The sequence below is a fragment of the Lottia gigantea genome, assembly GCF_000327385.1.
Source record: "Lottia gigantea unplaced genomic scaffold LOTGIsca_34, whole genome shotgun sequence".
Lineage (NCBI taxonomy): Eukaryota > Metazoa > Mollusca > Gastropoda > Lottiidae > Lottia > Lottia gigantea.
In genome coordinates this window covers 916,927-968,627 of record NW_008709146.1, presented here as the reverse complement: position 1 = coordinate 968,627, position 51,701 = coordinate 916,927, and the positions used below count along the sequence as shown (strand labels likewise).

General features: G+C 32.3%; 5 protein-coding genes across 5 annotated transcripts in view; 3 read left to right on the top strand and 2 right to left on the bottom strand.

Annotated features, from left to right (window-relative positions):
- Window positions 1-400: 400 nt before the first annotated feature.
- On the bottom strand, window positions 401-5,580 carry LOTGIDRAFT_120723 (hypothetical protein; the record flags this gene model as incomplete). Its single annotated transcript, XM_009058447.1, has 8 exons — window positions 401-631; window positions 972-1,139; window positions 1,401-1,572; window positions 1,793-1,925; window positions 2,150-2,229; window positions 2,720-2,841; window positions 3,134-3,188; window positions 5,480-5,580. The coding sequence occupies 8 exons, from the start codon at window positions 5,578-5,580 to the stop codon at window positions 401-403; spliced, it is 1,062 nt and encodes a 353-aa protein (XP_009056695.1).
- Window positions 5,581-7,755: 2,175 nt separating this feature from the next.
- LOTGIDRAFT_120630 (hypothetical protein) lies at window positions 7,756-15,051 on the bottom strand (the record flags this gene model as incomplete). The annotated part of the gene is made up of 13 exons (XM_009058446.1): window positions 7,756-7,952; window positions 8,392-8,507; window positions 8,850-8,951; window positions 9,344-9,528; window positions 9,963-10,090; window positions 10,507-10,663; window positions 11,206-11,340; window positions 11,638-11,755; window positions 12,106-12,261; window positions 12,975-13,046; window positions 13,447-13,559; window positions 14,428-14,517; window positions 14,974-15,051. The coding sequence occupies 13 exons, from the start codon at window positions 15,049-15,051 to the stop codon at window positions 7,756-7,758; spliced, it is 1,647 nt and encodes a 548-aa protein (XP_009056694.1).
- Window positions 15,052-16,554: 1,503 nt separating this feature from the next.
- On the top strand, window positions 16,555-17,469 carry LOTGIDRAFT_162460 (hypothetical protein; the record flags this gene model as incomplete). Its single annotated transcript, XM_009058445.1, has 1 exon — window positions 16,555-17,469. The coding sequence occupies one exon, from the start codon at window positions 16,555-16,557 to the stop codon at window positions 17,467-17,469; it is 915 nt and encodes a 304-aa protein (XP_009056693.1).
- A 5,291-nt stretch (window positions 17,470-22,760) lies between these two features.
- On the top strand, window positions 22,761-27,743 carry LOTGIDRAFT_190505 (hypothetical protein; the record flags this gene model as incomplete). The annotated part of the gene is made up of 2 exons (XM_009058444.1): window positions 22,761-23,321; window positions 26,704-27,743. A coding segment is annotated over exon 2 (1,038 nt), but the record flags the coding sequence as incomplete, so codon positions are not given.
- A 3,648-nt stretch (window positions 27,744-31,391) lies between these two features.
- LOTGIDRAFT_120659 (hypothetical protein) overlaps window positions 31,392-51,701 on the top strand; it is a gene marked incomplete at both ends in the record, with an annotated part of 27,967 nt that continues 7,657 nt past the window's right edge. Inside the window, 41 exons of the mRNA XM_009058443.1 lie at window positions 31,392-31,539; window positions 31,779-31,846; window positions 32,321-32,464; window positions 32,852-32,977; window positions 34,031-34,096; window positions 34,407-34,547; window positions 34,914-35,187; window positions 35,500-35,603; window positions 35,974-36,081; window positions 36,291-36,386; window positions 36,695-36,856; window positions 37,360-37,545; window positions 37,706-37,837; window positions 38,049-38,141; window positions 38,432-38,530; window positions 38,780-38,920; window positions 39,251-39,304; window positions 39,651-39,763; window positions 40,342-40,513; window positions 40,734-40,832; window positions 41,071-41,215; window positions 42,573-42,690; window positions 42,882-42,966; window positions 43,188-43,358; window positions 43,575-43,768; window positions 44,036-44,192; window positions 44,565-44,724; window positions 44,884-45,039; window positions 45,385-45,622; window positions 46,003-46,064; window positions 46,235-46,420; window positions 46,633-46,747; window positions 47,041-47,185; window positions 47,843-48,003; window positions 48,384-48,564; window positions 48,940-49,022; window positions 49,305-49,443; window positions 49,776-49,895; window positions 50,215-50,474; window positions 50,622-50,761; window positions 51,160-51,295. Coding sequence (XP_009056691.1) covers window positions 31,392-31,539; window positions 31,779-31,846; window positions 32,321-32,464; window positions 32,852-32,977; window positions 34,031-34,096; window positions 34,407-34,547; window positions 34,914-35,187; window positions 35,500-35,603; window positions 35,974-36,081; window positions 36,291-36,386; window positions 36,695-36,856; window positions 37,360-37,545; window positions 37,706-37,837; window positions 38,049-38,141; window positions 38,432-38,530; window positions 38,780-38,920; window positions 39,251-39,304; window positions 39,651-39,763; window positions 40,342-40,513; window positions 40,734-40,832; window positions 41,071-41,215; window positions 42,573-42,690; window positions 42,882-42,966; window positions 43,188-43,358; window positions 43,575-43,768; window positions 44,036-44,192; window positions 44,565-44,724; window positions 44,884-45,039; window positions 45,385-45,622; window positions 46,003-46,064; window positions 46,235-46,420; window positions 46,633-46,747; window positions 47,041-47,185; window positions 47,843-48,003; window positions 48,384-48,564; window positions 48,940-49,022; window positions 49,305-49,443; window positions 49,776-49,895; window positions 50,215-50,474; window positions 50,622-50,761; window positions 51,160-51,295 — 5,678 coding nt within the window. The remainder of the gene's footprint in view (window positions 31,540-31,778; window positions 31,847-32,320; window positions 32,465-32,851; window positions 32,978-34,030; window positions 34,097-34,406; window positions 34,548-34,913; window positions 35,188-35,499; window positions 35,604-35,973; window positions 36,082-36,290; window positions 36,387-36,694; window positions 36,857-37,359; window positions 37,546-37,705; window positions 37,838-38,048; window positions 38,142-38,431; window positions 38,531-38,779; window positions 38,921-39,250; window positions 39,305-39,650; window positions 39,764-40,341; window positions 40,514-40,733; window positions 40,833-41,070; window positions 41,216-42,572; window positions 42,691-42,881; window positions 42,967-43,187; window positions 43,359-43,574; window positions 43,769-44,035; window positions 44,193-44,564; window positions 44,725-44,883; window positions 45,040-45,384; window positions 45,623-46,002; window positions 46,065-46,234; window positions 46,421-46,632; window positions 46,748-47,040; window positions 47,186-47,842; window positions 48,004-48,383; window positions 48,565-48,939; window positions 49,023-49,304; window positions 49,444-49,775; window positions 49,896-50,214; window positions 50,475-50,621; window positions 50,762-51,159; window positions 51,296-51,701) is intronic.

The window sequence follows — 51,701 nt, the reverse complement described above, 5'->3', positions numbered from 1 at the left end:
TCACGCAGTTTGATAACAATGAGCATATACTGTATAATTATGAATATAAAGCTCACCATTTCCTACATGAGAAAATTGAGAAATAACAATTGATGTATTAATACATATACATAATATATAACCTACTAATTAGGAGCAATTAATATAATTATATTGATTCTATAACATTTGAGGGTATTTCTCTACATAATGATGATCAGAAACTCATAGAAATATGCAAAGTAACAGATAGGCAAAGCAAGAAATTTTACCATACTACATTAAGCTTAATAAAAATTAGTCAAAAACAGAAAAATTCTTTAAGACCAATGAGAGTGGTTGTATATTGGTAACACATAAGCTTATAAACATTTAAAAGGGATTAGTAATTTTCAATAAAAACCACCACATCCAAAGTTTTCTAAGTATTCATAACAAAATATAAACTTACACTTTCTTCTTTTTTGGTATTAGAGATAGTTGGTAATAATGAAGATAGGTTATCTGATAAAGGTTTATTGTCTGGTATGGTTCTAGGAGGAGATTGAACTGGGGATTTACGATCTGCTGCATTTATACCATTACTAGAAAACGGTGGTCTTGGCTGAATACCAAGATTCTGACCAACTTGAAAATATTGATATCGTAAACTCTGAAGAAAAAAAGATGATTAAATTTTAGTCAATCTGGTCTCCATTCTAGAATAGCATGTTTTTAAAAGTTGTGAGCACTTTCAACTGTGTACGAAATCTGAACAAGAAAGAGGCAGACATGGTTGACGGAAGCTGTAACATTTAAGAATCTGGTTTCTATACTTTTAAATAGTCCATCACACTCTCCTTTGGGCTTAGCTTGCCAAAAATAAGCTTGCATGTAATTTTAAACTGTTCATTGATCAATTATGACAACCCTTTTTACAGAAGAAATTCAACTTTTTATGCACTCCACTAAGTTATGAACAGTGAAATTTTTTTATTTTGGTGTCAACTTACTTGAGCTGATGAAGGTCGTTTGGCTGGATTCCACATCATCATATCTTTCATCAAATGTAAGGCCTCATTGCTGGCATTGGGTATTAATGATTTTAAACTAGTTGCTGTACATTGAGGCCATTTAAAGTTCATAGCTGATGCTAATTGATAGCCCTCCTTCCATTCTTCCTATGAACAGAATTTGAAATCTTCATTCAAGAACAGATCCCTGGGATTTGATACTACTAAGTTATTAACCCTTTGAACACTGAGTACTAATGATCCGAACCACAAAACGAAACAAAATAAGATACAATTAAGTAATGTGACTTCAAGCTTTATGTGGCGTCACATGGTAATGGCTGCTTTATGGATTTGTCCAATATGCGTTTATGTTTAAGTCTGCATGAAAATTTCTTGAATAAAAAAAAAATAAAACAAACAACAAACCTGTCTTGGAGTGCCCAATGTGTTACAAGTTCTAAATATCTGATCTATCTCTGAACTTCCAGGAAGGAGAGGTCTTAGCATGTAGAGTTCTGCCATGATGGTACCAATAGCCCATACATCAATAGGTGAACTATAACTGGTAGAGCGTAGTAAGACCTCTGGAGCTCTGTACCTGAAATAAGAACCATAGACTGTAGAATAAAGGGTAAAATACAATGGAGAATTACATGGACAAAGTTAAACTGATCTTTGCCATTGATATAACCATTGCTTTAACAGCTTGTATTTTGGCTACTTCAAAAGGAAACACAAAAACACGGCCAAGATTTTTCACATTAACCAGTTACGATAACAGCTTTCTGCATCATTTAATGAAAGAAAGGTTAGCTTACCATCTTGTAGAAACATAATCTGTGTATGGAGGTCGAGATCTGATTTCCCTAGCTAAACCAAAATCAGCTATTTTAACTAAATCTGGACCAGAACATAGTAAATTCTCAGGTTTTAAATCTCGGTGAAAGAATCCTACAATTAAAATCATAAGAAAGATACAACACTATGTAGACACTTGAAATATAATGGTTATGTTATACAGTGTGAAAAATTGAAAATATTATTAGTTCTTTTTCGTTTTACAACTTTGATAAGATCTTAAATGAGCAGGTTGATTGACAGACAGAAATGGTATTTCAAATTTCATCGATGACAAACCAAGACCAAAAACTAGATGTGTATAAAGGAATACATACCATGTTTGTGCATGAAAGCTAAGCCTTGTAAAACTTGATATATTATATTTCTAATAACAGACTCAGGAAATAATTTACTCCTAAAAATACAACCATAGAAACCATTATTTTACACATGGATTAAAAATAAAAAGAAAACATATGATTTTGCATTGACTGATAAGGATAATCATCGTACTAATTTTTCCAATTTGGGTAACACAATATATATGTGGTGTGCAATGAAGGAAATTTATCAAGACGCTAACCATTCTTTCTGTCGAAGGTTTGTTAACACACAGGGCTTGTGTTTATTGTCCAACCCAACTGACATGTATGCATGATTGGATGCTTAGATTAAGCGACTGAGCCATTGAGCCAACAACATGATTGCTTTTGGTATCATCATCTTGATCATTAATGATTTTTCATTATGCATGATCCATTATCCATTTACACAACAGTTAACCAGATAGCAATCAGATACCAAAAGTTATCAGTAATTAAGAAACATAATAGGTTGATACATAATCTTGGGATTTTTAGAATGACATTATTTTTGTATACATAAATATCAGTTATAATACCCACCTTTCCTTTGTCATCTGGTATAAATTTTCTTTCATAAATTCGAAAACGAAATATAGCATATCACTTTCTCTAATTACTTCTTTTAACTTGATTATATTTGGATGGTTTAACTTTCTTAATGACTACAATAAAAAAAACAATAGAAAGCTTTGAGAGACAGACTACAATAATCAAAACAAATTCATATAGAAAAATAAAATATTAAGCACAGTCAGTCAGAGTGTTGAAGTCTTGGTTCATAAAACAAATGTTGGAGAACGGCTCCAATTTTAGGCCATATATTATGATATTCTGTCATCTTTATTCATTATATCTTCAACCCATTTTAAATACTTCTTCATCAGGACTGAGAAGTTAATGAAAAGAATATTTGAAATTATCAACGAGAGAATCTCAATGAAACACACAACTCACCTTGACCTCACGTAAATCTAAACATTCCTCCCATGAATAATATTTCTTTTTCATCCTGAAGTAAAAGTGAAACTTCAATGAAATTTCATTTAGAGGCTTGGTGTTTGGATACAATTTAAACAAAAATTTGAAAGTTGAAAGAGAAATGATATATGGTAACCAAAATTGATTTAGAGAAAATTCTTTGGACAAATAACAAAGTAGTTATAACAATGCAATGTAGTTGGAATAAATTGGAATAAGCTTGTAAGTATCAAAAATGATCAATGATTATGAGCTCAAAAAGGTCTTGAGTTGTTAGGGTGGCAGACTAATAATTCCCCTTTTGCTGTATCTATCTGTCCATCTGATCTAAGATTCATTTGTCATCTTATTAGGATAAGCCTCTTGAACATCACCACAATAATTGAAGCAAGTGGAAATATCGAAGCATGGAATGCTCACTCTTCCAGTACACCTGATGCCACTTTCTGATTGAATTTGTCAACTTGCATCACTTTTGGGTAAACAAAATAAGACAATAATTTATTCAATTGTTCGAATAATTTTTTGGATTCATCCATCTAAGGAATTTGATTTTTCATTTCCCCTCAACAAAGATTAGAAGAATTTTCAATTGAATCAATGAGTGAATAATATTGATCCATATGTCTGTTTGATCATATACAAATATTTACTAATCAGATATTTCCATTAAGTTTATTAAAACATCCTCAAATAACCCCTAGCATACGGAAATCACATCAAACAATTCTCCTACCAACTCATTGTAGGATATCCTGCTTTTCATTAAATTCAAAAGGAATAGATAGTAAGCTTATTTAAGCTTGCATTGTAAACTAAGGATTATGCTCTCAGTGAACCAGTATTCCATTCGTATCATCAATGCCTTATGTTGATAAGAAAACTGTGATGCATAGACAAGGTTTTGTTTACGCCCTTATCATGTATTTGGTAAATCTTTTATTGGACATAGCAAGTTATTGTTTATATTTTAATGGCCTGGAACATGTGTTAAAAAACAATTTCATCAGATCATGGATCACAAAGAGTTTTAGTCTTATAAAAATAAAACTAAACAGAAAATCTGCATTTTACCGGTAATCAGATCAAATATTTTCTATTATACACTTGCTGATGTGGCAACTCTCTCCTTTAACCCTTAAAATCCTAGTATTCCGTTTACTCGCCACATAAATAGCAGCTGTTATCAAGTGGCGTCATACGTTTTGAAATTTGGAGTTAAAGTTATATGTTGTTTTATTTCATTTACACACAGGGTTATCAAGAACAAACTATTCATCACCTAGCTATCAATAAACACTATTTAAGACTTAGTTATAAAATAACATGTTATAAGATCACACAATTCTTGAACTATAGAAGCATCCGTATCTAGAAATCTATTATTTATGATATTTACCAAGGACAAAGATAATAAAATCAATATATTGATCATCTTATAGTCTATGTCATAATGTGATCATCTTCCGTTGCCTTGTAAACTTACATAATGAATTGATTTTTCTTATGGAATGCTTATATCGTTAAGACATAAAAGCTAAGATAACGAGCTGTACTATGCCCATTAGTGATATTTCATCATAAGGCAACAAGTTCATACTGGTGGCAATATTGTCATTAAAAATAACTACTAGTGTTGGGTGCATTTTAAAGGGACAGGTGCGTCATACTTTTGTCTCAAAAATTGGATTTTTTGGTAATAGTGATCACAGCTCACCGTCAAAATTCAAGCCTTTAGCCACCTGTGTCCAGAATTATCAGTGTTTGAATGTTAAAATGACAACTCGTCAATTTAAGATACTCTGTGATATATAGAAAAGAGACATATATATAGTTAAAAGAAAGTAAAATTCCTAGTTTGAACTATTTTTAGAGAAATTATGTGATTTTCGTACCTTTCTAGTACGTCTGAAGATAATTTACATATATTCATGATTAAAATGACGCACCAGTACCTTTAAGGAAACTTAATCATTTGCTTCTAAATATAACATCCATTTGCACCATGTCCATTCACGTTTAGCAGCAGTTGTAAATATTGGCAAATATAAATTTGCTTGAAGTTTGAAGTTTGAGGTTGTCAGTGTCCCCAAAACACATACAAAAGCAAGGAAACCACTGGACTGCAATCAATTCAACAGCCTAAATATTCAATAATTTGTGATCTTCATTGGAAATTCTTAAAGCGAACATTTCACGGAAATGTACATGTGAGATTTACTTGTGGTCATCTACAAAGATCAAGAGCTATATGTTATATCACACAGATATTTGATCATTGCTGACAGGGAAAAATAAAGCTAAACTTCAAAATCTACTCACTTCTTGATAGCAACTTTCTCCCCAGTTTCCTTGACATTGCCAAGGATGACACTTCCATAGGTACCATCCCCTAACTGCTTCGACACTGTATAGCGATTCATTGTCATTTATAATGCAACTCTTAACACTGAAACAAAAATTAAGCAGGCTTACTGTGCATGAAATGAAAACTTTCTGAATAAGCTTTTAAAATCATTTATTATACCGGTACTAGATAATTTTGTTTCCTTTTTATTTCTGGGGTTTTCTTTTTAGATCTGACAAGGAACAGGGCCTCACTTATTAATTTTATCAATCAAATCAACTCTGAGACAGTGCCAGTGAAGGTACATGTGACCACAGAGCTGCCGCATTTTTAATTTCAACTTTGATAGCCCAGATGTCCCCTCAACAAGTCAGTCTGCCTCCACTGGCTTATTTAGGTAGGGTATACACAAGTCAAAAAATACAGCAACAACAGACTTATTATGTTCATTGAATTTGAAAATTAAATCATACATAAACTTATAAATTTTAACTAAATAAGTCTCATTCTCAATGGTTTGACTTTGAATCGATTTAATCGGATTCAACAAACTAACAAGTAAACCTTAACAAGGCTATTCCATAACGTTTCTAACACCAGCACACAACCCCGACGATCCAAATCATTTCAGTCCTGATCTGTCATCGGCATCCGATCATGCTCTGTCCAGTCCAGTCAACTCCAACCAAGACAAGCAAGGCGATAAATTTGTTTGTAATTCAATTGTGAGATTTCGGTTGCAATATATAACTTACACTTAACAGAATATCAATTCATCATCATTTCCCAATAGTAACACCAGGGTGTTACGATAAATAAATTCAACCTACCAGATTAAAAGCTATTTTTTAAAGATTATCCGAAAAAGTTTCATCCATTATCCGCCATGTTTTCTGTTGCTATTTTGCTGATCACGTGACTAAATGAATACCGATGACGTCAATGGCCCATTCGTTAAAGTATCCAGACCGTGTAATAACCATAACTTGTGAATACATTATGTGAGACGAAATCATCCGTTATTTAACGGATTCATTTCAACGGCTCGTGACCACTGATCTCGAGAATCAGTGCTCGTGACCGGCCAAAGCTGATGAAGCTTAAACGAATTTAAGCTCTCTCCATCAATTATGAAATGGATCCACTTCTACAGAGATATATTAGTAATGATTGATCAATTCTAGCTATGAATAGAGAAGTTTAAATAATTGAAAATCTAGATGGTTATCACTATTCACTGTCACAAATTGCAGATGAATGAGAGTCGGAGATGTCAAATTTTCTGCCTGAAGATTATCATTTCTCTTGTTGGCCTATAATTGACTGGTTTGAACACAACAAATTTAATGTCAGTTTACAGTTATAGTTTTGCATCCTTTTAGTGCAATCAAAACAAATTCAAATATAGTGTTAAAAGTCAATTTTGATATATTTTTTGATTGAGGCAAGCATGTATAATAATGAATAGTGATAATATACTGCAAATACTGAACAAAAAACATCGTGTGTCACATCTTTGAAACAATAATTGCTTGTGCAACAAAGTTATATAAATGAATATGAAGTCAGTTTTCTCTTCAATAGAAACAATCTTTATTTACATCAAAATAAGTTACAGTAACCATGTATATCAATTACTTGTACATTATCTTTAATAAATATCAGGAGATGACAATAGTGATGTAGGTCATGGAAAATCACACTGTAAACGTTAGAGATTCCTCTATAGTTATATACTATCAAAATTTCTATATTGAACCTCTGATCTTTTTTTAGATTATCTGTATTACTTTACAGCTGGGTTGGTTGGAATAATGAGGAAATATGACCAGGTCACCAGACTTTCACACGCAGGCATAGAGTTATATATAGAACAACCACTTTTAGTTCAATGTAACCAAGCAAATAGCATCATTCTGCAATATGTAGTCATATGATCTAATTTACAACTCCATTTTCAGACTGAAGAATAACTTTAGGAGTATTCAACATCATTCAGAAGAAGAATTCACTATATGCAATCATTTCTTCATATAAGCCGCCATTTTGTTTAAAATTCTTGTACTTATTTCCTGATGAAATATGGAATAATAACATTATTCTCATGCTCATCTCGCAGCTTAAATCTCTTGTTCTTTTCTACCTTGCAATCTTGAGTTGTCTGGAATGCAATAGCTAATACCACCCATTGCTCCAAAACAGGAGAGAAGGGAGATAAGCACAATTTCAGCTCTAGCTGCTAGAAGTAATGTTAATCTATATATGCAGTAGATAATGTCTGTAAATTGTCCAATACATCTCTGTACATGTCCTCATCAAGCCCGCTCTGTAAAAACCTATGATGTTTACGAATATCAAATCGTGTTGTCTCTGTATACAATGAGTGTATTAAATTATAAATTTCTTTACTGCTCTGTAGTGATGTCATCATTGGTACACTTTCAACTCCTGTGAATAGAGAAATTATACATGAGAAGCAGATTTTAAACAAATACATGTTATCTTAATGTACTAACTAAACACCCACTCTGAGAGTCGTCATTTAAAGGGATTGTATTGAAGTTTTCTTCCAGTCAGATATTGTTGTATTTGCACTAGAACATTTTGTGATGTAACTATCTCAAGGACTCTAAAGTAATCATTAGCAGCTTTTGCGATAGTGACATCATAAACACTTAGTTTTAGGGGAATAGCAAGAGCCACAGACAAACCTATATACAATCCACTTGAACCCAAACCCAAAACAAAAGACATATTATGAAAGTCTCTCTGTTGTTCCACAGACTTCTAGTGATTCTCATGTAGTGAAAGATAATCTTTAAAGTATTATTGTTAATTAGACTGATTTCTATAAATCTACTAATATATATGTGAAACTAAAACAAACCTTGTAATGGCAGTCTTTGTCTGGTTGATAAAAATCCTTTACTATTTATAGAAGGTGAAAATATATTTGGAAATGGTGCTTTCACTGGTAACGCTTCATTGAAAACACAACCAGCACTGAAAAATTAAATAGGTATTGTGGGTCGTATAAATGGTTGAAGAGGGATAGAGAAATATTTCCTTGAACTTTTTTGAGGAAAAGAGGGGGCATGATTCTCACAAATGAACAGGCTTGGACCAGATACTTGATTTAGAAATTGGAAGAGGAGTGTTTGTGTTTGGTTTTCTGTGGAATGAAAATGTTCATTTTGAGAAGTGATACAGGTAGATAAAATTCAATTCAATGAGAAAATAAAGGGATATATGCATCTCCAAAGTCTTTGCTTGAATTATGTTTAGAATACGTATATGATTTAATTCCTTTATGTTATGTTATTTCAATAATAAAAATATACATACTTTTTGGTATTAGGAAAGACATCAGTCAGATATTGTTGTAAAACATCTTGTGTATTGGAACAGCTAGCTAATATACCACGTGACAACGATGAAACATTATTACTGAAAATACCATCAACATCGAAAAATAATTCAAAATATTATAACATCAATGTCAATAAAAACAGATCTGAAAATCCAACATGAAATGAAATAGTATTACATCCTACTTTCTGCTTGTAATAAAGCTACAAACTGTCAAGGGATTTTCAAAAAAGTCACCATAGCGTATAGGACCTTGGTTTTTTGTCCAATCCCACTAAAGGAGCAAAATATGCTGGTCACAGGCAAATGGAATTGCAGCGTCAATAATCAGCCAAGAATATTCAACATGTCTTATGCCAGCAATTTGTATAAAATTTTCATCGACATGAGCTGGCACTCAAGCAAATATTTTTAGCCATTTTAAATTCTCTGTGATTGAAATAAAAAATATGGTTGTGGTATATATTTACCTTTTAACAGTGTGAGAGGAGATACCACGTAAAACACATGACTGTAGATCTGGTACCGTACTATTAGTAACATGTGGTACTAAAGATTGCCATGGTGGGTCATTACCATACGACATCAAACTATCTATTAAGCTACTGTTGTCTTCCTTTAGTACAAACGGTAAACTAGTATTTATTGCTGCAACCTAGAAAACATCATAATGATTACAATGAGGTGCTGACCAACTCAATCGTGAAATGGTGTTATGTGGAAAGTTGGGCATGCTAGTCCCAATGGTACCAAGAAAACAAAATATCTAGAACAAATAGATGCTGACTTGACAAATACAAAATTGCAGACGTATGCAAATTTATCATCTTTAAGTAACGGTAAACCATAGACCACCACAAGGTTTGTGGCACTATAGCCACTATAGCTATCTGTTATAGATAGCCTGTAACAAAACTGATTGTCCACAATTTAAATAACTTATGTGAATTCTCCAAAAAAACTATTGAGTTGAAAAACTCAAATGCAATAGTGACATCATAATTCTGGAAAAATAAGCAAAGTCTTGTGTTGCTGCAATTTTTGTTGGTACATTTATATAAAGGAACAATATATAACAGAGTACCATACCTTTCTACCCAACATACTAAATGAAGAAGTAATATCAGTCAAATGACTAAAATTATCATCTCGTCTATATGGTATAGTCATAGTATCTAATGTACTAGCTATTATAGCACTGGTATGGTAGTTTAATTCTTTCTGAAATATTCAAAATATTATTCAGTGTCATTTTGAATTATGGTCCACTAACATATGTGTGCATATCCCAGGGCAATACAAAGCATAAACTTGAGCAAATAAAACACAGGTATCTGAAGTTTCATGAATATAATAACAAAATGCCGATTTTGAGCCTATATCTCGTGGTAACTCTGTATGTAATAGTCGTAAGAGTCAATCTTTTTCAAGTTGTAAATGTTGCAGAATAGCAAACATGATCTTGATTTTGTGATGATATGCATTCCTTCCAAGCTTCGACAAAATTGGTTTAAAATTGTAAATATATGTCAACAGAGAGAAACGTTACAATAGCAGAACGTGATATCTTCATTTTATCCTGTTTGAGCCCAAATTATTCACAGAATATCATTATACATGGCAAATTGTAAACTTACATTATATTGTAAATGAGGAAAAGTCTGTGATGAACCAAGTTTTCTCCACAATGATGTAGCTAACGATATAGGTATAAATAAACCAGAACTTTCACATAATTTCTCATAACATATAGCACTGTTTATAATTCTATTAGATCTTTCTACAGCAGTCTACAATAGATAATATAAAGCACTGTTTATAATTCTATTAGATCTTTCTACAGCTGTCTACAATAGATAACATATAGCACTGTTTATAATTCTATTAGATCTTTCTACAGCTGTCTACAATAGATAACATATAGCATTGTTTATAATTCTATTAGATCTTTCTACAGCAGTCTACAATAGATAACATTTAGCACTGTTCATAATTCTATTAGATCTTTCTACAGCTGTCTACAATAGATAACATATAGCACTGTTTATAATTCTATTAGATCTTTCTACAACTGTCTACATTAGATATTATAAACCATATATTTGAGAATACAGTGTGCACCCCTTCTCATCCTCCAGTATAACTGGAAAACTGGAATAAACAGGCATTTTATTGCCTATGAAGATGGATAATGCCAAGCAGGTAAGCACTACATGAGCTTAGCCACAGAGTGGAATATTACAATAATATTTGTATCTTTGTGCTATAAACTGACTTCTTGCTCCTATGCAGTGATTTCATAAAATGTCTCAATATAGTATAAAACACTTACTGAATCAGGCAAGATATGGGGTGTCATTCCAAAAGTTAGTTTACTTTTACTAGAGAACTCATCTTGTAGGTACTGTAAATAGGTACTAGCAACACCGCCAAAACCATCATAGGTATCTACTAAACAATGGAAACCCTGAAATGAACATCAAACATAAATCCACAGAAACAGGCAAAGAATACCAAATCAAATACAGAGAATCTACAGTCACAGCAAGTAACTTTAAAACTCAAGTCAGACATGAATGGTACACAATATTAGTTCAATAGCACTGAGGAATTTGGATTGAAAAATTTGATAAGCAATGTAACACACATTTCAGCTAATCAAAGGACTTGCTGACTGTGATGTAATTCTGCTTAACTTGCTCCCTGGCTTAAATAAAGTTCAACCAGATAATAATATACCTAAATTATAAACTCTTATTATTACCTGTAATAAGTCACAATCTTCTACAAAGAATCTAATTCTGTCTTCTACATCTTCAAATGTTTCTGGTTTGGAAAAGATTTCTTCACCCATACCAAATACATTAAATGGACGTTCAGTGCTGGAATTAATCAAATCATTAGATACAATACTTCTTTAATTTGATTGACATTTTCAAAACGAAAATGTAAATTAGTGACTGGTCATTACCATATATAGACCAGAAAAAAATGAATGTTGCAAAATGAATTTATGTAACTATTTCTGATCTATTGGGTGGCCAGGATAATACTTTTTCAGCTATAGATTATTTAAAAAGTATCCAAGATCTAAGCTAACTTCAGATGTGTGAAAATGGAGATTAAATCCAGGAAATGTTCGATTAAAGAGATGAAATTGCAGTGATTACCCTCAGCATATTATTTGAGAAAGTTTTTAGTCGTTGGCTAAAAAGGACAATAGTATACATACTCTCCAAGCATATAGTCATTAATAATGTGAAGAGTTTTAGGATGGAGGTACGTTTTTAAATAATCAGACCAAACTGTGACATCTTTATCCAAATTATAATATTTCTGCCCACTGCAAACATTGTTTTCTTCTTTATCTGAAATCAGAACAGATTCTCTTTAAACATATTTGTATTGGATGTAGCGCTTCGTTGGGACAGACAGTTTTGAAAAATTAGGCTAAATGGCTGACACAATGATGAGGTCATTATATTAGCATCAAAATGCATTGTATTATAAATTGTGATTACTTCCCCTTGTTTATTCTCACTGAACTGTAGAAGGACTATATTTAAGCTTTTCAAAAAGAAAAATGATACAGATAGTGCATCAGCATGGGAGCAAATATCTAAAGGAGAAGGGAGAATGCATTATGAGATCTGAAAACAGATACGAACCTGTCATGCCCTCTCCTTCCTCCTCTACCATTTCTTCATCTTCAATTTCTTTTGATGATTCAAACTTCTTCTTCTTTGATGTTGTTGGCTAAAATCAAAGTGAGAAATAGTTTTTTATTAAGCCTATGAAGACTGGACAAAAGAAATCTTGGCATGGCTGTAGCTCAGACGGTATTTTTGGAATCTGATAAGGTCCTCAGCTTGATTTACTCATGTAAAGGATGATGGGCAATGTACCAGAGTCTGGTGGCATAAGTCATTAGTCTCATCTACTGGGAATGTGCTCAAGAATCAATTTTTATTCTAAAAATACAAGGGATAGCTGAGATAGCTGAGATAGAACTACAATGGTTTTCAGAAGCAAATTTTTTATTTAAAGAACTTCAGTTTATCACTTATAATTTACCAACTGAGTGGAAACAGTACCTGAAACTCTTGTTCGAGATCTGTTAAATATTCATTTTTATATCCAGTTCCTGCTTCATGTAATGTTACATCTTCACACCTACAGCAAAAAGACAATAGAGAATGAAGTCCTATGATCGAAAAACATAAAATCCTTATCATCTGTTTAAAATGCAGATCTGGATGTGTCATTACCTTTTTTTTTCTTCAGGCAACTTCACTTGTCATCCGTGATCCGACAAGATTTTTAAATAAATCATATTCATAGAAATTTTGACAAATCATTTTAAAAGATGGCAAGTGGAGTCACGCCCAGAAAAAGAGAATTCAAAACAAAACATTCCGATTTGAATTTTCAATCAGATTGTAATCTTTAAAAGATCCATTAAACCTGCTTCTGTTTCCTATCACGTTTCTTCAATGATACGCAGACATGATATTGAGGTAATTCTAGTCATTAGCAATAAAATGGAATATTTCATTTTAAATTTCAAACTCACCATTTGACCTCTTCTTCATTGTCATCACCATACAGGCCCCCATCTTTACTGAGTGTATTCAAACTCCCCTTTAAATCTATACATACCAGTCTAGGAGTAAATGTAACTGCACCCTTAAAATTAGAAATTATTAGCTGATTTACAATAGTATTAATAACAATATCTTTATTACAATGAGAGAATACAACATAACCCCAAAATACTAGGAGTTAGTGTAACTGCACTCTTAAATTGTTTTTTTATCAAAACAATTTTGAAACAAGGTTGTGGTAAGATAGAAAAAAAAAACTTTTATAGATTGATATTTTTTTTCCCATTTATTTCAGATTATTTCGCAATTGAATAATGTAATGTTTTATATTAATAGGGTCTAGACCAATTAGTTTTCGTAATGGCAGCTACCTTTAGATTAGAAGCCTGTAATTAATTGTACTTTGTCTGAATAGGAGATAGATTCCATAAAACATAATGATTGAAATGTCAATATCAGGTCAGGGTGAGCTCCAGAACAGTTTGAGGGGGTGTATCAAAGACTTTTTTTACTTCGAATTCAGAGAACATGAACATACTTCCTGTCGATTGTATCCTGGAATTGAATGGGTTTTGACTGGTCTTATTAACCCATATTAAACTACACTTTGTTAAGTTAGAACAAAAATGAGGGAGTAGAGCATGTTTTATTCTCTGTCATCTTCTATTCTTTACCCAAAATCTTATTTAATTCTGTTTTGTCCAAAATATTTAACATGCTGCTTTCGTTTCGTTTACATCTGCAGACTTGCTGAGGTTAAAGGGCCAATTTTGATTGGACAATATTAGATATAAATAGGTAATTTCCCTCATCAGTATAACAACGGCCTGGAGGAAGTATGGGGGTGTTGTTTGGACGTGATGAAGTTGGTGCACACTCTTCTTTCTAAGAAGCTGTATTCCTACTAAGCAGATTTATGGTTTACATCATTCTATAACATCAATATTAACCTTTGTAGTCTGTCCTTCTCTAAATAGTACATCATGATTAAGTGACACTCCATCTTTAACATGATTAATATCATAATTAAAACTGCCTTCCTACAATACAAAAAAAATAAAAGTACTGTAATCAAAACACAAATCAAAGTAGCCTACTGTAAGCTGTACTAACATGTAAACCTATACTCTTACAATGTCTATATAATTTAGTTATAATATACAGTTTGTACGCTCATGCATATAATGTACCGGTACTATATAATGTGTACAGTATGTATGGTTATCCTCATGTTAAAATAGATCTTCATCATTGACCCAATATATAAGGTTTAACTAATATTATTATATGCCATAGTCTGTACTTGTACTCCCTGTAAAATTGTACACAAAACATATTACATTACCAGAAAATCAAAATGAAAGTAGGAAGGTAAACGGAAAGAGCGAAGAGGTCTTGTTCAACTATTTAATTAGCAAACATTAACGACCACCCACTGAGATCAGTCATCCACGGCAGCTAGATAAGACAAACATTTCATTTCATCACAAAATTACCTGGATATTCCACCAATGTGAGCCTACAAAGTTGGAATAGTGCCCTATTTGAAGAGTTACAATTTCTCGACCAGCCATGTTTTCTGAAAATGGTACTTCCGGTAAAACTTATTTTTAGAATAGCTACGAATATCCAGCGTCGCGACTAAAAGGAATAGGCCTATAACATAACATTTTAAAGGGATCCTACCTCCTAGGATGAACATGAAATTCAACTTCTCAAACCTGGCCAAAACGAGTATATATTCATCTTTGGACATACCCAGAACCATATCCAAACAATTCTCTATTAAACGATAAATCCATAAAATTCACAATTCATAAAACGTAGTTTTTGTTTGTATTATTTGTGGGATTACACAGGGATTCTGTTGTATATATGGCACCGGATAAATCCACTCGTGAATATACATGTATACCCTTATTGGCCAAGTCTGAGAAGTTTAATTTTAAAGAGGAGAGGATGGATCTGGGAGATACGCTTTACGCTAGCCTTATAGGGTTGAGGCCTTGATCCAAACAAAGGGCGATCAGATATTTGATGCATTTCGTCAGACCCGATTGCATGATGCAAACTGCGCCAGATTATGTACTGAAACTCATCCCTCTGGCCCATTCTATTTTTTCTATACAAATCTATCAGAACTTTATTTTAGACTTATACCGACTGGATAAATTTCGTGTGCGAGTCAGACAGACGTCGAAACTGACAATCATTGAATTTCGAAAGTCTGATTTCCTCCCATGTACCTGTCACTGAAGAATTTTTAATTAAATAATCATATTATCAACGTCATGTACAGTCTGGTTAATTAAGGCACTGATATAAGGTCGCGACGGGATCGCCAGGTCATCAATAATCGGATCAAGTCCGTTCTGTTTTGACTAACATTAAAAAATCAAAATAAACCAACCATCTGTTAGGACTATTAATAATTAACCGATTATCGATTCGATTATGAAATAAAGAAAAGTCCGATTAATTTGATTCCGTCACCCCAATTCCGTCTGGACCCCCAAAATAATGTCGGGTGTTTATGATGTTATGATCGGATTTTAACACGTTCCATAATATAAATTGAAAATGAAAAAAACAAAATGTTATATCATTTCGTGACTTGACGATTGAAACATCTTTCAAGAGATTGACTCTGGTATTAAAACAAGGTAAGAAGACTTTTGAATTTGAGATTTTTAAAGAGGAAGTCATAACTTATACACCTGCGTTTTTTTTTAGTTTCTGATATCTTTTAGGCTTTTAAAGAGGCCGAGCCTCGGCCCGAGGCCCTTTGTGCGTTTCGACCGATAGCTCGGTACACTCTCAGGATAGAAGGTTCACAGTTATGATCTGTTATTGTGCATCGGTAGTGGGTTTCCATGTACCATTGTGCCTCTGCAACCATGACCAACATGATGATCTTTCTTCCTCTATTACTGATGTCGGTCTAACACCCCCCTGCAACTTCAACGCATAGAAACTTCTCCACGGGAAACGCCTGGATAAATCTCCGGCAAATTAAATAAATTTCATTTCATTTTTTTTGGAATGACACACCGAGTTTCTTCTTTATTCCAGAAAAGATGTTCCGTTGGTTAAAGAAAAAGTACCAAAAGAATAACGAGAATTCTAAATCTTCTACATGTAGAAGATTGTCTTTTCCCGACGTAATTGACCACGAGTTCTATTTTGGAAATTTGAAGCAGCTTGAAGATAGGCAATACCGCAGCTACTCAAACCTGTCCACTGATTTCAGCTTCGAGCACATCTATGCTGAAATTGACGATCGAGATTCGTTACCAGGTACATCACTATCGGAACTATCGGTGGTTGATATAGTAGAAGATGGATACGAAGAAGTCAATTCCGTGCCGCTTTCACCATTCCGACCAGCCACTGACGAAGACGATGGCTATCTCATACCATTGAGACCGTGTTCAAGTGGGTCTGACGAAGATGCTCAAAAGTTCCTTAATTATTTTGTCGTGACTCCAGAAAAAGACTTAGTTACAAAAACTGTGAGCAATTCGATCATGAGAGCCTCAAGATCAAGCAATGGTCGCACGATGCAGCTCAGTAAGAGAAAAGAAGTCAAATCATGGCATGGACGTATTGGTCCTCTCTCTTCGGAAGACGATCTATGGGAAGATGTTACAAATGAATTTGTGTTTCAATTGGATACTGTAGCAACTGTTGAGAGAACTCCTTCAAAACTTAGCAGCCTTAGTCGAAAAATACCTTTTTGGAATAAACATCGTGGAGGTGGACAGTCAACTAAAGAGAACGTGGCGTCGAAAAAGAAGTGTAAAAACGTTGGATTGTCTAGAACGAACCCGTCTTCGAACAATTCAGACTCTCTTGGCAGTTTCAGCGATCTCAGTGACGATACGTATTATTGTGAAGTAAGAACAGTCCCAGAAACAGCCTCAGTATTTCAAGAAATGCCATACTTCAACCCAAGATGTGGTTTCGGACTAAATAAATGGTATAAATCCTAATATTTCGCTGAAAAATTAAGTTTGTCTATTAGTGCTAATAAAATAATACCAAAACCTTATAGGCCTACTCATGTCTTTGCTGAAATCTGGGGTTTTATTCCGACATACATGACCCATAATAATTATGTCGAGATAGAAAACCGTCTTTCCCATCATAGATGTAGGATGTAGGGATCGCCACGTAAAAAGCCATTCTGACCACAGAATAATAGCAAGGCCCCTTTAATAGCAATTTTATTTGACACGATACTTCTTAGGCGTATACTAAAAATCTTCTAGTCATTCAGATTGGCAAAAAAGTGTATCATGGGCACAAACTTTCGATGGAAACATTGATGGAGAAACGAAACCGGTACTGACTCTAGCTGGTTTGTGGCGATCATTGCTATAGTGGCTTGAAATGGCCACTCCGCACTTAGAAATCAATGATCTCAATTAGACTCCAATTATTATAGAAAAAAATTAAAGAATATCAGCTATTGAAAATTACCATAATGTCAAGCATAACCTTGACACGATAGTAACACTTTCACAGAAACCACTTTCACAATAGTTTTAATGTCCCAAACAATGGTCATTTTATGTTATGTATATCTGGGAGTCGCGAAGAGCGAGGATGATCAAGGAATATTAAAGGCCGTGGTTAGTACTAGAAGTACTAGAACTGCACGGAAATCGCATAATACCTCAATCTAATACAGTGCTTGAGTTGGAGCGGTACATTTTTGTTGACAATAGCCCTGACTCGAATTGTAGAAGAATTTGACATCAGATTTTGATTATTAAAAAGTCATATGGCCTAAATTGCCGAAATTGGACACATTCAATTCCCAAAACAATACGTAAACGACCATGTTCCTTGAATAAAAAGCATTATTTTATCCAATGTGATGGATCCTCTGGTTGGGTTTGGTCTGGGGTTACTGTAATCTGTGTCTGTTGACAAAGACTGAATGACGGGAAATGACACAGGAAGCGATGAGAAATAGTTCAACAATGTGCATTATGATATATTGTGTGTCTTTCACACAAATAATAATGGAATACTAAAAACTTGCTTAGGGTGGATAATGGACATCGGTTAGCCTTTGATATAGAATAAAAAAATATATATCATTCGCAATACAGCACCCATATTTAAGGTCAGTATTTTATTCTTCGTGAACCCCAAGAATGTAATATGCCATTCACATTGTATCACATCATTGTTATCATAGCGAATCACGTCGCAATGTATCTAATTTCAGCTAGTTAAAATCTCATAGCACTGAGCTAACGCATTAGTAGTTGTGGTCAGTGTACCTTGATAAAAATGTACTCATTTATTTAACAAGCATAATCAATGATACCTCATTAACGGCAAATATATTTTGACCCACTTTATCATTAAACGTGCACTTTACCTCGGTAGCGTCGATTATTGTTTGAAAGTACATTTCGCCCCCGTGATCATAAAATCGTTACTGATTTCTGATTCCTTCCCTTTATAATGATTTATAATCAACTACATGTATGAGTATGAGAGTACTATATATAATGATAAAATCACATTCGAAAATCAAGTCTCGAGAAACTAGAAGGGCCAAATTTATCAGGCTAGTCTTGAGTCTTGATAATTTGTTTTTCTTCTTTAGTTCTTCTTCTACTGTATAGTGAAGAGCTACGTGCACAAAATTGCAAAAGTATGGATCTTTGCACACTTAGATACGAATAATTCCAAATCACTCTGATGTTTTAATGTACCGACTGATCAATAATCACTGAACAAGTTGAATTTTAACTCGAAAACTAAACGCTGATTGGTAAAAATACGGAAGTGGATTCGGTAATGAGATCATTTAATCATATTTTAGATTATTGGACGGCTTCTACTTATTTTAATATAAAGTAAAGTTGTTATAATGATAGGGATTAGGTTTGGCTCACGAGCCCCCAATTCGTGAATAGCTATAGGCCTACATACGGAGCCCCTAAGGCGCAATTGTAAACATATTTATTTATTATTTCGTTTAAACGAAATAATATTTCGTTTTTTTCTTTTAAACGAATTAAATTATTATTTCGTTTAAACGAAATAATTATTTCGTTTTAAAGAAATACCCTATGTTTATTTCGTTTAAACGAAATAATTAATTCGTTTAAACGAAATAACTAATTCGTTTAAACGAAATAATTATTTCGTTTAAACGAAATAAAAAGATGGGTTAATTATTTCGTTTAAACGAAATAGACGAAAAAATTAATTCGTTTAAACGAAATAAACATAGTGTATTGAAGTCATTTGAGTTTTTTGTCTTCTCCGAACCTTTCTATGTCCAGATACATTTTTTTAGATTAACAATACAAGGATAATTCATTCTTAACACCAATAATGAAATAGTTTGCTTGATTTTACTCTTTAAATTGCGGAAAGCCATCTTTAAACAAAACTATTGGAAATCTCCTCTAAATCAAGGGAAGTAACTGGTAGAAGATATTTTATTCGAAGTAACATCAATTTTATTTGAAATTTGTAGCTGTCACAAAAATTATAAAACTGTTTAATGATGTGCATTGACTCTTGAGGGATACTTATCATCATCATGACATGCTCGAACATAGCCTCTTTCGTGTCCATTACTGCAATCAATTTGGGTGACATACCTAATTAGCTGTAATTAAATTGACGATACTATCTGTTATTTGTGTGTTATTTGTTTATTGGTGCGAATCTAAAGATGAGAAAGATAGACATTGATTATTGAAGTGCGTTGTCATTGACATGGTTAATCCGAAGCTTTCTATTTCTTAAATTTTTCAGAACATATTGGACACCTTCATTTTCAGAAGTTCTGTCGATTCAGGGTTTGCACCCTCTCTGATTCCAGGACCAGTGCATCCAAAAATTAACCTTTCCACTTGTTACAACATGACCATATTCCATCGATTAAGAAACGACACCCAATATATAAATAAATATGACATGCCAGTATAGACTCAGTCATGAATAGAGTCAACACAAACTTGTCAGCATGTTTCCGATTAAAATACAATACATCCTTGATGAGCCATGGATACATGCACGCTATTAATTAATAAGTGTTGATATAATGTTATAGCTATTATTGTCATTACATTTCAACCGGAATATTGAAGACTTTCATTAGTTGATGTCTAGGAAATTTCTTTTTCTTTCAAAAGCTCTTACTTTGTTTCTAATTTCCTTACAAATTATAAAGGAAAATGAAAATGAATGCAGTTTTACGTCACATATACAGCTTATCAAGCAACATACAGCATTACGTATAATTATAAAGACATTATCATCACTTTTGAAAATTTACAATCTTATTATTAAGTAAGTATGGTTACATAATTTTTTTGCTCAGGTAACTCGAAATGGCCTTCCGTGAAAGTTCCCCAAGAGCCTCTGCAGATTCAGATTTAAGGAAACTGCCTAATGGCGTTACTTCACAGCAATGTGCAGAATCTCGAAGTAACTAGATTTTCAAGGTTGATTGATAGTTTATAGAAACCACGGTGCGTTGCTCAATATAAGTAGATTTGGCAAATCTTCCCATGAAAATCAGAAGAATTAACGGAATCTACGATGATCCATAGATTGAACACTGGAGTAGAAATTGAGCTGACTTGTAGAGTGAAGTAGGGTCCGCAGAGAAGAAATTGACTAGGTGAACAAGAACGATGAACAGGAAGACATGGAATGTAGAGAAAAGGTAGAGGGAAGATTAAGGAGTAAAACTAAACGGAAATGTTAAGAAGACACAGGACATAGTGAGAGGGACTCAAAGTAGTATTAAAGAGGAGAGAGACAGGGAAAGTAGTAGAATGAAAGGGACAGGAAACAGTATTAAGAACGGAGAGAGACAGGGAAAGGAAAGTAGTAGAATGAAAGGGACAGGAAACAGTATTAAGAACGGAGAGAGACAGGGAAAGTAGTAAGAGGGGATAGGACGTAGTAAGAAAGCAGTGAGACATGGAAAGTAGTAAGAAAGGAGAGAGACAGGGTTAAGTTGTATGAGGCTCAGGAAGTATTAAGAAAGGAGAGAGACAGAAAGTAGTACAGAAGTATTGAGAAAGGAGAGAAACGGGAAGAGTAGTAAGAGGGGGCAGGAAGTAGTATGAAAGCAGAGAGACATGGAAAGTAGTAAGAAGGGAGAGAGAGAGAGACACACACAGGGTTAGCAGCATGAGGTACAGGAAGAAGAGGCTGGGATAGGCATTTGACATATTTGTAGGAGTGAATGAAGAGTCAGGGTGAGAAGGATCAGAGGTAGAGTTTAGTATTGAGAGTGGATAACAGAGACAGAAGTAGGAGCCGATATAGTTTGATAGGTGTCCCTTTTATATTGAGAGGTGCTCGTTGTACCTCCGTGCAGTGCTTTGAATTACAGTACTCCAAAGACTTATGATAGGTCGCATTAACCTATTTCTTTATGTGATTTCTCACCTACTTCATATTTAGTCAAAAATTAGATTTGAAATATTTTCATAAGTAGGCTCAGTGGTCAAATGAAATTGCATTTGAATTACTTCCCTTGGAGTGAACGTATATAAAACGTTACTATTTAAATTAAAAATAATTCAACATGTTTCTGTTGTAGACTCCAGAACGATCTACCAATGACGTCTAAAATAATATACATAATAATAAAATAATCATATTGTAAGATAGATACAATGGATTCGGCTATTATTTTGTTTTTCAAGGTTAATAAACCACCGAGCGGAGATTTGGAAAAAATCACCATGCAAAATATGCAATTTGATTTTATTCGCAGATTGTCGTGATAAATTCTAATTTTGGCTACTCATAGGAAATATTGGATCGTAAAAACTATTATTTTGATTCACACATTGCGATACGATACTGCTTTAATTGAGCCCTGGAGGGATGCTTATGGAGCAAAAATCAATGTTATCCAGTACAAATCACGAGCTGTTAGATGACTAGCTGGACTGACAAAGTTTAATAACTATAAGAGTATTTTCTATAAGACAGAGCAAAATATTACATATGTAACATAAAAAAACAATGTTAGGTAAGTCGGTGTTTGAATAAGAGTGACATTACAGGCTACATGGAGTGCTATAACGGAGCGATCCAAATATCTTTTTAACAATTTTAAAATGAAGAAATGTTTCGAGTGACTTGCATCTGAAAATAAGAACTTTTTAACCAGCTTTGAGAACATTTCAAATTTCGCTAGTGCTATACTTGTTAATGGTTTGGCCATGGATAAATCTGGGAGATGTTTGAGAACACAACATAATATCTAGTTGAATCAGAGTGGTGATCTAGTTTGATTTATTTAGAAGATGTTTTGCTGTCATAAAGCTGGTTTGATCATTATTTGAAAGGCGTTTTGAGAACACAGTACATTTCGCTGTTACAAAGCTGGTTTGGCCATTATTAAAATAACGTTTTAAGAACAGACAGGTCTAACTGTCTTTAGAAAATATCAAATAATTAATATCATATATAATTGTGTTCTAAACTTAAGAGTAATCTGAAGATCTACAGTGAAGTTACAAAGTAACGATTCCAAAGACATGGGCTGAAAAAGAAAGTCGGAACTTTTTACGCAACTGAACCGGAATTAAAATGTGAAATTTTGATCTTGTAATCAATTACAAACTTGTTGCTATTGGCGATTTAGCATCATCGAAGTGATATACTAGTGGAAAGGTTTTGATCAATTTCACGTAGTCAAGGAGACTGAATTTGATGGAATGTTTGAAAAAGATGTAGACTAATTTTAATGGTTGAAACTTTTCCATTTTCCTTTGATGTCGTGAACAATGGTGTAAAAATATCAGAAAAAGTTTCTTTAAAAGCGTTCAATTTGCAAGTAAGTATGCATTTCGTCATCCTTAGTATTGCGTATTACATTGTCTTGTCTTGCGAGTAATTTTTTTTTTACACAAATTGTGCAGAAAAGTAGGACGTAAAACTCCATTCAATTCATTTATTTTCATTTTACAAGCAGATACAAATTTTAACTATCCATTGTCACCTTCTTAAAATGGAAATTCGACATCCATTTTTTTTCACAATTATGGAAGGGTACTGGCAGGTATGTAAGAATATTTCCATGCAAATATCACTAATGATCAATGATTCTTTTAATATTTCTATGAAGTGGGAATCAATTTCTTTTAATTTTAAAAAGTAACGTTTTATATACGTTTTACATCAAAGGGAGGGAATTCCCTACAAATTTATTTGACCACTGAGATTACTCAAGAAAATTTTTTCTAATGCAATTTAGTAACTTATATGTCTAAACTCCGTTTACGAGACAGACATGACGACCTTTTACAAATCTTCGGAGTACTGTGATTCGAAGCATTGCATGGAGTTACACTGAGTTTCTCTCAATAAAAAAAGATACCCCCCTGCAACCAATACCCACTTCACTCCTAATCCCACTATGAACTTCTACCTACTAGGTAAGGGGAAAAGTGGGCTTTCAGGATCCTTTCTATATGTTAAATGATAAGAAAGTATCTTTAAAAGTTACTGTATAAATTAAGTATTTTCAACAAAATCTGTCAATCAACATTATCACTTATGTTATCACTAACATTATTAATTTAATTAAAGATATCACATTGAAATCTATTAATTGCTCCTGATATTCCGTCATTTTACTAATATACAAAGGAAGTACATATCATCTACCATGAAAAATCGATGAAAATGCCCGCTATATGGAAGACTTAAGTTATAATTTTTATAAATTCTGAAGTGCAGTACGCCTCCACACAGAAATGAAATTGACAAAACAAAGACATTATATTGTTTAATACCACATTTAAAGTTAAGAAATACCAAGAATTTAACCTTCATTAACGTATCAATACAATCGATTTTGATTAAAAGAGCAGTCTGACGTTTATAGAAGGTTGGGCAATTCATGTGCTCAAATTAACGAAAGCTACAGATAAACTTGAGATATTTACCTTATCTGAAAGTTACATTATTTACTAACCGTTTTAAAACATTCAGTTTGATCAAGTAATATAATACGATAAAACAGCTAACTCACATATTTTTCAAGGTGACACTCATAAGTTTTGAACCTCAAATGCCAGTGTATGCACTGAATTATTGAGTATAATATATATTTTATTCTATCATTCGAAGATGTTATATGTATCAATATTACCAAAATAACTTAAAACTACAGTATTATTTATGTAAAAATATTATTTATGAAAACTTGATATATAAATATCGTATTTCCTCTCATAAGTTGAAGGTTGAAACAGGTAGATACATGAATATTGATAGAAGCCAGAGACTTTTTGCAAAGAAAATATAATCGAGGACAAATATCATTTTATCTTAGTCTGTTCATCATACCACGCTCTCAAGAAAGACTTTATCAACAAATATTATTGGAATAATCCGTCTATGTTTAAGCCGATAAAATTAGGTTTTAAAAAACCTCGGTAAATTTGTGTACGTTGCTACTGTGAAACGAAATAACTAGTATAATATATTTTATTGTTATTATATTATGGAATATTGATGTTGTTATATTTATTTATATACACCACCCTGCCATCCTGATATTTTTGTGTTAATATATGTATGTTTATGTCTATGTACCTATCTGTATACGACAATAAAACAATACAATACAACACAATTCACATAAAGAGATATATTAATTGCTTTATCAGTCCATGTTGCGTAATTCGAGCAATTTAGTGCCTCGTGGCCATTTGGTACATATGATGCATCCACATGCCCATACAGATGCTGGCGTATATTACTGTGTATTCCAAACTATAATCATTCATTGATGTTGTTTTTTGTACTTAGCTGGTTTGATTAATATTGATGTTAAATATCAAGTGCTGTTATATTCTCCTTCTATTCTTAATTTATTGATGATGTGATTGCTATCTATTTCAAATCAATGACGTTCATTAGAAGTAAGAATAAATGGTTGTTTACAGAAAAGATATCAATAACCCACTGGATTGTTTCGTATTTCATTGATTTGCATTCGTCATGTTGCTTACAGTGCATAATTATTGCATTTCTTATTATGTTTTTTATATCTTTGCATTATTCCATTTTAATTGTGCAGTACAATATATTGTATATTCAAAATGATTATTTTGCTTTTTATAATCATTATTGTTCAATATATTTTTTTCACATTATTGTGCTGTTTATAATCATTATTGTATTGTTGATTTTTATTAAAATTATTATTGTTTTGTTTACATTTATTATTGTGCTTTTTATAATCATTATGGTTCAATATATTTTTTTCACATTATTGTGCTGTTTATATAATTATTATTGTGTTGTTGATTTTTATAACAATCATTATTGTTTTGTTTATATTCATTTTTGTTCTTTTTTATGATCATTATTGTTCAATATATTACTGTGTTTTTTACAATCATTATTGTGTTAATTACATTCATTATTGTGTTGTTTACAATTATTATATTGTAATAATGGTTATCTGATAACATGTGTACTTAAAACACATTGTATGGTGGTGTCGGGTGTACTCGGCAGTATGTTAAGGATCACATGTTTAGTTCACGTGTTTGAACAAGAATCGTGAATATTCGATAAAGCCATATACCACTGGGTATTTGTTTAAAGCTCTATATGGGCTGTATATCTAAACTTAATGGTAATTTTCAAAAAACTTATCAAAAACATAAGACATGGGAATCAATGGGAGATTAACGAAGAAAGTTATAATGGCTATATAATGGATAACGGCCCAGGAAAGGTGAAGAAATCATTGAATCATTGAGTAAATTTCGTTGAAAAGGCAATATAAAGCACATGTCCATGAAATATAAACCAAATTTGTCAACATAATGTGTGCAGCTTTATTTTTTACTCAAAGGACACATATAAAGGCAATCGTATTCTAAGTAGACAATTTGATGCCCGAAACCTAGTGGTAAAGGTTTGGAAATCTAATAATTGAATCATTGTAGACCAATCAGTTTAAGTTGAAGTATATAACTAATATATAACTATACGTAAGGTTTTTAAGTAAAATATACAAGTTTGAAAAAACAAAGTAGGCATTTAATTTTCATACTTTTATTATTAGAAGTAAGCGGAAATGTGAATGGTTGGTTGAAGAACACAAGCTAACGGGACTTAAATAGCTGCTAAGTCCTTTGATGCAATATAGCTTACTTACATGTATGTTTCTCATATGTATTTTTTTTCTCTTTCAGATATGAACAACACAACGACAGTAAACGAAGTGAATTTAATGTTTTCGCTAGAAGTTACCATAACTATTGGAATACTTTCAACGTTGTTGGCTGTACTCACCACTGGTGGAAACTTGCTTGTATTGTTAGCCTTTGCAACAGATAGCACCATTAGAAAGTTTGGTGATTACTTCATACTCAATCTGGCAGTGGCGGATTTCATCATTGGATGTTTGTGTATACCACCATATATTCCGTACTTGTTGACCGGAGAGTGGTCCATTGGGCGCTTCTTCTGTAAATTTTGGTTGGTGCTTGACTATGTCGCCCCTGCTACCTCAACCCTTGCAGTCTGCGTTATCAGTATAGATCGCTATCTTTCAGTAGCGTACGCTATTAGTTACAAAGGCCGCCAAAGCAACAGACTTAGAAATATGATGTTGGTAACGCCATGGGTAATAACATTTTGCGTCTTTTGTCCTGCCATTGTTTTCTGGGAAATGGTTTCGGGTGTTGATGACCTACCAGAAAGTGTGTGCGTCATTCCGTATCACAAAAATCTTGGGTATCTTCTATTTGGTGGCTTTGTAGAGTTTATTTTACCTCTAACTATTATCATAACGCTGAACTTCTTGCTGTTTTTAAATGTCCGAAAACGATCCAGAATTGGTATAACTGGACAATCTCGACCATCTGTGTTTACGGTATCAGATGCTAGATCTGGTACTGAGTCGACTCAAGTGGGCGATACACCGAATCCCGGTAGGCAAATACACCTCCCAGTACCAATAGGTACTTCTTTAGGGAAACCGAATAAAGGCAACGATAAGTTCAGTCGGGATCGAAGGGTGGCGAAATCATTGTTTACGTTAGTTTTCATTTTCGTCATTTGTTGGATGCCTTTCGAGATAATGTCCATGGTTCTCAGTGTATCACCAGACGCTATACATCCAACAGTTTTTGAGGTCGCCTTTTGGATATTATGGATAAATTCCACCGTAAATCCAATTCTGTATCCATTTTTACACACCAGGATAAGAAAAGCCTTTATAAAATTAATCAGGCGATGTTGGTGTTTCTGTTGCAGATAAAATAATATGAGATGAGGCTAGATATCTAGTTAACGAATGCACCATATCGGTTCAGATGAACAGAAATATTTTGAAACCAATAAATTTAAGGTTCTTTTGCAAGTTCGTGCTATTATAATAAATGCGTTTGATTTAGCAAAAAATGCCAACCTCAATACATCAAGAATATTTTTTCTAGCTATGGAATCGCGTGTCAAAACTTTGAATTGTCAACTAACGTTATATTCAGTTATATGTAGATTAAAGCACGTTCAATAATGTGCCAAAAATTCAAAGAAATGAAAAAAATTCGGCTTATTAAGTAAGTGAGATAAATGACGCATTAGAAAATCGATCTTTAAAGTTGAAGAGACGATGGTTTTCAAGTCTTATTATGAACTTTTAGCTTGTATTAAAAGCCCACATTTCTGGTTTCCAGTCCGATACCTTTGTTTTATGTTTTATCAGACAGAATATTATAACGTCGCTATGGCTAAAAGCAACTTAGGTAGTGGAAATAGAAGTTCTATTCGTGTTTTTCAATTACAAGAAACCTTTCTTTATCAGATTATATCAGAGTTTTACGTCCTACTTTTCCGATCCTGGTTATGCTAATAAGGAGTATATAACATGTGATAATTATAGACTATTTTTATGAAAAAAATTTAAAGTTCGTCAAAGTGCAGAAGATCAATTTCGGCTAATTATAAACAATAAAAGTATGAAAATAAAATGCCCTCTTTATTTTTTCAAACATATATTGTCAATATATTGCATAGCAAGCAAGTATGGATGCCTAAAGTCACATATGGCTGAAACAATAGAAGTTTTCTGTGGCCAGAAGGGTCAATGTTTGTTGTTTAGTTTTCCAGCTGGGTTGTTCTATAAGATGTAATGATAACTGACAACTTAGTAATTATCTGAACATTAACAGTCATATTACTATGATCCTTTTGTCATCAAGTCATGATCATGTCATTCTGTAAGGTTAAATAAATACTTGCATTAACGTTAGTTTTCATACTTATTATTCTGTTTCCGGTACATTAATGTATTCCAATATTCCATATACATGTACAGGGTCAATACAAACAAATCTTAAAGGGGTCGAGTCGACTATCTATTACTCGGTAATCTTCATGCTGATTCCTTTATTTTGAAAATGACCTCATCCAAACATATACACAACGTTGTTATATAAAAATTGAAAAATGCAAGTGTGGAAGAGTGTTGAGGGGTGTTTTATAAAACTTTAAAGTGATGCTCCAACATTACAATAATTACATATACATAGTATACAAGGTCAATACAAAGAAAACTTAAAGGCACATACATGTATTTTGTATTCGGTTCCCTTCATACTTATAGATTCATCTCCAGATGCTCATAATACTTTACAGAATGATAAGATAAGTTCTTTGAATTGTACATAAACTGTTTTCTGTCTCTGTTTTGAACCAATACTCCATTAATTGTAGATACAGATAAAAGATCAATACATAGAAAACTTAAAGGGATATACATAATCCTAATTTTATTAGTCGGTTTACCTGATACAGATAAACTTCATCTAAGGATACCCATAAACCTTACAGAATGAAAAGTCGACATAGGTTCATTGAATTGTAGATGAACTAAGCGTCAGATTTTCAGTTTGTAAAGTATTCATTATTGTATATACAGATAAAAAGTCAATACACAGGGATACATAGAGTCCTAAAATATTATTTAGTTTTCCCCATGCTGATAAATGTCATCTGCATACGGTCATAACACTTTACAGAATCAACTTCTCTTCACCACGTCCGAAACATTTATATCTACAGTGTCATAATTAAGAGTGTGGTTTTAACCAGAATGACTGTGTTACTTGGTTTGATATCCGAATTACACAAACATATTCGAACATGTTTTAGACTGTATTTCAGTTCCTCAAAAAGTTCAATAGACTACTGATATACCCTGCACAAATTTCGCTCAAACCAATCGACGTCTAGTTTTCTCTAACCACTGCTCTAACTGATATATTCAACCTGATTGATACTGATTGGTGATTATTTGTCTAATCAGTCGGCATGTTGTACACCTCGGAGTCACATTTTGTTCGGAAATACTCGTATCTATCTAGGAAAAAATCAACAATTTTCTGCAAAATATTCTTGATTTTCAAGTCGAAATTTTTACGAGTGGGTTGCATTTTCATTCGTTATCAAGTCTCTAAAAGACTAAAGTCTGACTAATTTTTGTTGCTGAGATATAACGCTAGATGTCCTTTTTGGCTGTTCAGTTATAGGCAAGTCCTTAATTACAAATTATTTATGAAAGTCACGACTAAACGGCGGGTTAATTGCGTGGCTTGGGTCCTAAGAAGTCGTAGTTTGGATTGCCCAGAAGAATGTATCCGAAAGGGATAGTCTAGCCGACAAATCTAGTTATGCATGGGTGGGCATAAGCATAAAGATAGATGGCCCCTCAAAACATGAACGTTGATTGACCATTTAGGGCGCCTTGTGACATTGGTACGGGCTTTGAGGCATAGTCACTTCAAGAAAAAATGTGACCTCGGCAATAAAAGCCTTTTTTTTAAAAGGATGATCCGATGCAAATCGCGAAATGTTATCGAAGTCGGAGTCCATCAGTCAATGTTTCAATCGTGATAAATTTGGAATAAAACACCCTTATGTACATGATCATATTGGAATATTTTTCAAGATCAATTCTGATCAATTGGCAAAAAGGGTGCTTTTTGGGAAAAAAATTATTTAATGGCACACTGACTATTATAACTTGAAGCATAGTTACTTTCAGAGTTTATTAGTTGTAGTCTGACGTATATTTGATACTCAGACTTCATTACCTTCCATTGAGATGACTCTCTAATAATAAAGGAAGTTTTCGGTACCCGCTAAAAATCGGTGAGGTTTTCCAATTTTCTTGACAAAATGTAAATTTGTACAAAAAGTGCAACCGTTTGCCCTGAAAATTAACCTAAAGATGAATATTTGACAATGTACGGAATATAAGAAACTATGGATATAAGTGACGATAACGTGCAAATGCTCCTAAACATGGGGTTTCCCTCGGAGATGGAAGTTCGAAGAGCACTCCGCATGGCCAAGAATGACCTAAATGATGCTGTAGCTTATTTGACTAACGACCATCCCAGTTCATCGTATGATGCTTTGGATGATGTTGATGTAGAGATGAAAGAAATAGTGCCAAGAAGTACATCTGAACCGCTTTATGGACCACATCTACCTCCTACTTATAGCAACTATGGCAATGAATATGAACTTGAAGTGAGTAAATTTGTTTATTTGGAACTGTCACTGCTGTCAGATAATTCTATTTCTAGGTCTATGTCATTTGTAATTTATTTTTTATCGAGACTGACCTTATACCTGCAATGATTGTACTTGGTATAATCCTATAGAAAAATCAAAATGTTCTTCACTTAGTTTCTTTTATGTTTATTGCATAATTCTTGTTATTTTGTGAAGTGTATAGTCTTGACAACTGAGCATGTAAATAAACATGATTTCTGTCGAATTAACATTGATTTCATACAATACCTTATTATGTTATGAACAGTTTCAAAATCAAGGCAGTATGAATGGTAATAATTCTGCTGTATCAGCTATGGATGAAAGTGATAATATGGAATTTCCAGTGACCAATCTGTATGAGTTAGAGGGGCGTGTTTTTACAGAGACTTGGAATATTCCATATAAAAAAGAAGAGAGTTTGGGGAAATGTTTGGTTTCTGCTGCCAAACTAGCCGAGGCTGGTAAGCTGATTGAGTATCTATTGTCAATCTTTATGTACTTGTATTGTCAAGATGACAAATCTTTCCAAACCGGCTATAGGCCTACTGATGAGGATTTAATATCATAAGCATGTGTCGTAAGATGAGTTTTTGTCATTTTAAATATTGTTCAGTTATTAAAAAACCAATCAAGTACCTGTAAATAAATTGAGACTACTGTCATTTTGACTTTCATATTTTACAGTTTATTTTTTTTATAGGCTTATTAGAAAATGATGAAAATTGCTGTCGTTTTATAGATAAATGCATGCCAGAAGCATTTTATAAGGTATGTATATGTTATCTTTGTATTACCCACTTTGTTTAGAATACTTACAGTTTGGGTATTGTCCAATAATATCAATGCTTATCTGAATGTCTGTGGCAATTCTTTGGAAACAGAAATATAAGTACTGGTTAGATAAATCTGGGACGATTCTATGAAACTGATTTTTGATACATGATACAAATTGTTGTAGGAGATTTGAATTGTATAGCATTTTTTCCAAAATGTGTAGCATTATTCTAAAGGTTTTGGCAGTCTTGGTTTGATCAAAAACATGTGAGTTCTAGAAATAAAGCCTAGTTGTATGAATCAAAGGTTTACTTTCAACTGGCTAGAGAATGTTTCAAACTAGGCTCACATCAGCCAGTAAACCATTTAAATCTTTGTGTTAGCTCCTTTTGAAATTATCAAACTGAATTGACAAGAAATTCAAAGTAAGCTTATTTAATTCAATTTTTTTTGTAATTTCCACTTCAGCTTCTAACATCTAATGCAGTACATAAATGGGGCAGTGAGATACAGGAAGGGATATATGATATGTTAATTTTACTGATTGATGTAGTAGTTAATAGATTAAAACATCAACCAGTACATGTTGGTTTGTTAGATGTCCTTACTTTGGTAAGTATCTTTAATATACTTATAAATATTTATTTAAAACAGTGGAATTGATTTGTTTGTGGTAATTGGTAGTTTCCTTCAAATTTTTTTTACTATGACAACAAAATGGTTTTACATGGAGTAAAAAATCAGTCCCATTATAGATAGGAATTATTGTTGTGTCTAATTCAGACATAATTTGTTTATTTTCTTAAAGCTTAATTTTCCTCAAAGTTGTAATATAATAAAAGTAAAACTATGCTTTCAAATCTGATTATATACTCTACCAAACTGAGACTGACTTGAATATTTTTGAAAATCTGAGGTCCTATGTGCTATTTCTTCATATTGTTATGATGGACAAAGCCATACAAAGTTTATTTCTGTGACTCTATTATATTTTCCTAGGCTTTTGATCCTGAAACAGAATTTCATTTTAAAAATAAAGCTAAACGTGATACTAATGGTAATTGGGAAGAGAAATTTGAAGAAGGTCAACCAGTAGCAGTGATGCCAGTTGGTAGTTATAAGGCTGTAAGTAGTAATGATTGAGTTGAAATCAATTAAGGTCTGAATAATAGTTAGAGTTTTATTTTGATAAATGGAATTTGAAGTTATTTCCCTTGAATCATATTAAACTTGTATCATTGATCTAATAGAAGCAGTTAGTTTTCATCAGATCACTTTTTCATAAACTTTTTGTCTTATTTATAGCATCCATATGGTTGGCTTACTCATCTAATAAATAAGGTAAGTAACACAGTAGAATATTAAAATTAGATACATGTTGATCAGCATCTTGCATTGAAATAAAGTCCAGTTATCATTTAATCAAATACTTAATATCAAATTATATCAAATATTAAAACAAATTTTATGATATCAAATATTGAAACAAGTTTTATGAAATCAAATATTAAATCAAGTTTTATGATATCAAATATTAAAACAAGTTTTATGATATCAAATATTAAAACAAGTTTTATGATATCAAAATATTAAAACATGTTTTATGATATCAAAATATTAAAACAAGTTTTATGATATCAAAATATTAAAACAAGTTTTATGATATCAAATGTTAAAACAAGTTTTATGGTATCGAAATATTAAAACTAGTTTTATGATATCAAAATATTAAAACAAGTTTTATGATTTAAAATATTAAAACAAGTTTTATCATATCAAATATTAAAATAAGTTTTATGATATCAAATATTAAAACAAGTTTTATGATATCAAATATTAAAACAAGTTTTATCATATCAAATATTAAAACAAGTTTTATCATATCAAATATTAAAATAAGTTTTATGATATCAAATATTAAAACAAGTTTTATCATATCAAATATTAAAACAAGTTTTATCATATCAAATATTAAAATAAGTTTTATGATATCAAATATTAAAACAAGTTTTATCATATCAAATATTAAAACAAGTTTTATGATATCAAATATTAAAACAAGTTTTATCATATCAAATATTAAAACAAGTTTTACCATATCAAATGAGAAAACACTTTCTATGATACCGAAAAACCCAAAAAGCAAAAGATATTTACTATGATTTTCTGATCTTGTAGTTTTCAGCTCAGGGTGGTTTAGAATCGGTGATTAAGATTTTAGAAAATGAAGAATTGGATGCACCTGTAAGTATTAAAATGCTTCATACTGAAATTAAATGAATTAGAGTTTTCCATCTGACTTTACTGAAGTAAATAATGTCATGAGTGCACAATGAGGGAAATTTTGATAAGTTGTATAAGACTATACATAATCCATTTCCAATATTTGCACAACCTTCACATGACTTGGGTTTATTATCCCTTGTGAAAGACTAGATGCTTTGTTCAGTCACCCTGGACCTTAAGGTTATCAAGCTAACATCTATATGTCTTGAAGAATAGATCTAAGACCTGTCCATACAGTATACAACTCAATAGTATTTTTATATTTCAGGTTATGGCAGCTTTATTACGACCTTTTGGTATATGTTCTGATTTTCTTAATTCTCAATTATTAAAAGACTTGTTAGCACCAGGTATGGATAGAGCTAATAAATATGTGAAAGGTTTAGAAGAGAAAGATTTGAAGGAAAAGGTATGTTATTTCTCTTTAAAATTCACTCCATCATCCTTGTCCCTTTTCGGATGAAATTTTGACTTAGTGTTTGCTAAAAGGTTGATTGAAGGTTTGTTTTGATTAGATTAAGATGGACTGTGTCCGATACATTTCTAGATTGAATGCTACCTAATTTGATTTATGCAAGCGAATATACAGGATAACTTTATAAAAACACAAGCAGGTCTTTCTCCCATTGAACACATATATACAGTTTTTTTTTTAATTTTTTCATTGGGTTAGTAATATCTGTTTGATAAAACTCTTCTCAACTATAAATATCTCAAATATAGCTCAAATTTTAGCCCCCACAGCCAATAAAATCATTTTGCTCTCTGTTTACAGAAAATAGGCAGTGTGGCCAATTTACTCGCTTCCATGAAGCTACTGTGTCTAAATATGTGGGTACAAAATGTTGATGCTATAGATGAATTGAGGTTGGAAATGGCTTTAAGAATGTTGAAGTCACCTAATTTTAATGCCAAGATGAACTCATTGAAAGAGGTGACCAAGTTAATAGAAGAATCTACTGGTAGTAAAGTACCTAAAACAGCTATAGAGACTGATAAAATCTTAGATTGGCTAGTTGATAACAGAATATTGAGCATTGCTCTTGAAGGTATGTTTACCTTTTATTTAGCAAAAACAAACTTCTCCATTCAAATTTTGTTTTGTGAACTGTAGTGGTATACAAATTGGTTGCATGCTAGCTAGCCTGTAAGTCTTGGCATTGAGCCATTTTGACATTTGTATCATTCATCATTATTTGTATTTTGAGCCAACCCAAATCCCCATGCCATTAATGACAATTAAGGGGGTGACATTGTAAGGAGTCATGTATGAATATGATGATAAATCCAATTCCTTTATTTAAAAAGCAAATTAAATCAAAATAGTTGGAACTTTTTAGAATTATATATTTATTTTATAGGTAATATAGACCAAGCTCAATATTGTGATAAAATTAAAGGAATAGTAGATTTTCTAGGCAGTAAGTTATCTACTGATGAATTAACTATGATCTGGAAAATGCAGGTAGGTGTATCAAACAAGGTGCTGATTAAAAATAGTTTTAAATCATACCAACATTTATTCTAATTTTCAAAGTAGGGGTTGAATTCATAATTGTTTCACACTTTTTGATGGTCATTCTTCTAAAGTATAAAATGTAAATTTTCACATAGAATGAATTTAATATTTTTTTCCTTCATTTGAATGGCTGTTATAACATTATGTACCTGTATAAGTTATAATGCAGCTGATTCAGATGTTTTTTCAAATGTACTAATGTTCTAATAATAATGCCATGAGTCGAATTCCATCAAACAAAAAAATTACCGATTTAGACAAGAAATCAGTTCAATAGTTCTTCAGGATCAATCAATATAATACAATATTATTTCAGAATGGTCAGACTAATAATGTTATAGATAATATACACTCTATAGTTGCTGCGGCTGCTGTTAAATTTGATCCTCAACAGTTAGAACATTTATTTCTTCTTATACAGAAGGTAAGTAAAACAATACCACTGATTTTCTTTTAAACAATGCTATATTTGTGTGTATAATGTGCATAAAGCAAAGAGGTTTGCATTACATCTGATGACGACACGTGTATATTGTGTTGAAACGTTATCTTATATTGTCTTGTGTTTTGTTATATGTGCTCCTCGCTTCTATATGTCATTCAAATCATATAAAGATATTGTTGTGTTTGTAGAAATGGCAGGATGATAATAATAGAATGAGAGAGAAGTTATTAAGTTTAATTGGTAAAATTGGTAAAGATGCTAGAGTCGCAAAAACTACAACTAGAGTAAGTTGACTGAATGATGATTTATTTGTGTTATTTGAAACCAGGCTTTGATTTGATTTCTTCCATTTACTACCGATGTTGTGTTGTTGACATCAATCAGTGAAACATGCTTTGTTTTTTCCTAGTGATGCAGGTTGGTTCAATATACTTTGAAAAAAGCAACAGATTGTTCATATGGGACAATAAATTGAGGCTACAGGATATGAATTTTTTCCTTTCATTCCAAATTGGATCAAGAAGCTTCATATACAGTGTAAATCATCTCATTTCTGTCAACAAATGCTGTATGTCATTTTGCTGTTTTCTAGGTGTTAGAATTATTGTGGGATTTAGCTCATTTACCAGTGTTATCAACCCATCTTATAGAACAAGCGTTAGAAGAACACCATGCTATATTAAGTGATAGCTATAGTGTTAAAGAACAGGTTAAATTACAGTATGTTAATAAATGTGTGGAAGACATTAAAAAGGTCAGTGAGATATTTCATAATTTCCCCCATTGCTCACAGCAAATATCATCATTGTTTATACAGTATCTGCCAAACTTACTCAAATGCATTGTCAAGACTCAGCAGTACTAGTATCAAGAATGAATTTATACTCTTATTTTACAGGGTGCTTGTGTATTACCAGCTTTAAGGCAGCTAATAAATATCAGTAAAAATATCATTAAACAAAGTCAACATAAAACAGATAAGGTCAGTTTTTTGGTTGATAAGAATGTTTTCCCCATAGTGCACCTCCAAACCATATCAAGGTTGATCAAATCTAGAAGATTATTAATTGTGTCTAGAAGTGCGAGAGTGCATTTCATTCTCATCAGAGCATGGTGTCAAGTCTCCCATATGAGAACAGGAATTGTACAAGCACTTGAAAAAACAGGCACATGAGACACAAAAGCTGTTAACACTGTTTCGGATCTAAAATGATTGTGATAAATTGTTTAGGTTTCTTGTTTAACTCAGTTATCTAGGAGATAGAAATCGAACATCCTTTAAATTTTTTTCAGGGAGTTATTTTAGAGTTAAATAAAAATTGTGATATTATTAAATTAGTAACCAATAGTTTGATTAAATGTCACAAACAAGGCGTGGCTTGTGTTGGTGATGGACAGCTGTCACCAGATACACTAGTTGATGGTAGATATCCCCATTCAGATGTAAGTTATGTTAGCTATCGAATTATGGCACAGCATTAATTTCTGAATTAATTAATTAGCTTAATTAACGGACATATTTCTCTAGATTTTGGAGCAAATTTTTTTCAACAAAAAAAAAAACATAATGCCCCTTTAACCCAAGTATTTCTTGTCTTTTCAGTATATGACTTGTCATTTAAACTTCTTACAATATGTATTACGAGAGGGGGTGTTGTATTTACCATGGAATAGAGCTAGAGATATCTGGACAACCATGGCTGCCAACAACAGAGCTTGTGAATGGGATAGAGAGGTCAGTAAACTATGTAATATTCTTATTTCAATTCTATGAAGTCAGTACGGTAGAGCTTTTAACCCAGCTGTTATTAGAGTAAGATGGCTACCAAGAGATTTTGGTGAGGACCAGCTGGTAAAAAAGATATTTTGGTATATGAGTTGTATGGTTTCTATCTGCCTACTCTACTCTGCTTTACTTTACTCTGCTCTACATTTTTATTTTCCAGACCTGCTATAAATGGTTTTCTGATCGTTTGACTGACTTGGAAGCAGATTCACAAAATCAGTTATTTCAAAAGGAAATTTTAAGGCTAGATCCTGTTAAACTTAGTGAGAAAGGTGAGTTTTGTGCTTTAAGGAATTATGGATACAAAGGACTATGTAAGAGAATATTATTAGATATTTACAAAATATCACCTTCTAATTCTTCATTGTTAATTTTGAGCATTATTTAGCCTGACAAATCTGTGTCTTTTACAAAAAGTCACATTTTTTGGGAGTTGCCCTGATCCATTTTTGGATATGCTGAATGGAAGTTTGACTGTAGATTTGTTAGATGCTCTTATAATGGCCAGCTATATAATCCAACAAGGTTAGTTGTATAATAAAGTGTTTGTTTATTTCTGTTTCAGGATTTTCATGTTTTAAGAATTATTTTGAAAATGTGAACTTATATGAACATAGATTAAAACGTAATGTGAACACCTCAGTAAGTACCCTGACAGATTTTGTCAAATATAGTTGTATATATTCATGCTTTTCTAGGTGATGATGCTTAATTAATCCATTATCCATAGTACTTTTCAAAATGAATTTTCGAAATAATGTTCTCCTGCAATTCGAGAATACCACAAACTATCCTCACCTATCTTACTATTCTAGCAGCTCAATTGCTCCCAGTCTACTTATCCAATGACAATATAATTTGAAAACTCTGATGTATTTATCTATTTTGTAGATTGTAGAGAAATGTGATTTACTAGGATTAGATTATCTATGGGAAATCTGTTTAAATGTACCAGATGAAAGTATAGCTCATAATGCAATACAACTCTTACTACATATGTCTTATCTGAGCCTTAATCCTAGACTAAAAAAGGTAATCATTTCAAATTCATTGATACACTATGTTATTTGTCACTTTTTTAATATGATTTTTGAATCCTAGTCCTAATTAGGTTAGTACTTAATTATAAGATTATGTAGAACAGTGGGTTAGAGTGTTGGAAACATAACATGACATCGTTTGTTAGGTTAAACAAATGGTGGTCGGGGTTCTAATCTTGGTTGACTTGTGAATAAGCCATCTTTCCATCATCAGATTTTTTCAGCTTCAGATTGCTAACTGTATCCTCTGTGAACAACTTTTTACATGTAACAATCACATTAGTGTGTTGTGTAAAATTAACTTGTTGTTGTTTTTTTGTAGGATCCTGTGTCTTTACATAAAAAATTTATCTCAGAGTGTTACAACAGATTAGAGGTTTGTAGAGTGTATTATTGATAATGAATCTTATTCACTAAGGATTCAATTTGAAAAGTATAAATTTCTCATGTAGAGTGAACACAACTAATTTAAATTATATGTTACCATAATGATGAGCTCTCTTTTGCTGTCATTTTCTTAATTTTTAGATATACCGTAAGGTGCATAAAATTCCTTTTTTCAGAGTTAAGGGCCTCATTTGAAAAATTTTGGAACAAGCCCAGGCACAGACCAATATTCTTGTTATTTCAATTGGTTTTTTTGAAGATTTATTTGGAGTCAAGCAAAGTATTGCATGGAATTAATTCTAAATAAATCACAAATAATTTGTTTATGATTTCAGGCAGCTATGATTGGTATAGGCAGAAATTTAATTGCTCAATCTATCTCATCAGCTACTAAAATGTTAACTGCTCCTGTAGTACCAGAAGTAGCTAATGTACCACTACCATCTAAGTAAGTTTTTCATGTATCGTTTTTGTATTATTTACTTCTAAGCCTTAGAAATAGAAATTTCAGGGAAATATTTATTGTATTTTGCAGATCAGTTATTAATATGTACTATTTATTGTAGATCAGTAAATATTATGAAGCATTTATTGTAGATCAGTTATTAATATGTATTATTTATTGTATATCAGTAAATATTATGTATTATCTATTGTATATCAGTTAATGATATGTATTATTTATTGTATATCAGTTAATGATATGTATTATCTATTGTAGATCAGTTAATATTATGTATTATTTATTGTAGATCAGTTAATGATATGTATTATTTATTGTAGATCAGTTAATATTATGTATTATCTATTGTAGATCAGTTAATATTATATATTATTTATTGTAGATCAGTTAATAATATGTACTATTTATTGTAGATCAGTTAATATTATGTATTATTTATTGTATATCAGTAAATATTATGTATTATTTATTGTAGATCAGTAAATATTATGTATTATTTATTGTATATCAGTTAATGTTATGTGTTAGCTATTGTATATCAGTTAATATTATGTCTATTGTAGGTCAGTTAATTTATTAGCTATAGAAAGGTTATTATGGTTAGCTGAATCCTATGTGTTATCAGTAGAAGAGACACATAGTTCACCACGTACTATTTTACCTCATGGGGCATCTTTTCATGGTTATCAGATATCTATTAATTGTGAATCACAGAGACAGAATTTCACATTATCAGTAAGTATATTGTACTGTTTATTAGTGTTCAACGAAGAAGATTAAATGGAGATACCTCTTAAATTAGTCCATTTGTGTGTTAATAACAATTTAAAACACAATGAAGATTTATGACAATGAGTCCGTATCCTCATTATAAATAAATGAAGGAAGTTTTGGTCCTTAAAAAAGTTCTTATTCAATGAACAGAGTGAAAAATAATGCAAATTATTTATTTCAGTGTCACAGCAACGAGACATTGAGATCATTACGTCAGAAAGTATCAGATGAACTCAATCAAAGTACAGATCATATACAGATTGTAGCTAAAGACAAGCTGGTAAGACGGTAATTTGGCCTCACTCTTGAAAACACTCAATTGTCAAGTCATTCAAATGGGACAATAAACTGATGTCCATTGTGATGCACAATATGCACGTTAAAAATCGTTAGCAGTATCACATACTGAACAGTTAGGTTGACAGAAATACTAGAGTAGGGGTAGACTCAAAGGTCTTGAGTTTCTTGAAATCATTATGAGGGTTTTAAAGGTTTATTTTATTTATTAAACTGTTCAGATTAATAGCAGTGAAGATGAGAAGTTATTGTATCAGTTAGATTTTGGAGATTGTGAAGATCTTCAGATTAGAGTTGGTGCTACTGGTACATCTACTGTATCATCTGGTACTTCCAGTTCACAATCATTACAATCAAAAGAGGTCAGTAAAGCACCGTGGAGACTTTAGTACAGATTTTATTCCATTCAATGTAGAGATGGGGTGCAAACTATATCTGCAATTTCACTGTAGATTAGATTGTAGTTTACAGACTTTCTGTCAAGGGCCTGATTGGGTGTATTTGCTAGCCTACAATTCAATCAAATGGCTGCATTTACAAACTTCTGTGATACAAAAAAGGCAGCTATTGGAATCAAAGGTATAAGCTGAAGATCGTAATATCTTTACATGGTAAAGATCTGCTCTCAAAGAACTAAAATACAAAACTTAGTGTTGAATTATTATGAATATCAATATCATTGAAATACAATGCAGCAATTTATGACTAGGATATAAGGTTTTAAGGATAAATTTTTTTTTTTTTTTCTTTCAATGCCAATCAGGAAACCAGTAAATCTAGTCAGGTAAAATACATCTTTATAACATTGATGTTTAACTTCATATACCAGTAAAATAAACTGAAGGGGAGGATATATTTGTAGTAAATGGGAATTTGGTTCAAAAAGTATACAGTTGTCTAAATCTTTACTTTACCAGCTCATAAAACTTTTAGCTTTAATATCTTTTTGTGTTTTCCTATAATCCAAGCTTCCGAAGTGGAAATTTTATAATGCCTTAAAGACATGACGCCATAATATCAGTTTCAAAATACACCAGTAAAGCCAAGTCTCTACCAATATCCGCCTACCTTTTTAACGATTAGAGTTTTTATATGTTACTTTAATTTATGAAATTAGATTAAAATTAACCAATGTTTATTGTTTAAAAAAAATAATAATCTTTAAATTTAATTTAAATGTCATGCAAATAAAAAAAATGCAGCTTAAGTGCAGTGAGACTTAAATACTTATTAAAGCTTTTATTACTTATGCTATTATTCAGACCATCTTATCAGGCTTTTCTGCTTATAATATTGTTTAGTGTGTTGCTAACCTCTATTAGCAATAAATTTGTGGTGATTAAAAATATTAACATATAGGTTATTACTATAAGAGGTAGACTAATATTGTATCCATTACAATTTAAAATACTTGAATATAAAGTTGGCTTCTCATGTTTATGTTTCAAATCGTCCCAGTTGTGTACAAATATCTTTATATATGGCTATAGCTTGTAACTAAAGTTTTTTGAAATTTGAATTCCAGGTCACAGCTCAACCAGCTTCAAAACAGATATTTGACCTTGAACAGGTAAGGTTTCAATGGTTCAGAATAGAATAACAAATCAGAATTCCACTTTGTTCATAAGATGTGAACAAATTTTATATTTGGTGCATTCTGAAGACTTCTGGAGATATATAAGGGCTTCTTGAGATATGCCTTGAAATGTGAATATTAGTAAAGACACTAATAAACGACTTATTGTTATTTTACAGGAGAAAATGTTGCCTGGTGTTGTCATGGCAATTGGTGGTCAAGTATTTGATATGTTATACAGATTAACAGAATTAGACGAGTCAAAGTAAGATATGGACTTGATATACACTCTTCCTGACATTTCAAACAGATCTTGATGATTTATTTACATATTTTATCCGAAGGTTATTTTCCCTCAGATTGTTCCAAAATATCTATTCATATACTTTGAAAGTAAAAAAAATCTGTTCAGAATATTTATAATATGAACTTATTTGGGTTTTTTTGTTCTTGAAGAATAACTAAAAGAGTACAGAATTTATTAATGTTAATACCAACAGATCCTGCTGTTTCTGAAGCTTTAGATTCTCTTGGACAAAAGGTAAGAATTAACAGAAAGATTTAAATCAGATCAGTCTCCCAAATCCTATATATTAGCAGTTCATAGTTTATAGAGGCAATTAACTCAAAGATTGTCTTAATATTTGAATGTCCAATATTATATTTGACTCCACTAGAAATGCTTATATTTGTTAATATGGTGTGTATTTGTTTGTCAGATTGTATTTGCCTATCAATAATCTAAAATTTGATTTTGTTCAGGACATGAAAACTTCATTGTCTAGTGATGATGTTTCGAGTATGAAGTCCAGTCCAAAGAAGAACACAGTGAGCCCTGCCAGTCCAAGATTGAGTCCTAGAGATACCCTGAAATCATTATTTGATTGTAATGCTCCAGACATGTCAGCTTTTAGAGTTCTATATAATCTAGAGGTAAGATCTCATATCTTATCAAAACTATGAATGAAAGATATTGTCTTAAAACAAAAATATTTACATATCTAAGCGTTGCGTACAATTGGGCTTTAATAACCACATGGATTCAGACCACAAAAGTTTTTTTCTGGAAATTTTTGTATTTGAAATCAATTATTTTCTGTTGTTATATATATATGTATAGAGTGGCTAACTAAATTGTTTCTTTTTCAGGTATTAAGTAGTAAATTAATGCCAACCACTGAGGATGCTGGTTCCAGAGTTAGTGCCAAGAGTTTCTGTGAAGACTTTCTGCTAGCTGAAGGGTTAACACTAGTGGTTAATGTACTACAACCAGAATCATTACCCACTGATATTAACTATCAAATAAGACAAGGTTGTTATTCTATATGTCTACAGATGGCCAGGTAGGGCATTTCAAAACTGTTTCTTTTCTTCCTATAATTTCGGGTGGCTTGTTTCAAGTTTGTATTATGAGTAAGTTCATTGTCATTGGCATCATCTGATTGGCCAGTCGCTAAACTTAATTTTAAATTTAGTGTTACTATCCCATCAGATTGCAATATATTTTGTAATATGAAAATGTAGCATTATCTGTCTTAGGCACAGAACAGCTTCAAGTTTGACAACATCAAAGACTTTTGTCGAATATAATATTGTCCTGTCTCTTCTAGATATTTACTGTGTGGTCAAACTGTAACAGGAGATAATGTTAATCAACCAGAAAGTGATGATGAAACTGGTGCAGCATCATTAGTAACTACAGCCTCCCCAGCTCATGGTCCTCAACTGTCTAATAAACTTCAATCTGCTGGTTCACATGCTATACAGGTATAGTTCAATTCACAAGTAATTTAGACTGCCAAGACTCATAAGGCTGTTATAAATCAAGATTTGAAAGCAAACAGCAAGTTATATCAAGGCAAATCAAAGGGAAAAAACTCAACAGCTCTGAGATTTCTTTATTACAGATTATAATTAGATTTCACGGAGCATGGTCACTGATCCCCAAATGATAAAATATTATAGTGTTTCTTATTAAAGCTATTCAAAATAGATAACAGAGGTTTGATTTCTGTCTGACGTCTGATGTTTTTGTCATCCCAGACACACTTCACCATATTATCAACCAATCTATTTGCCTGAATTTAACAAATAGATGTATCCCTGATGATGACTGTTGAAATAATTTGTATTTTGTAGACATTAGGAGAGAAAGATTTCACTAAGACTGTATCATGTTTTATGAGGGTGACATGGGCTGCCGCGGCAGGCAGATTACATCTACTCAGTTCCTCACAACCAATCAGAGAGAGTAGAGATACATTTAATTGTGGTCGCAGAAGTCGACAAAGTAGTTCAGGTAAGAAAACACCATCTAATTCTAACTGGAACCAAGGTCAAGGCCATATGTATGTCTACTCACACAACTTTGAGGTTTTGCCTGTGGCTAATAGCACTGCAATATCATGCTATTTAATACTTGTACATTTGATTATTTAAAAGTTTATCTGTATTACAGGAAGTACAGCTAGTACCAACAGTGACAGTGATTGTCAAAGTTTACATGCTGGTGTTTGTTCACATCAAATATCAATACCAACTAAAGATGTACATATTGCACAAGAAGCTTTAGAAATTTTAACTGCTTGTTTGAAGCTACGCAGAGAGTTGATGGGTAAGCATCATTTTTTTTTAATAAGATATGTAACATTTGATAACATTTACTCTATACAGCTAATGAGGTGATCCTGGTGCATTTACTGCTTTTAAATAAACACCTGAACACCCTCTGTCTCATTGTAAGTAACTAATATATTTTGATTACGTGCCAGTATCAGATGGCACAGATGGTACTGTCTGTGACCACTTGATGCCACTCTGCTATAGAGTCAACTTGACATGAGTCTGTATACTTAATTGATTCGTATTGTGCTCTTATACACCTACCATTCCATATAAAGCATGGCTACATGACACATAAAATGTTCCATATAAAATATTTTCTTCTTTCGTATTTCAGCCTCTTTTTATTCCTTACCATGTGTCAGTGATTTTGTGATAGATATTCTAGTTGGTTGTCCACAGATTTTGATTCGTCAGGCAGCATTAAAAAGTTTACATGAACTCAGTCAAATAGAGATTCACTTACCTCGAGATAACTCCTTACAATCACCACATCAATTTGTCTTACAGTTATTATTACGGGCTTACCTCCCCTTTTGGGTGACCTCTTCACAAACTAGAGGTTCTAGTCAGAAGTAAGTAGATTTTACATGTTTTAACACTTGCTCATTTTCATTGAATAAGATGCAGTGGCGGCTCAGTAAGTTAGCAGTTGTTGCTCTGCTAGTGGAACAAGAAAAAAAGTGTAGAGAAATTCAGATTTTGGGCTAATGAAGACATGCAATACCATGCAGTGTACAATGAGGGAAATTTGTTATTTCCAACTGTCAAGGGAATTTTAACATACACAGCCTGTAGCACACAGGTATTTTGTTTAATTTCCTATCGGAAAGACTTAATCTTTTTCCGTGTCAGGCCCCCAACCAGCATCAGCGACATTCACATGGGACAACAAACCAAGGCCCTTTGTATTACAGGCCTCTTCACCAAATCACCATTTGCTTTGATATTTCAGGTTACTCAATCAATGTACTCAGTATTTTGAATTACGTTGTTTACTTCTGGAAAATCTATTAGGTATGTTGTATATAGTATATTATTAAAATTTTGTATATATGTGTTTATAGAATACAAATACATAAATTACAAATGAAATGGTTAATGTAATTGTGATTGAAGCAGATGCTAGATTTTTATTTTGGAAAGTGTTCCTGGTTGGTAAAAATCATTGACCCATCCTATTTCAGTATATAATCAGAAGAAGTTACAGATAGATGTGGTGTCTATGTTAGAAGATGAATTAGGATGGTTAAGTAACTTCGTGCCCTCTCGACATGTAGAATTAAACAAAACAGATAATACTTTACTAGCTGGTCATCTTAAACTAATTAAAACATTATTTACTTGTGAAGGTGTGGATAAGATAGAGAATGGTAAGATTAAAGTACTATATGGGTTATTGCTTTTAATGAAATATGAAATATTTATATGAGTGTCTGTACCAGATCATTGAATTTGGCACTTTGCTATAAGTGGATAACCAGGTTGTCAGTTTACAGATAATGCATTTTAGGGGGGTTTCAATGTATAATCATATCAGAGTAAGTTTAAATGGTTCATCATTCAAGTCTTAATTTGTTTTAAGGTACAGATGTAGTGAGAGACTTGTTACATGAATTTCTGTTTCCTGCCTCTAAGTTAATGCTAGATAGCTTGAATGAATCTACTACTGATTATAACTTAGCTGAATTCAACCCAAAGTAAGTTATTATTTCTAACTTTACTAAATGTAAAGTACACTCAAATAATCTCTTAATCTCTTGCCAAAACTTCTATTAGATATGTAATCTAGGATTTGCTCTTTTGCAATGATTCTTCCTCTTCGATCAAATTCTGATCTTCAAATGATGTTCAGCGTGGCTGACAAACGATAACTTTCTGATATTTAAGCATTCCTTGCTAATTTGAATTCGAAAAACACTCTGTCATTGTTACTGCTAAAATTTTCCTCATCGCACACATGAATTTGATATATCATGACATTGTTATTTAGATGTTCTAATGCTGAATCAAGAGTAGCAGCTTATGAATTATTAACAGAATTAGCTGATGGTTGCTTAGTTAATCTTCAGTTAATCTGTAAAGAATTAATACAGATGCACCATCAACCCAATAATATTGGTGCCAATGAATGGGATGTAAGTTTATGTATTATTTGCTTCTTAACTCAAATAATTTGTATATTTCAGTATATGACTGTTGATTTGTAAATTTCAATATATGACTGTTGATTTGTATATTTCAGTATATGACTGTTGATTTGTAAATTTCAGTATATGACTGTTGATTTGTAAATTTCAGTATATGACTGTTGATTTGTAAATTTCAGTATATGACTGTTGATTTGTAAATTTCAGTATATGACTGTTGATTTGTAAATTTCAGTATATGACTGTTGATTTGTAAATTTCAGTATATGACTGTTGATTTGTAAATTTCAGTATATGAATGTTGATTTGTAAATTTCAGTATATGACTGTTGATTTGTAAATTTCAGTATATGACTGTCGATTTGTATATTTCGGAACATGACTGTCAATTTGTATATTCGGTATATGACTACTACATTTGTATATTTCAGTATATGACTGTCGATTTGAATTTTTCAGTATATGACTGTCAATTTGTATATTTCAGTATATGACTATTAAATTTGTATATTTCAGTATATGACTATTAAATTAGTATATTTCACTATATGACTCTTAAATTTGTATATTTCAGTATTAAATTTGTATATTTCAGTATTAAATTTGTATATTTCAGTATATGACTATTAAATTTGTATATTTCAGTATATGCCACCAGTAGATGGACGAGCTAGTTGTGGGTATGTGGGATTAAAGAATGCTGGTGCTACATGTTATATGAACTCTGTTATACAACAGTTATATATGACACCAGGTGTACCAGAAGCTGTACTAGCTATAGATCAAGATGATGCTGATGAGGAAACGTGAGTATTATATTCATGTACTGTACTCAATCAGGGAAATAGCATAGGACTTAGTTTTTGGAAAAGTGAAAGAGAAAATTACTTTCACTTAAGGCGCTAACACAGGTCAGGTTATGTGTAACTTGGTAGTGGATCCCTTTCTCTATTAGCTGAAAATTTTATTATAAAAGTCTCTCTTCATTGACGAGGGATGTATTATCCTTTTATCCCATGTTATTAATGCAGTCATTTGAGGATGGGAAAAACCAAGGTCCTGTGTGCAGCACGCTCTACATCTAAGGGTAGGTAAATGCTGCTGCTTGGTCAAAATTTTCTCTTAGCAATCTAAATAATTAATAAATTTTTATTTTTATTTGTAAAACTGAATTTCACTGTTTCAGTGTGTTCTATCAAATGCAACAAGTTTTTGGCCATCTTATGGAGAGTCGCTTACAACATCATGAACCTGAGAAATTCTGGCAAGTCTTTAAACTGTGGGGCCAAACTATCAACGTCAGGGAACAACAAGATGCTTTTGATTTCTTCCAAGCTTTGATTGACCAAGTTGATGAACATATGAAGGTAAGTTTGATTAGTTATCCTGTTTTCATTTTGGTCTAAGTGGTAGGTTAATTGATTGTTTTTGAAAGCAGGGTAGAGCATTTCGAAAGAGGATAATTTAATGCATGGCAGACAAAAGGGAACGACTTGTAAAAGTATTCTTTGGATAGGTAGATGGTTGAGATCATGTGTGCTACAGTATGAAAAAGTCTTTGAAAGGTCCTTTGACAATTCCAAATTGAAAGATAGTGTCTAAATTGACACAACTGGAAAAACCGGTTAAATCATCACCCATCATCAGAAACTTCTATCAGTTTGAGAAAACTCAAAACAAATGTTGCCTTGTCATTGGTGCCTTTCACAGTACAGACATAATGTTTTGTTTGTATTTTGTAGAAAATAGGCAGAGATGAAATATTTAAACAGAAATTTCAGGGGATATTTTCAGACCAAAAAATCTGTAAAGATTGTCCACATAGGTAAGTCTTTCTCGCAATTTATTATTTTGTGAGTTAAACGCCTTTTATATATTTAGTTTGTAAAGAATATAAAAGGTTGTAGGTTGTATGTGTGGTCTGAAGCATCTTGGAAGACGTGTGGGAGTAACTTACCCTTGTTTTCCTGGCATACTGTATTCAAATATGTGTATTGTGGAAACTTTTATCCAGCCACAAACAGGTTTCCTGACCGACATCATCCTTTTCAGCCTTTCAGAGAGACATACTGTAGTTGATATATTTTTCATTATAATTTCATTACAGATATGAAAGAGAAGAAGCTTTCATTGCATTGAATTTAACAGTAAAAAATGCTACCTTACAAGATTCTCTAGATCAGTTTGTGAAAGGAGAGTTGTTAGAGGGAGATAATGCTTATTTCTGTGAGAAATGTGGTGAAAAGGTATATATTGTTTTTCCTATGTTTTTATTTAAAGGGATATCGTCTAAATATTCGCTTTAGATATGAGCTGTCTGTGTCACTTCAAAATTTGATGTTTGCGGTGACAGAAGTAGTAGTAGTCTCAAAAGTATTCAAAACATTATCGATTCTTATTAATCACAGTTATTACCCTAGTTTGATAACTCTACAAATCTCGCCCTACCTGGTCCTCTCTCCATATATCACTTCAGAGGAAAGGGGAGGGACAGATTTGTTTGGCTTTTCCCCAATAATGTCAGGTACCTACAAGAGAAAGTTGGTCTAATGGGGAAATATTTTATTTATTTTTTCAGAGAAACACCATTAAAAGAATGTGTATCAAAACTCTACCATCTATGTTATGTATACAATTAAAAAGATTTGGATATGATTGGGAAGCCAACAGAGCCTTGAAATTTGATGACTATTTTAGGGTATGTCATATTAAATGGTCTATAATTTCACTCTTTTCGTGTATTTTGCTAACATAAGATAAAATTTCCCTCTTTGTACACTGCTCATCTTCACTGAATCCGGTTGGTGGCTGAGTTTTTCAGGATTGCTTGGATTCAGAGATAAAACACACTCAATGAAATTATGACCTCCATATTTATTCAGGCTCACCGTGTTTCTCCTCAAAATATAGACCACAGTTTTACTATATGAGTGATCATGATATTACAATATGACATTAGCACAGTCAAGAGCAGAAAAGTTGGGCATAAAAGTTCAATTCAATACATCTCATTTTAGTTTCCATGGATACTAGATATGGAGCCATATACAGCAGAAGGTATGGCCAGACAAGAGAATGAAGACAATACAGAAGATACATGTAGTGAGAGTGGTGAAAAGATTAATGGTGACCACTCAGTTACCAGTGGAGATACTATGGAACTCTCACTTAGTCTAGATAGTCAACCTAAACAAATCAACTTTGAACTAGTGGGTATTGTGGTCCACAGTGGTCAAGCTAATGCTGGTCATTATTATTCATTTATAAAGGATCGAAGGTAAGTTGGCAATTGACCCAAGGCATGCTAGTATCATTAATTCAAAACAAATAGTTCTAGTTTGAATAAAAATGAATTTGGAAATGATCAATGTAAGTATTGGTGGTTAACTTCAAAATATGGTATAATTTTTATCAATATTTTCAGAGGTACGGTACTAACAAATCCAAATAAAGGCAAATGGTTTAAATATAATGATACTATCGTAGAAGAAGTGATGATGGATGAAACTACGGTAGAACAAGAATGTTTTGGTGGAACCTATAAACCTAAAGTCATTGACCAAGGTCAGATTTTCTAAACATTTTGTTCTTGTGTCTGTGATTTAGTATCCCATCCCTTAGTATGGAAATATATTTAAGATGAGAGCAGGCTCATTACGGAATGAACACTTGCACAAAACACAAAATTTGATGTTTTTATCCATCCAATGCACCTCAGTTTCAGCTGACCCTATCATAATTAAAACGAGACGTAGTGTTTGCCTGTAGACAAATAAAAAAGAAAACGTCCATGCAAAGACTTATCACTTTTTAGCATTTGCCTCATTTTTACATTCTGATACTGTCTTTTATTTTGAGGTGGCCCCCCCCCCCCCCCCCAAAAAAAAAATATTGTTTTTGTCTTGATTCCTACCTAGATGTGGACAAATATTCATTTTTAATCTGAATACATTGTCTTACAGGTAGTAACTATCCAGAAGAACGATTACGATATTGGAATGGTTATATGTTATTTTATGAAAAAATGGATGAATTGAAGACACCAGGATCAGCTAAAAGAAGTAGAATAATATCACGAAGAGTTCTACCAGAGGGAGGGTAGGTTATGTAAACTATTGTGGTTCTGCTGTTGATAGTTTATGTAAACTATCGTGGTTCTACTGTTGATAATTTATGTAAACTGTCGTGGTTCTGCTGTTGATAAGTTATATAAACTATCATGGTTCTGCTGTTGATAATTTATGTAAACTATCGTGGTTCTGCTGTTGATAAGTTATGTAAACTATCGTGGTTCTACTGTTGATAATTTATATAAACTATCGTGGTTCTGCTGTTGATAAGTTATGTAAACTATCGTGGTTCTACTGTTGATAATTTATATAAACTATCGTGGTTCTGCTGTTGATAAGTTATGTAAACTATCGTGGTTCTGCTGTTGATAAGTTATGTAAACTATCGTGGTTTCGCTGTTGATAAGTTATGTAACTATCGGGTTCTGCTGTGA